This window comes from Alosa pseudoharengus, unplaced genomic scaffold (genome assembly GCF_046254945.1).
Source record: "Alosa pseudoharengus isolate Yale_2024_CS ecotype anadromous, Long Island Sound unplaced genomic scaffold, YU_APseudo_1.1 YU_APseudo_1.1_scf_4, whole genome shotgun sequence".
Classification (NCBI taxonomy): domain Eukaryota; kingdom Metazoa; phylum Chordata; class Actinopteri; order Clupeiformes; family Clupeidae; genus Alosa; species Alosa pseudoharengus.
The window spans coordinates 23,166,634-23,227,581 of NW_027468774.1; the positions used below are offsets into that span (position 1 = coordinate 23,166,634).

Below are 60,948 nucleotides of genomic sequence, written 5' to 3' on the forward strand. Positions count from 1 at the left end.
CATAGAACTTGTTGGAGATGATCTTCAGACCGAGCCGCACAAACGATACTTGTCAGATTTTTTAATTTAATTTTTGTTTGCCCGTGACAGCCAATCAAATATGGCGATGAAGCCACCAAACAGGAAGTGGGCTAACATCTCGGCTATGCTTTAATGTATGAAGTCCAAACTTGGTACAGGGACTTGGTATCTGATTGTGAGGACGCACTAAGAAATTGGCATCATGTGGCCTCTATAGGGGGCGCTGTAATACAGGAAGTGAGCTTGTATCTCAGCAACGCTTTGGTGTACAAAGTCCAAACTTGGTACAGGGACATATTAGCTGATTGTGAGGACATGAAGGAAAGTGTTTTCATTTGGCCTCTAGGGGTGCTGTAATAATGAAAGTGAGCTCACATCTCAGCAACACTTTGGTGTATGAAGTCCAAACTTGGTAGAGGGACATGGTAGCTGATTGTGAGACCGCACAAAGACATTGGTGTAATTTGGCCTCTTGCTGTAAGTGCTTGCTCATGCCGTGGCAACGCCATTTCTGCTATAGCGCTCTGCTAGGCCCCCGCATTGCTGCTTGCAGCTATATTTATTATTATTATTACACTTCTGCCATTGGAGTCTATGGCAGCCCATAGAACGCCTGGCTAAAAAGTTCAGATTTTTTGCCAGAAAGTTTCGGGACACTCCACTGACCAGTAACGCTAATTTACAGATCTCTAAACCCAGCCATCTAGCGCCACCAACAGGTCAAAGTTTGGCCGAAAGTTGAAAAGCTGGGTTGAAAGGTATTCACAAGTCATTATTATTATGAAATTTAGCGCCCTGATTCAGGACCGTCCCTTGATCACTCTCACCAATTTACAGCACTCTATGCCGAACACTCTAGCGCCACCAATAGGTCGAATCTGGACTCACATTTACGCATGTAACAATTGAACGGTGTGTTCGATTTTCACAAATTAAGCACCGTTGGAATCCCTGGACTGACTTGAGTTGATTGACCCCTATTACGTCACTTTCGGCCATACTGGACCTCCGCCATATTGGATTTAGTCCAAACTCTACGAAAAGTTTCAGCGTTCACAAATTTCCTCCGATTTTCACGAAACTTGTTAGAGATGATCTTCTGCCCGGGCCGCACAAACGATACTTGTCAGATTTTTCAATTTCATTTTTATTTGCCCGTGACAGCCAATCAAATATTGTGACGAAGCCGCCAAACAGGAAGTGGACAAACGTCTAGGTGACGCTTTGAGTTAATATAACAAAACTCGAGACCATTAGTCAGGACACTGTCCCAATCACTCACACCAATTTTTGTGCATATACATTGAACACACTAGCGCCACCACCAGTTCAATGCTGGACATGCGTTCATGCGCGTGATCCTTGACTCTTTTGTCTGATTTTCACAATTGAGGTAGTGTCTGAATCCTTGGACCATACAGAGTTCATCGACCCTTAACCTATCACTTTCCGCCAAATTGGACCTCCGCCATATTGGATTTAGTCCAAACTCTACGAAAAGTTTCAGCGGTTACAAGTTTCATCCGATTTTCATAGAACTTGTTGGAGATGATCTTCAGACCGAGCCGCACAAACGATACTTGTCAGATTTTTTAATTTCATTTTTGTTTGCCCGTGACAGCCAATCAAATATGGCGATGAAGCCACCAAACAGGAAGTGGGCTAACATCTCGGCTATGCTTTAATGTATGAAGTCCAAACTTGGTACAGGGACTTTGTATCTGATTGTGAGGACACGGTAAGAAATTCACATCATTTGGCCTCTATAGGGGGCGCTGTAATACAGGAAGTGTATCTCAGCAACAGTTCGGTGTATGAAGTCCAAACTTGGTACAGGGACTTCGTATCTGATCGTGAGGACACAGCAAGAAAATTGGCATCATTTGGCCTCTATAGGGGGCGCTGTATTACAGGAAGTGAGCTCGTATCTCAGCAACACTTCGGTGTATGAAGTCCAAACTTGGTATAGGGACATATTAGCTGATTGTGAGGACATGAAGGAAAGTTGTCTCATTTGGCCTCTAGGGGTGCTGTAATAAAGAAAGTGAGCTCACATCTCAGCAACACTTTGGTGTATGAAGTCCAAACTTGGTAGAGGGACATGGTAGCTGATTGTGAGAACGCACAGACATTGGTGTAATTTGGCCTCTTGCTGTAAGTGCTTGCTCATGCCATGGCAACGCCATTCCTGCTATAGCGCTCTGCTAGGCCCCCGCATTGCTGCTTGCAGCTATATTTGGGGGCCAAGCAGCGAAGCTGCGAAGGCACCCATTGAGTTACTAGCTTTTCCTATTATTATTATTACACATCTGCCATTGGAGTCTATGGCAGCCCATAGAACGCCTGGCTAAAAAGTGCAGATTTTTTGGCAGAAAGTTTCGGGACACTCCACTGACCATTCACACTCATTTACGGACCTCTAAACCCAGCCATCTAGCGCCACCAACAGGTCAAAATCTGGCCAAAAATTGAACCGCTGGGTCTAAAGTTATGAAATTTGGCACACTGATTCAGCACTGTCCCATGATCACTCTCACCAATTTCCAGAACTCTATGCCCCACACTCTAGCGCCACCAATGGGTCGAACCTGGATTGCATTCACGCATGTGACCATTGAACGGTGCGTCCGATTTTCACATATCAGGCATCGTTGGAATCCATGGACTGACCTAAGTTCAATGACCCCTATTACGTCACTTTCTGCCATATTGGACCTCCGCCATATTGGATTTAGTCCAAACTCTACGAAAAGTTTCAGCGGTTACAAATTTCATCCGATTTTCACAGAACTTGGCGGAGATGATCTTCTGCCCGAGCCGCAAAAACGATACTTGTCAGATTTTTCAATTTCATTTTTGTTTGCCTGTAACAGCCAATCAAATATGGTGATGAAGCCGCCAAACAGGAAGTGGACTAACATCTCCGTGACGCTTTGAGTTAACATAACAAAACTCGATACCATTAGTCAGGACACTGTCCCAATCACTCACAGCAATTTTTATGCATATACATTGAACACTCTAGCGCCACCACCAGTTCAATGCTGGACATGCGTTCATGCGCGTGATCCTTGACTCTTTTGTCTGATTTTCACAATTGAGGTAGCGTCTTAATCCTTGGAACATCCCAAGTTCATCGACCCCTATCCCGTCACTTTCCGCCATATTGGACCTCCGCCATGTTGGATTTAGTCCAAACTCTACGAAAAGTTTCAGCGGTTACAAATTTCTTCCGATTTTCTCAGAACTTGGCGGAGATGATCTTCAGACCGAGCCGCACAAACGATACTTGTCAGATTTTTTAATTTTAAGTTTATTTGCCCGTGACAGCAAATCACACATGGCGACGATGCCGCCTAACAGGAAGTGGGCTAACATCTCGGCTACGCTTTAATGTATGAAGTCCAAACTTGGTACAGGGACTTGGTATCTGATTGTGAGGACGCACTAGGAAATTGGCATCATTTGGCCTCTATAGGGGGCGCTGCAATACAGGAAGTGAGCTTGTATCTCAGCAATGCTTTGATGTACGAAGTCCAAACTTGGTATAGAGACTTGGTACCTGATTGTGGGGATGCACTAGGAAATTGGCGTCATTTGGCCTCTACAGGGGGCGCTGCAATACAGGAAGTGAGCTTGTATCTCAGCAACGCTTTGATGTATGAAGTCCAAACTTGGTACAGGGACTTGGTATCTGATTGTGAGGACACAGTAGGAAATTGGCATCATTTGGCCTCTATAGGGGGCGCTGTAATACAGGAAGTGGGCTCATATCTCAGCAACGCTTCGTTGTATGAAGTCCAAACTTGATACATGGACATATTAGCTGATTGTGAGGATATGCAAGGAAAGTGGTCTCATTTGGCCTCTAGGGGTGTTGCAATAAAGAAAGTGAGCTCACATCTCAGCAACACTTTGGTGTATGAAGTCCAAACTTGGTAGACGGATATGGGAGCTGATTGTAAGAACGCACAAGGACATTGGTGTAATTTGGCCTCTAGTTGTGCTTTAACAAAGTAAATTAGCTTATTTCTCAGCCGTTCTTTATCCAATTGCCATCAAACTTGCTGTGAGTGCTTGCTCATCCCATGGCAACGCCATTCCTGCTATAGCGCACTGCTTGGCCCCCGCATTGCTGCTTGCAGCTATATTTGGGGGCCTAGCAGCGAAGCTGCGAAGGCACCCATTGTTTTAGTAGTTTTTCCTATTATTATTATTATTATTATTACACTTCTGCCATTGGAGTCTATGGCAGCCCATAGAACGCCTGGCTAAAAAGTTCAGATTTTTTGCCAGAAAGTTTCGGGACACTCCACTGACCACTAACGCTAATTTACAGATCTCTAAACCCAGCCATCTAGCGCCACCAACAGGTCAAAGTTTGGCCGAAAGTTGAAAAGCTGGGTTGAAAGATATTCACAAGTCATTATTATTATGAAATTTAGCGCCCTGATTCAGGACCGTCCCTTGATCACTCTCACCAATTTACAGCACTCTATGCCGAACACTCTAGCGCCACCAATAGGTCGAATCTGGACTCACATTTACGCATGTAACAATTGAACGGTGTGTTCGATTTTCACAAATTAAGCAACGTTGGAATCCCTGGACTGACTTGAGTTGATTGACCCCTACTACGTCACTTTCGGCCATACTGGACCTCCGCCATATTGGATTTAGTCCAAACTCTACGAAAAGTTTCAGCGGTTACAAATTTCCTTCGATTTTCACGAAACTTGTTGGAGATGATCTTCTGCCCGAGCCGCACAAACGATACTGGTCAGATTTTTCAATTTCATTTTTATTTGCCCGTGACAGCCAATCAAATATTGTGACGAAGCCGCCAAACAGGAAGTGGACAAACATCTAGGTGATGCTTTGAGTTAATATAACTCAACTCGAGACCATTAGTCAGGACACTGTCCCAATCACTCACACCACTTTTCGTGCATATACATTGAACACACTAGCGCCACCACCAGTTCAATGCTGGACATGCGTTCATGCACGTGATCCTTGACTCTTTTGTCTGATTTTCACAATTGAGGTAGTGTCTGAATCCTTGGACCATACAGAGTTCATCAACCCCTAACCTATCACTTTCCGCCATATTGGACCTCCGCCATATTGGATTTAAACCAAACTCTACGAAAAGTTTCAGCGGTTACAAATTTCATCCGATTTTCATAGAACTTGTTGGAGATGATCTTCAGACCGAGCCGCACAAACGATACTTGTCAGATTTTTTAATTTAATTTTTGTTTGCCCGTGACAGCCAATCAAATATGGCGATGAAGCCACCAAACAGGAAGTGGGCTAACATCTCGGCTATGCTTTAATGTATGAAGTCCAAACTTGGTACAGGGACTTGGTATCTGATTGTGAGGACGCACTAAGAAATTGGCATCATGTGGCCTCTATAGGGGGCGCTGTAATACAGGAAGTGAGCTTGTATCTCAGCAACGCTTTGGTGTACAAAGTCCAAACTTGGTACAGGGACATATTAGCTGATTGTGAGGACATGAAGGAAAGTGTTTTCATTTGGCCTCTAGGGGTGCTGTAATAATGAAAGTGAGCTCACATCTCAGCAACACTTTGGTGTATGAAGTCCAAACTTGGTAGAGGGACATGGTAGCTGATTGTGAGACCGCACAAAGACATTGGTGTAATTTGGCCTCTTGCTGTAAGTGCTTGCTCATGCCGTGGCAACGCCATTTCTGCTATAGCGCTCTGCTAGGCCCCCGCATTGCTGCTTGCAGCTATATTTATTATTATTATTACACTTCTGCCATTGGAGTCTATGGCAGCCCATAGAACGCCTGGCTAAAAAGTTCAGATTTTTTGCCAGAAAGTTTCGGGACACTCCACTGACCAGTAACGCTAATTTACAGATCTCTAAACCCAGCCATCTAGCGCCACCAACAGGTCAAAGTTTGGCCGAAAGTTGAAAAGCTGGGTTGAAAGGTATTCACAAGTCATTATTATTATGAAATTTAGCGCCCTGATTCAGGACCGTCCCTTGATCACTCTCACCAATTTACAGCACTCTATGCCGAACACTCTAGCGCCACCAATAGGTCGAATCTGGACTCACATTTACGCATGTAACAATTGAACGGTGTGTTCGATTTTCACAAATTAAGCACCGTTGGAATCCCTGGACTGACTTGAGTTGATTGACCCCTATTACGTCACTTTCGGCCATACTGGACCTCCGCCATATTGGATTTAGTCCAAACTCTACGAAAAGTTTCAGCGTTCACAAATTTCCTCCGATTTTCACGAAACTTGTTAGAGATGATCTTCTGCCCGGGCCGCACAAACGATACTTGTCAGATTTTTCAATTTCATTTTTATTTGCCCGTGACAGCCAATCAAATATTGTGACGAAGCCGCCAAACAGGAAGTGGACAAACGTCTAGGTGACGCTTTGAGTTAATATAACAAAACTCGAGACCATTAGTCAGGACACTGTCCCAATCACTCACACCAATTTTTGTGCATATACATTGAACACACTAGCGCCACCACCAGTTCAATGCTGGACATGCGTTCATGCGCGTGATCCTTGACTCTTTTGTCTGATTTTCACAATTGAGGTAGTGTCTGAATCCTTGGACCATACAGAGTTCATCGACCCTTAACCTATCACTTTCCGCCAAATTGGACCTCCGCCATATTGGATTTAGTCCAAACTCTACGAAAAGTTTCAGCGGTTACAAGTTTCATCCGATTTTCATAGAACTTGTTGGAGATGATCGATCTTCAGACCGAGCCGCACAAACGATACTTGTCAGATTTTTTAATTTCATTTTTGTTTGCCCGTGACAGCCAATCAAATATGGCGATGAAGCCACCAAACAGGAAGTGGGCTAACATCTCGGCTATGCTTTAATGTATGAAGTCCAAACTTGGTACAGGGACTTGGTATCTGATTGTGAGGACGCACTAAGAAATTGGCATCATGTGGCCTCTATAGGGGGCGCTGTAATACAGGAAGTGAGCTTGTATCTCAGCAACGCTTTGGTGTACAAAGTCCAAACTTGGTACAGGGACATATTAGCTGATTGTGAGGACATGAAGGAAAGTGTTTTCATTTGGCCTCTAGGGGTGCTGTAATAATGAAAGTGAGCTCACATCTCAGCAACACTTTGGTGTATGAAGTCCAAACTTGGTAGAGGGACATGGTAGCTGATTGTGAGACCGCACAAAGACATTGGTGTAATTTGGCCTCTTGCTGTAAGTGCTTGCTCATGCCGTGGCAACGCCATTTCTGCTATAGCGCTCTGCTAGGCCCCCGCATTGCTGCTTGCAGCTATATTTGGGGGCCAAGCAGCGAAGCTGCGAAGGCACCCATTGTGTTTCTATGATTTCTTATTATTATTTAACATCTTTCTTCCCGAATGGGAGTCTATGGCAGCCCATAGAACCGTCTGGTAAAAAGTTGTGAAATTTGGCACACCGATTGGGGACAGTCCCATGTTTAAGTTCACCAAGTTTCATGTCAGCAGCTTGAGCACTCTAGCGCCACCAACAGGCCAAAGTTAGACATGCGTTCACGCACGTAACTTTTGACCCGTATGCCCGATTGTCAAAAATGAGGTATCGTTGGAATCCTTGGACCAAGCCGAGTTCAACGCACCCTATGACGTCATTTTCCGCCATGATGGATTTTCCGCCATATTGGATTTTAGTGAAAGTGAAACTAATCTTTCACAGGTCACAAATTTTGTCCGATCGTCACCAAACTAGACACACATGATCTTCAGGCCATGCCGCATTAACGCATTGCTTTTTGTCTTCGGAACTAAAACCGTTCGCGCGTACCAGCCAATCAAAATTTGCGGCAAAGCCGCCAAACAGGAAGTGAGCTCATATCTCAGCAACCCATAAATCTATCATAACCAAACTTAGTACATGGACTCAGTACCCAATTAGGGGGACGCTCAAGAAATCTGGTGACCTTTGACCTCTAGGGGGCGCTGTAATTAAGAAACATGCCTTTTGGCCTGTAGCTGCTGTTGTGTTTGGAATTAAAATGTACTAGTGGTGTCTGGTAATACTGTTGGAGGTCCTTAGGCCGACCCAAGCCAACTTGTGATGTCATCGTAATTGATTCGGCCGCCATATTGGATTTAATCAAAAACACGTACAAGTTTTCGCAGGTCACAAATTTCAGCGGATCCTCACCAAAATTGGCAGAGACTATCTTCAGACCATGCCCTATCAGTGTATTGCTTTCTGGAACAATTGACAGAAGCATTCGCCCGTAACAGCCAATCAAAATTGGTGGCGAAGCCGCCAAACAGGAAGTGAGGTCATATCTCAGCAACCCTGCCATGTATCATAACCAAACTTACTACATAGATTCATGACCCCATTAGGAGGACGCACAAAACATTTGGTGACCTTTGACCTGTAGGCAGTTCTGCAATTAGCAATATTGTATTTTGATCTGTAGTTGCTTGTGTTTTAGCAATCTTTTATTTTTTGATGTGAAACTGATGACAACATGTTCCATCCAGTTAATTCTAATGCGTGCGTGCAACGGCGGGGCGGGACGTGGTGGGGGGGGGATAGGAGTGATTAGGTGGGGGGGCTGGCTGGCGGAGGCGTCAGCGGCAATACTCAGCCCTGTTTCAGCCCAGAAAGAATATGTTTTGATGTGAAAGTTGTTGAAAGTGTTGATCGCGGGTGTCTGCTGAGTTCTATCTTGTCGCCGTAGCTACTCCGGCCTATTCTGCTTGGCCCCCTCATTGCTGCTTGCAGCTATATTTATTATTGGGGGCCAAGCAGCGAAGCTGCGAAGGCACCCATTGTGTTTCTATTTGTTCTTATTATTGGGGGCCTAGCAGCGAAGCTGCGAAGGCACCCATTGTTTTAGTAGTTTTTCCTATTATTATTATTATTATTATTATTATTACACTTCTGCCATTGGAGTCTATGGCAGCCCATAGAACGCCTGGCTAAAAAGTGCAGATTTTTTGGCAGAAAGTTTCGGGACACTCCACTGACCACTCACACTCATTTACGGACCTCTAAACCCAGCCGTCTAGCGCCACCAACAGGTCAAAGTTTGGCTGAAAGTTGAAAAGCTGGGTTGAAAGGTATTTGCAAGTCATTATTATTATGAAATTTAGCGCCCTGATTCAGGACCGTCCCATGATCACTCTCACGAATTTACAAAGCTCTATGCCGAACACTCTAGCGCCACCAATAGGTCGAATCTGGACTCACATTTACGCATGTAACAATTGAACGGTGTGTTCGATTTTCACAAATTAAGCACCGTTGGAATCCCTGGACTGACTTGAGTTGATTGACCCCTATTACATCACTTTTGGCCATACTGGACCTCCGCCATATTGGATTTAGTCCAAACTCTACGAAAAGTTTCAGCGGTTACAAATTTCCTCAGATTTTCACGAAACTTGTTGGAGATGATCTTCTGCCCGAGCCGCACAAACGATACTGGTCAGATTTTTCAATTTCATTTTTGTTTGCCCGTGACAGCCAATCAAATATGGTGACGAGGACGCCAAACAGGAAGTGGACAAACATCTAGGTGACGCTTTGAGATAACATAACAAAACTCAAGACCATTAGTCAGGACACTGTCCCAATCACTCACACCAAATTTCATGCATATACATTGAACACACTAGCGCCACCACCAGTTTAATGCTGCACATGCGTTTATGCGCGTGATCCTTGACTCTTTTGTCTGATTTTCACAATTGAGGTAGCGTCTGAATCCTTGGACCATCCCGAGTTCATCGACTCCTATCCCGTCACTTTCTGCCATATTGGACCATCGCCATATTGGAATTGGTCTAAACTCTACGAAAAGTTTCAGCGGTCACAAATTTCATTTGATTTTCACAGAACTTGGCAGAGATGATCTTCAGACCGAGCCGCACAAACGATACTTGTCAGATTTTTCAGATTCCACTTTATTGGCCTATGGCAGCCAATCAAATATGGCCATGAATCCGCAAAACAGGAAGTGGGCTAACATCTCGGAGACGCTTTAATGTATGAAGTCCAAACTGGGTACAGGGACTTTGTATCTGATTGTGAGGACACAGCAGGAAATTGGCATCATTTGGCCTCTATAGGGGGTGCTGTAATACAGGAAGTGAGCTTGTATCTCAGCAACGCTTTGGTGTACAAACTCCAAACTTAGTATAAGGACCTGTTACCTGATTATGATGATGCACTAGGAAATTGGAATCATTTGGCCTCTACAGGGGGCGCTGTAATACAGGAAGTGAGCTCGTATCTCAGCAACACTTTGGTGTATGAAGTCCAAACTTGGTAGAGGGACATGGTAGCTGATTGTGAGACCGCACAAAGACATTGGTGTAATTTGGCCTCTTGCTCTAAGAGCTTGCTCATGCCGTGGCAACGCCATTTCTGCTATAGCGCTCTGCTAGGCCCCCGCATTGCTGCTTGCAGCTATATTTATTATTATTATTATTATTATTATTATTATTCCGCCATTGAAGTCAATGGCAGCCCATAGAACCGTCTGGTGAAAAGTTGTGAAATTTGGCACACTGATTAGGGACAGTCCCATGGTTAATGTCACCAAGTTTCATGATGGCACCTCAAGCACTCTAGCGCCACCAACAGGCCAAAGTTGGACATGCGTTCACGCACGTAACTTTTGACCCGTATGGCCGATTGTCAAAAATGAGGTATCATTGGAATCCTTGGACCAATCCGAGTTAAACGCACAGTATGAAGTCATTTTCCGCCATGATGGATTTTCCGCCATATTGGATTTCATCAAAAACACTAAAAAGTCCTCTCAGGTCACATATTTTGTCCGATTGACACCAAACTTCACAGATATCATTTACAGACCATGCCTCATTAATGCATTGCTTTTTGTCTCCGGAACTAAAACCGTTCGCGCGTAACAGCCAATCGAAATTTGTGGCGAAGCCGCCACACAGGAAGTGAGCTCATATCTCAGCAACCCATTGATCTATCATAACCAAACTAAGTACATGGACTCAGGACCCAATCAGGGGGACGCTCAAGAAATCTGGTGACCTTTGACCTCTAGGGGGCGCTGTAATTAAGAAACATACCTTTTGGCCTGTAGCTGCAGTTGTGCTTAGAATTAAAATGCACTAGTGGTGTCTGGTAATACTGTTGGAGGTCCTTAGGCCGACCCAACCCAACTTGTGATGTCATCGTAATTGATTCGGCCGCCATATTGGATTTAATCAAAAACACGTACAAGCTTTCGCAGGTCACAAATTTCAGCGGATCCTCAACAAAATTGGCAGAGACCATCTTCAGACCATGCCTTATCAGTGCATTGCTTTCTGGAGCAATTGACAGAAGCATTCGGCTGTAACAGCCAATCGAAATTTGCGGCGAAGCCGCCAAACAGGAAGTGAGCTCATATCTCAGCAACCCTTGCATGTATCAAAGCCAAACTAGGTGCATGGACTCAGGACCCAATCAGGGGGACACTCAATAAATCTGGTGACCTTTGACCTCTAGGGGGCGCTGTAATTAAAAAAACATGCCTTTTGGCCTGTAGCTGCTGTTGTATTTGGAATTAAAATGTACTAGTGGTGTCTGGTAATACTGTTGGAGGTCCTTATGCCGACCCAGGCCAACTTGTGATGTCATCGTAATTGATTCGGCCGCCATGTTAGACTTAATCAAAAACATCAAAAAGTTTTCACAGGTCGCAAATTTCATATGATTTTCACCAACATTGGCACAGACCATCTTCAGATCATAACCTATCAATATGTTGCTCTCTGGAACAATTGACAAAAGCATTCGCCCCTACCAGCCAATCGACATTGGTGGCGAAGCCGCCAAACAGGAAGTGAGCTCATATCTCAGCAACCCTATAATGTATCATAACCAAACTTACTACATATATTCATGACCCCATTAGGAGGACGCTCAAAAAATGTGGTGACATTTGACCTGTAGGGGGTGCTGCAATTAGCAATATTGCATTTTGATGTGTAGTTGTTGATGTGTTTTATCAATCTTTTATTTTTTGATGTGAAACTGATGACAACATGTTCCATCCAGTTAATTCTAATGCGTGCGTGCAGGGGCAGGGCAGGGCAGGACGGGGTGGGACGGGCTGGGGTGATTAGGTGGGGGGGGCTGGCTGGTGGAGGCGGTGGCAATACTCAGCCCTGTTTCAGCCCTGTTCATCCCGGGTGTCTGCTGGGTGTCTGCTGAGTTCTATCTTGTCACCGTGGCTACTCCGGCCTATTCTGCTTGGCCCCCTCATTGCTGCTTGCAGCTATATTTATTATTATTATTATTCCGCCATTGAAGTCAATGGCAGCCCATAGAACCGTCTGGTGAAAAGTTGTGAAATTTGGCACACTGATTAGGGACAGTCCCATGATTAATGTCACCAAGTTTCATGATGGCACCTAGAGCACTCTAGCGCCACCAACAGGCCAAAGTTGGACGTGCGTTCACGCACGTAACTTTTGACCCGTATTGCCGATTGTCAAAAATGAGGTATCGTTGGAATCCTTGGACCAAGCCGAGTTCAACGCACCCTATGACGTCAATTTCCGCCATGATGGATTTTCCGCCATATTGGATTTCATCAAAAACACTAAAAAGTCCTCTCAGGTCACATATTTTGTCCGATCGACACCAAACTTCACAGATATCATTTACAGATCATGCCTCATTAATGCATTGCTTTTTGTCTTAGGAACTAAAACCGTTCGCGCGTAACAGCCAATCGAAGTTTGCGGCGAAGCCGCCAAACAGGAAGTGAGCTCATATCTCAGCAACCCATTCACCTATCATAACCAAACTTAGTACATGGACTCAGGACCCAATCAGGGGGACGCTCAAGAAATCTGGTGACCTTTGACCTCTAGGGGGCGCTGTAATTAAGAAACATGCCTTTTGGCCTGTAGCTGCAGTTGTGCTTAGAATTAAAACGCACTAGTGGTGTCTAGTAATACTGTTGGAGGTCCTTAGGCCGACCGATGTCGACTTGTGATGTCATCGTAATTGATTCGGCCGCCATATTGGATTTAATCAAGAACACGTACAAGTTTTCGCAGGTCACAAATTTCAGCGGATCCTCACCAAAATTGGCAGAGACCATCTTCAGACCATGCCTTATCAGTGCATTGCTTTTTGGAACAATTGACAGTAGCATGCGGCTGTAACAGCCAATCGAAACTTGCGGCGAAGCCGCCAAACAGGAAGTGAGCTTATATCTCAGCAACCCTTGCATGTATCAAAGCCAAACTTGGTGCATGGACTCAGGACCCAATCAGGGGGACGCTCAAGGAATCTGGTGACCTTTGACCTCTAGGGGGCGCTATAATTAAGAAACATGCCTTTTGGCCTGTAGCTGCTGTTGTCCTTAGAATTAAAATGCACTGGTGGTTTCAGGTAATACTGTTGGAGGTCCTTAGGCTGACCCAGCACAACTTGTGATGTCATCGTAATTGATTCGGCCGTCATGTTGGATTTAATCAAAAACATCAAAAAGTTTTCGCGGGTCGCAAATTTCTTCTGATCTTCACCAAAATTGGCACAGACCATTTTTAAACCATAACCTATCAATATATTGCTCTCTGGAACAATTGACAAAAGCATTCGCCCGTAACAGCCAATCGAAATTGGTGGCGAAGCCGCCAAACAGGAAGTGAGCTCATATCTCAGCAACCCTGCCATGTATTATAACCAAACTTACTACATATATTCATGACCCCATTAGGAGGACGCTCAAAACATTTGGTGACCTTTGACCTGTAGGGGGTGCTGCAATTAGCAATATTGCATTTTGATGTGTAGTTGCTGATTTGTTATATCAATCTTTTATTTTTTGATGTGAAACTGATGACAACATGTTCCATCCAGTTAATTCTAATGCGTGCGTGCAAGGGCAGGGCAGGGCAGGACGGGGTGGGACGGGCTGGGGTGATTAGGTGGGGGGGGGGCTTGCTGGCGGAGGCGGTGGCAATACTCAGCCCTGTTGATCCCGGGTGTTTGCTGAGTTCTATCTTGTCACCGTGGCTACTCCGGCCTATACTGCTTGGCCCCCTCATTGCTGCTTGCAGCTATATTTATAATTGAAGTTGAAGTACAGAAGTACTTGCTTTTAAGAATATTGAAGTATTCAAAAATCAAAAGTACAACTATTTTTTCCTTTTTAATGTAATAAAAAAGGAAAAAATAAATAGAATGACACTTTTCGCCCTCAAAAGCAGTTTTAAGTCAAGCTAAATGTAAGGCTAAATTTTGGTGCCCCGACGACACTTGGTGCCCTATGCACAGTGCATGATGCGCGTGGTGGTAGCGGCGGCACTGGTAGAGGGAGTTTAATACAGCTGTCATTTCCCAGAGCACCACCTAGTGGTGGTTTAATGCAACTGTTCAGGATTAGGCTACTACACTACCCACAAGTCTCAGGAGCAAAACAGGAAGTTTCTCCAACGAACCTCAAGCGTTCAAAATCTTAGACTATTTCTGTCCTGCTTTTTGTGTGAGGATATTTCAGGAATTGTGCAATATGTTGTAATTGTATAATGTGTCCTATATATCTTTAGTACCTAGCTGTACAACGTTTTTGCAAATGGTCAGACGTAGGTTTAGCCGTCTAGTCACTCTAATGAAATGCACTGCTGCTAACGTTAACATAGATAGTGCCATACGTTAACTTAGTCTACTTCTTCTGCATGAAACTTCAACGTTATAATTAGCTTTCATTCATGCCCAGTATTGTATGTTACGAGATCAGAAGACTGTGAGGGTACTAGTTACGAGGACACTAATGCTTGTATTTGTCTTTTATTGTAACAAGTCGGCAGGCAATCATGGGTAATGAGATTGCTCCTCGCTACGGTTACCATTGGTGACGCCGACGCTGTGAAGAGATTTACCTCACTCCATTGACCTGTTATTTGGTTATTTGTTAAAAGTTAGGGAACCATGGTGAGTATGACAACCTTGACACAGTGATGCATGCATATTGCAAAGGTAATTATAGTTTATGTTATTAGGTAACGTTATATTGCTAGATAATTAAACCGCTATTAGAGTTAGAGTCGTAGCTAGGTATGCAAGTTCCTCCTCAGTCAACATCAGTACATGTTTTCTGCTCTTCTACCACAGACGACAAAACAGAAGAAGGCTTTACAAAGTAGGTCCATACATTCTGTGTAGTGCAATCGACACACGTCTTTCAAATTGTGAAATACATTTACAACAACTTTCTTTATCGTTATTATAGGCTCAATTGATGATGTACTTGGAGGTCTTTTGGACGATGATGGTATGTGTACAATCTGCAGGTTTAGAGCTGTGGTAGTCGATATGCAAAATACAGTGCAATATTGCTAATTCTATTGGTCTTTCAAGCAGTTAGTAATGCATCCCAGACATGAAGTTTCTCAAAAGTCTTACATTTCAAATTTGGTCTCACACAGATTTCCCAGCAAAGACACAAACACCTTCCCGTGAGCGCACAAGGGCCAAAGGTGTACTTCCATCACGCAGTGGGAAAAAGTAAGGATCAACCACGTGGACAAGCTTTGAAATGCTGACTTTCACTCTTTTCATGTTTTTGTCACCTGATGTGATTTCCAGGTCTGTGTTGGATGATGACGAATTCTTCAGTAAACTGGCAGAGGAAGCAGTGAAAGAAGATGACGTGGGTTGATTTGACTTAAACTAAGCACATACTCCTGAGCTTGGAGGCATGATGATTCTGTTTCATTTTGAGTTTTTTTTTTCCAGCTGTCTGACGTGTCTGAGGCCGATCCTCAAGCTCTTCTGGAGAGCATGAAGGTAAAAACCTACAGGTTTATATGGAATGGTCAAAGGTATTTGTGACTCTCTTTAAGTCCAGTGGAAGATTGTAAGTCGGGATACATTCTGCTTCTTTGAAGTTGGCTAACTCCAAGTGGTATCAAACTCTATGTTGGAGACTTCATCTGTTCAATGCATTTAGCTGAGAGTCAACAAACATATGATGATGTTGTATAATCTCTGTGTGGGATACTCTCTGTACTCTGTACTTTGATGGTGGACTAAATTTGGTGGTCAACTTCAAATTACCAGGACATTGATGACATGGATGCTGATCTGTTTGGCTCAAAGAAGAAGCCAAGCTCTGCCCCGGCACAGACAAAAAGCTACACCTCAGCAGGTTCTAAGCCAGAGCCCTCAAAACCTGGAGACAAACTGAGGGCCAGTGACACAGGTGTGTGAGGTCACGTAGATGTAACATCATAAGATACTGATGAATGCTCCTCACCTGTGTGTTGTATCTACTGTATTGCTTGAATATGGGGGAAATGTGGGGGAAACTTAAGCTGACCATAGTGTTTGTACTCAGACGTGCCTGCCCGTGAGGAGAGGAAGCCCAGGTCAGCACCCGCATCAACAGCACAGAGTTACAAGAAATTCAGCTTCCTAGGTACATCTATAGTGGTCTTTTCTCATTGTTTTGTTAAAGGAATGTTCTGGAGCAAAAACAACCTAGGGTCTATTTTCAGAAGCTAACAGGTTCAAAATGTTGTTTGAGAGCATAATTATGGTAATTGGTGGGGTTTTACAGTGAAAGCGAACCGGACATAAACACACGTCAAAAACAAACTATTTTACACCACTGACAATGTTCAAAATAGAATGACACTTCTGTGGTAGTGTGGTGAGGTTGTTACATTGTAAGTGTTTCGAACAGTTATAAAAATGTTATTTAATGAAGGATGTGATTTTAGCCTACCTTTGCTAACTTCCTGTCGCGACCACCTTGAAGGAAGACTTAAGAGTAGCCGACTCTCCTCTCGCATTCATTGACTGTTTTGTACTGCATTCGTTAATCAACTTGTTAAGCGTTCCTTCAAGGTGGTATAAAATAGTTCAGTTTTGACGTGTGTTTATGCCCGGTTCACTTTCACTGTAAGACAATTTGGTGTTAATGCAAACAACTGTCTTGCTTAAAACTCGACCAACTAACGTAATTATGATCTCAAACAACATTTTGAACTGTTAGCTTCTGAATAGACCCTAAGTTGTTTTTGCTCGGGAACACTGCTTTAAAGTCTTTGAGCAGTTGGATTCTTACTCATTTACTAGTACTTTATAACATTACTGTACAAACAATATGTTTATGTGAACATTTCATGTGAGCACAATATTACATTGACATGGAGAACAACTGTTCGGTTTCATATACATGTTTGATTTCTTTCACTTAGTAAAATTAGAAGGGTAGTAGTACTACTTGTCCCCTATATGGTTATGGAGTACTCACTGTATTCCTCTTCCCTCCATTATTGCTTCATTGTCTAAGATGATGATGATGGTGGTGATGGTGGAGATGATGTTCCACCTGGACCACCTGATGGTGAAAAAGGTATCCATAGAATAGAATACCTTAATGCCTTATTCAGGTTCACCTTGTGGAGATATAAAGACCTAACTGATTTACCTAACCTTAGCAAAAAGTGAATCTGAATATTGAGGGATTACCTTAAAATGCCCTTGGTTGAGATTATGGAATAAAGTGTGTTTGATGCTTTTAAATATTTCACATTTCCCCTTCCTGAAAAAGCAGGCAGGTGAAATGCATTGTTCGCTCTTAACAATAGAACAATCAATAAATGATTCCAGTGTGCGGTGGCTATTTTGACTTTTTGGATTTCACATTTTCCCTTTACCTTGAGTGGCAGTACATTCAGATTGTGAAGGAGCTGCACATTGTTTGTCCATTATGTGATTTGCCCTTGCTGTTTTCTGATTCAGACTTTGATGATCCCCTGGATGACCTACTGGATGATTTGGATCCCCCAAAGGCACAGAAAAGAAGCTCACTGTCCGAGAAAACGTCAGGGATAAAAAGTGACAGTCCCGCTGCATCCCCTCTTGTCAGTCAGAAAAAGACAGAGAAAGGTAAGTTCAGTCCGATGTCACTGTTGTCATTCTGTCATTTCATTTATTCTATTTATGTTTCATTCATTGTGTGAATGTAATCCCTTTTTTCTGTCTGAGAAGCATCGACAGCCCTGGCTCCAAAGACAAAGAAACGGGACGAGCTGACATTTGATGATGAGGAGGATGACCTCATCGATGCGCTAGGATTTGGAGAAATGTCTACATCAAAGAACAAGACAGCCGCACTGGCTCCAAAGAAAGAGAGGTACCGTTGTCAATGCTCAAAGCAAAACTTATCACATCAAAAAACAGGCTTGTTTTTTGAGGAAGAGTGCAAGTATATATACTGTATATGTTTGGATATTCATTTATTTGGATTTTCATTTATTGAGTCAAATAGTGTCTAGTACACTGAAACCCCCTCTTGTACTGAACAGTGAGCCCCCCCAAAGACCACGCACCAGGCTGGATGAGATCTTGAGCCGAGGGACATCCCCACACCTGCTGGAGCGCCCCCCAACAGGGGAGAAGAAAGAACAAAAACAGCAGCCACAACAGCAAAAGAACCCCAGTGCCAAAGGTATGTTGTTCCCCTCACTAGTATACCCAGCTGAGTAGATGATATCTTCTAGGAAAATTGAACCAGACTGTTTCCTTCCCAAAGATGCTCTAGTTGGAGAGGAGGACTTAACGTTTGGCTCCTACCAGCCCACACTGGCCGGAACCCCAGAAGGACGACAGTCCCGCAGGCAGTCAGTCAGGTGGGAGTTAGTCCAACAAGTTCAGTCAAACTACCCAAGGGCTGTCCACTTTAGTATCAAACTATTTATAGTTGTGTTCAATCTACCAGATTCTCCACAGAAGATATCAGCTCACACTCACCTGAGCGCAAATCAAAGCCCAGCACCCCTGCCACACCCACCTCCTCACGAGCCAGCAGGCCTACAGCTGATTGGCTGGGACTCAAACAGGATGATGTTGATGTAGAGGTCGAGCAGACGAAGAAAACAGCAGGGGACGCTGTGGCATCAGACGCCTCTAAAGTTCCTCCCTCCCCATCGTCAAGGCCTGGTTGTGAGATTGCCACGTCTTCGCCCAAAATCACCAGATCCAGACAGGACACTACCAAGGGACTCAGAGAGGTGGGGGAGCAGGAGACGGAGAAAGAGCAGGAGGACGATTGGTTGACCGGAGCTCTGAGTCGGAAGAAGACCAAGGAGGGGGAGAAGGTGGCTGCTCATCAGGATGCTCTCGGCTTGGGAGAGGAAGTGGATCTGGACTCCTTTCTTAGGTGAGAATGACATGGGAACTTGCTTTGGAAACTTTTTCAGCACATTGTTCAGTCCAGTTCAGCCAACCTCTGTAGAATACAATTGTGTACTTGTCAGTGTCAAATTTCTACATCTGACGTATAACACATCATTACTGCAACTATGTAGCCTAGAAATCTAGACGCGCCCCTAGCGGTCGCAAATTACATTTGCTGCCAGGGCTAGTCTAGCAACTCTCCGTTGGCTTGTGAGCTCCAGAAATCGAAACTTAATCAGGCCAATGAAATCGTGTATAGAGTCGTTAGGTGGGCTTAACATAATGATTGATGGCAGAGTTGCAACGGTTTGGCTTGAATTCCCTGCTACTTGAAAACAAATAAGATGGATGTTGCTGCTGGCGAACAGTATGACACGAGTTAAGCTTTTATTAAGTAGGCAAACGTTTGAACTAGCCAAGTAGCTCCGCTGGTGGGAAACGCATGGGACTCATAGCGCTGCCGCTGTCCTATTGCGTGCAGAGGGAATTTGAAAGACAACTGATTATCCCGCCCCTCGGACTGAGCACTGCGAACGGTGAGTGCCCAGACCCTACATTTTAATGTGGGTCTGGCTCGTCAGGCTAGCAACTATGAGGATAACCTTCATGGTCATATGAGGATGGCATACTTACAAAACCCTTCTCCAGGGTGTTATAAGTTGTAATTTGTCTATTGTTTACACAGTAAAGGCCAACCTACTCCAACATCCCGAAGGAAACAAGAAGACACACTTGAGCTAAACAAAGATGCAGGGTGAGGGCACTGGACTTCATTTCTGATTGTGGTATTTAGTCGTCACACTGTTGTCTGTCTGGAGATGTTCCCTTGGATTTGGACTGCAACGTTAAGGATTGTTGATTATGTTAAAGATGATTGGATTAGCTTGTAGCTTTTGTTATGTACCTTTGAGCTAGTGAACTTTAAAGTAGATGTGTGAACCATGACTTACAAGATGTATTTACAGTCTCATGAATGTCACGTCAGATAAGTACATGTCTGTCTCCACTCTCAGAAGTGGCTCTTCAGCTGCACAGAGGCCAGTAAGTCCCACTCCATCCCTCTCAAAAGCTGGAAGGGGAGACCAACTAAGACCAACCAAAGCCAGTGAAGACCAGCGAGCCACCATAACCAGAGGTACTAGTGGGGCAGTTAAGCACAAAAATGTATCGCTTTGTGATAAAAGCATCCAATTTGTTAGAAAAACTCACAGAGGGGGTTCTGATTTTTAAAAATGGCTGGGAAATATGGGTTTTGTTAGGTGAAAAGGGATTGAAAGCAGAAACTAACTACTAACTAACTAATACAGTTACATATTTTACCGTAGTTACATAATTCTTCACACTCATGAACAAGGCCATTAAATAATAATAATAAAAGTATATATAAAATTTGGCCCCTGTGATACCAAATAGTACCATTATGCAAGGTCATGTAGTGGGATCATAATTTGTATCATAAGAAATAAGCATCGTTCAAGAATTTACATGAAGTGCTAGATTAAGCCTGCACAGTTGTTTGTAGTGCTAGGAGAGGAGGTACTCTCAAAAGAGTTGGGTCTTCAGGAGGTTTTTGAAGACAGAGTACACTTCTGCTCTGGTAGGATTTGGAAGTGCGTTCCACCAACGGGTAACTACAGATGAGAAAAGTTTGGATTGCCATACATTTACGGGTGGCAGAGCCAGGCAGCATTCATTGGAAGAGTGCAGCAGTCTGGAGGTAACATATCCCTGTATAAGAGGCATAACTTTGTGGACATGCATTAGTGATTTAAATTTAATGCGTGCAGCTATAGGTATCTAGTGGAGCTCGATGAGCAGCGGAATAACGTGCCCTTTTGGGTTGATTTAAGACCAGGTGCGCCCCCACATTCTGGATCAACTGGAAGGGGTATCATTTGCAGGCTGGGAAGCCTGGTCGAGTCACGAGATGGGTCACATTTTGACTCAGGTATGGCCTGATTTATCTTATGTTGTAAAGTGCGAAGTGATATTACTGGGCAACCAATGCAACGTGATCATAAAAGGTTAGTTGGCCATCGACCATGACCAACTAAGTTCTCGCTACCTTGGCAAGAGATAAGGAGTCAATTTTGATGTTGATGCCATGGTGTAGTTGGTTTGGCTGTTCAGTTTTTGAGAGGTTTAGCTGAAGGTGATGTGCCTTCATCCGTGAAGATATGTCTGAGAGACATTCAGAGATCTGTGCAGAGACTGAGGGTTCATCGGGTGGGAATGACAGATAGAGCTGTGTGTCATATGCATAGCAGTGATATGAGAAGCTGTGCAAGCAGATAGTCAGACCCAGTGAGGTGGTGTAAATAACAGAGAAGGGGCTCTAGCGCTGAGCCCTGGGGCACCTCTGTGGTGAAGTAGTGAGATGCGGACAGTTGTCCTAGCCAGGACACACATTGAACGAGCGCCCTCTGAGGTAGGATTCACACCAGGAAAGTGCCGAGCCAGTGATGCCCATGTTTGAGAGTATAGAGAGAAGGATGTAGTGGTTATCCGTATTGAAGGCAGCTGATAAGTCAAGCGGGATGAGGACCGAGCTGTCACTTTGGCTTCTTTTAAGGTTTCCGTCACAGACAGCAGAGCTGTTTCAGTTGAATGGCCACTTGATTTGGATCAAGAAGGTTATTCAATGAAAGGAATTCTAAAATTTGTTGGAGACCACCAATATGATAACTTTTTATGATAGCACATGTGTGATAGCTGGTGTGATGGTAAGGCTAATGGATTAAAGTAGGTCGGTTGGTATAGGGTCCAAAGGGGCATGTAGTAGGACGGCTACATGTCAGAAGTCTGGATATCTCACTCAGGAGAGAGAGGAAAAATGAAGAGAATGAAGTGCCATCAACCGGGAAAGGTTGTGGACATGCAGTACCATAGGCGCCAGACTGAGTTTTAATGAACTCAGGGGAGTGGAGGTGGGGAACGTGCATGTCCATACTACACTCCTGTCTTGTACTAAACACATTAGGTATCAGGCATACATTAGTGTAGGACTTTGATGCTACTTAATCTGTTTTTCACTTCTCGCTGGCACCAAATCTTAAGATAGCTCCGCTGACCCTACCAGTCTGCCAGATCCAGCCCCGTATCCCCTGCAGTCCCACCACTCTGCTCAGCCTTTACCCTCCCAGCCATCTAAGGTAGTGCCCGTAGACCAGATCTCCCACCAAAGGCAGCAGAGCAGAGCCTCCATCTTTCCATCCACTACACCAGCAGCAGTGAGGCACCCACCTCCCCAGCTCAGCACCTCTCAGGAACAGACTGGACGGGCCCCCAGTGAACAGGCTCTGCCCCCCAGCTATGCAGCACAGACATGGCAGGCTCCCAGACCATTAGATGCTGTGTTGAACAGCCCCACCTGGTGTAGGTACTCTTGAATTAGAGTTAGTTGGGCCAAGATGTATTGTAAATATGTTGGGCCAAGATGTATTGTAAATCTTTTGGAGATGGTGAACTTTTTTGTTAATTTCTTTTCTGTGTCTGATTATGTCTTTGTGAAGCCTATGCTATAATTTGAATCGAATTGAATTGAATTCAATATGTTTGCAGTACCACAACAGAGGACAGTGGAGAATACAGCTCCAGTTAGCCAACCTCAGGTAAGAAGATGGTTTTGAGATGTGAGCTCATAGTGTGTTTAAATGTGATTGGAAGATTTACCCACCAGTTTTTTATTTTTTTATATTAAGATTACATGTATAAGGGAAACATTGAATTAAGTATCAGTTAAAGAGCTTTTACAGACTAGACTAATTCCGAGAGTAATGTGTAAGTAATGGCTGTTTGACAGTGTTCCTGCATTAAGGAAGAAGGAAGTAAGTTAGACAATAGGGGAGTTCGACTTGCGGCAGATCTGTGCAGATCTGACTTGATGTGATGCATGCTGGGTTGAACACAATGCATACTGGGATGGACGCAATGCATACTGGTTAGAAATTCTGTCTGACTTCTGTCAGCCGGGGAGGGACTTACCACCGTGACACCATGTCACATGGCCTTAAAATATCGCGGGAGTCTTAGCCTGCAGACAGATCTTGCAGTTGCCTTCCACGAGCTGCACGAGCTGAAACACGCCCTCATGACATCAGTTCAAAGACGTGATAGGGCCATTTGGGAGGAATGTCCTCATGACGATTATGACTAGAGGCTCATGCTGCTTCCTTATGTTGGAATATGCGAAAATAAACAGAAATCGAAGGGATACCTTCTTATACGTGATTTCTGCAACAATGGTAGGCTAGCCTACTGAAAACGTTTGGATATTCTGTTATTTTCTGCTGTTGGCTAAATAGATAGACACACATATAGGGGAAACACTTGATATTGAATGTATGTGCTACAATGCAGGCCTGTTAACTGTATGACAACAGTGGTTTATTTAAACTACATCATAAGAATTTATTTCGTCAGTCATCATGCTCATTTTAATGAGTAAGAATGAAAGTTCTGCTGTGTTTATTGCAAACAACATTCCGCGATATCTCCCGCGAGTCACGTCAGGCAGACTGTAGCCTTTCTGTCCGGGATGAGCTGCCCTCTGTTGTAGCTCCTCCCGGCTAGGCTCTGAAGATCACGTTTGCGTAGTAAGCCAGACCAAGTCAGACTCAGCCGAAGTCAAACAAGCCTAATGCTGGTTTCCCAGATTTCTTCTTCCTGTCAGTCCTTATATGTTCCTATGTTTCCTAATCAGGTGTCCTTGTCAGCAGAAAGCCTTCAGCAGCTTTTACTACAACAACAGGTAAATACCATTTTAAAAAGGTGGAAGAACGCATCAGTAGATGTCATGCTTAGTAAATAAAAAATAATGTCACACTTCACACCTCAACATCAACTGCCCTTTTTCGATATGGTGTTTGTGGTGACGTTACCCCTTTTGTCCTGTGTGTTCCTGGGTGCAGCTGGCCAGCGGCTGGGGTCTGCGTGGACCGCTGGAGGTGGGGGTGGGAGCGCTGGAGGTGGGGGTGGGAGCGCTGCACAGGCAGCGCAGGGAGGCCGAGCAGCAGACAGGGGAGCAGCTGGCCACCCTGCAGGCCCGCATCATCCAGCTGGAAGGCCAGGTACCGCACCACACCACAGACACGTTCACACCACCACACCACACACACACCACACACACACCACCACACACACCACCACACACCACCACACACACACTCACACCACCACACAACAGACACACTCACACCACCACACCACAGGCACACTCACACCACAGGCACACTCACACCACACACACACTCACTCACACCACCACACCACACACACACTCACACCATCACACACACACTCACACCACCACAGACACACTCACACCACCACACCACACACACACTCACACTACCACACACACACTCACACCACCACACCACAGACACACACACACACCACCACACACACACTCATACCACCACACCCCAGACACAATCACACCACCACACCCCAGACACAATCACACCACCACACCCCAGACACACTCACACCACCACACCACAGATACACTCACACCACCACAGACACACTCACACCACCACACCACACACACACTCACACCACCACACCACACCACACTCACACCACCACACACACACTCACACCAGCACACACACACACTCACACCACCACACACACACTCACACCACCACACACACACACTCACACCACCACACCACAGACACACTCACACCACAGACACACTCACACCACCACACCACAGACACACTCACATCACCACACACACACACACACTCACACCACCACACACACACACTCACACCACCACACCACATACACACTCACACCACACACACACACTCACACCACACACACACACTCACACCACAGACACACTCACACCACACACACACACTCACACCACACCACACACACACTCACACCACCACACCACAGACACACTCACACCACCACACCACAGACACACTCACACCATTCCCTTATGGTACACTTCAGACAGAGTCTCAGAAAGTATCGGTGTGAATGGAATTATTTTTAAAAACGAAGGCCTCCGAATAGCCTACCCTGCTACATATTTTAGATTTCGCTAGGGGTGTAACGGTTCATGTATTCGTATTGAACTGAAACGGTACGGGCGTCACGGTTCGGTGCATTAATTTACACGGAGAATACACGGTATAAAAATACATAAAACTCGTGTGCGGATTAATTAATGTCATGCGCAATTACTGTTACGTAGCGAGAGTTACGGGAGTTCTTTAGCGACACCTAACGCTAATCTGTAGCCTCGCCTTAGCTCTGAAGCTCTGATTGGCGCCTATGTTTTTTTTTGTCAGGTCGTCGGTCGAGTCCGTCAGTCATTAGCAGCACTAAGGTTAGGCCTACAAGAGTTAGAGGATCCGCTGGTCTCTTTAAGATCGCAAGTTTGAGAACTTCAGTTACAGTAACGTTAGTACAGGCGAAAGAGTGGTGGATAAGATGAAATTGTGTGTCGGCGTTGTTCAGCATTGGGTATGTGAGTGGAAAAAATGCTACACATATTCGAAGCCATCACCCAGATGATGTAGGCTACCAATCACTGCTACGGTGAGTTAACGTCAAAGGGCAAAGTCACGTGACTTCTAGTTGTAGTCTGTTTATGAAATGAAAGGAGCAATTTCGTTTAAAAAAAAAAGGCAAAATAGTGTGATATTTTCACAGTTAGTAGGCTAGATTATTACTTTACACACAATGAAAAATATTGAGGCAAATTGTAGACCCTTCCATATACAACTAAACACAGATGTTGAAGGTCTTGCTTATGTGGATTTTTAAAAATCATTTTCTATGTAATTTGCACTTTCAGAAATAAGAGATGCTGTAGGCCTATTTTCAGTTTTATAGCTGATTGTCTTATTTTGTTTACAAGTTACAGATTGAGTCTGGGCACTTATTGTACTGTTTAGCCTACATCTTACACACTTCAGGCTGTTGCAGATAGCTCAGGGAAGAGACTGTATGACTAGGTGGTACAGCCTGAGACATGTACAAAAAAAAAATGCTTTCTGCATTTTTGTTTTGCTTTTCCCTCCATTGTACCGAACTCGTACCGAACCGTGATGTCCGAACCGAGGTATGAACCGAACCGTGACTTCTGTGTACCGTTACACCCCTAGATTTCGCTGTCGGGTGTTTGACAGTGCAATAAAAAAAACACCAGTAAACATTGTTAAGGCATTTGTGGAGAAGAAAGATGGTTCGGGTGTTCTTCCTACAGCTCACGATAAGCTATTTCGTAGCTCCCATTGTTTAGGTCCATCCAATTGAGTGCAGAGGCATTTCCCCCCCTGTGTCGATGGAAACATGCCCAATAACCACGTGGCAATGGAGCAGTATCAGACTCAAATTCTGACTAGAATTGAGTGTGATTACGTCAGGCTAATGGGTACCAAGGTTTTATTATAGGTACCGTACGTATAAGACTTGAGATAAAAGTGAAGTGAGCAACATATTTGGTATTTCTGCAGTAAGAAATCAGAGGCTTCAGAGTGTGTGTGTGTGTGTTGGTGGGTGTGTGTGTTAATCGGTATTGTGTTGTGTTGGGTGGTGCAGGTGCGAACCCTCCAGCTAGAGCGGGACCAGAACCAGATGCTGCTGGAGAGCATGCAGCTCCGCCACAAACAGGACACAGAGCTGATGGAGAACACACACAGGTAGCACCACACAGCCAGTGCAGCCACTCACAACACCATGCCCACGGACCAGACCTGTGTGTGTGTGTGTTCATGTGTCCAAATGAGTAGTTTTGCTAATTTTTGCTCAGTTTTTGTATCATAAGATTGTATTCTGAGTCTATTTCTCTTTATTATCTGTTCAATTGTGAAGGGGAATAGTTACTTTTCACACAAGATTGTCCTATGAACCTCTGTGTGTGTAACTGTGCAGCTGTTTTACCGTGTTTGTCTTATTTTGTATGATTGTGTGTGTTTGTGTGTGTGTTGACTCCTGGTCTTGGCCCTCCAGGGCTCGCGTGAAGCTGCTGGAGGAGTCTGGGGCTCAGCGGGAGTTGCGAATGCGGCAGGAGAACGAGGACCTGGCGGAGCGGCTGGCCTCGGTCACGCGGCTGGCTGACCAGGAGCGGGTCGAGCTGCAGGCGCAGCACCAGCGCCGCCTGGCCCAGAGCCAGCAGGACCGGGACCGCGAGGTGGAGAGGCTCCGCGACCTGCAGAGGTGGAGAAATTCCCCCTTTCCATTTACCGTTATTTACGACACGGAATGGGCAACACAGGCATGGAATGTAGACATCAGTGTTGCGCGGGTTTGGTCACAAGCGGCCCGCGGTCGCCCGATATTTTAATCAACCCGACCGCAACTCGGACCGCGAATATTAATTAGGACAAAATTATACCCGACCCGCGATCCGACCCGCTTATTTACAAAATGTGTGCTTTTGGTTATAGCCTGCATGCAGTGTGACAGTAGGCCATTTCTGTAAAACAAACTAATTTATTTGCGAAACTTTATGCAGTAGAACTACACGCAGTAGGCATGCAGGACATAATGTTTGCGCAGGAGAGAGAATGAGAATAAGAGCGCAAGCACGCACGCAACCAACAAGGATTATAACACTAGGATAAGATTTGAAGGCCATGGACATACATCTTTCTTTCGAAAACAGAAATGGTGAGGCAAGGTAGGCAAGAGAGATACATTGCTGGTCAAAACGTTAGCGTAAGAACTGGTTTATAATGCTGAATGAAGCACAAAGCTTTACTAAAGCACATCCACTGTTTAAAGTCACAAACACAACGAACTAAGGTAACTTTTATGCATGCGCGAACCTATACATACCGGTAGATATGGCTGTGTAGTCTGTGCCATAACATTTATTCCTGCAGGCTGCCCGTTTTGGCTGTCATACTTTTAAATGGCTTCGCAAGAAGTAGGCCTACATAGACCATAACTTGTACTACTGTCATCTTCTTTAAGAACTTTTCCCAATATTTCCCATAGCCTATATCGCTTTTCCTGAAGGGGTGTCTATTATTTTAACTCGCGTCTTCAGCTTCTTTACTGTTGGCTTTACTGTATTGATGCTTTACTGTATTGATGCTAGCCTTCTCGTGATATTTTAAGTAGGCCTATTTGTAGAAAATATATATTTAATTAATTTTAACTGACCCGCCCACAAATGACCCGAATATCATTAAAATGTTTTGTTTATGACTCATAACCGCGGGTGACCGCTTAATTTCGGGCAGACCGCGCAACACTGGTAGACATGCCACAAATATGTAGTCACCACTAAGTGCCACTGCATAGGCACAACACTGTGTGTTACATTCAGCATAATGCCCCGTTCAAAATGGCTGAAATGGCTCAAACTGAAATGTTACTTGCCTTCCCAGGAAGTCCATTCTGGAGATGAAGAAGGACTATGAGGAGCAGGTCACTCGACTGAAGAGATTGAAGGACGAGGAGATTGATGCAGTAACCAGTGCCACCTCACAAACCAGGTCTTACACTAACTTACTCCAGAGACTTTCTAATGTGGAGACACAGCACTCAAAAAATACTCCATAGAAATGCATGGGGCTAGTTTGTCACGCCAATATGGCCGTTGTCTACACATATCCCACCCCTTCCTCGGCAAAACGTCGACATGTGAATACATTGAGCCAATCATGTGGTGTGATGTGAATACATTGAGCCAATCATATGGTGTGTTGTGAAGACATCGTGCCAATCATGTGTTGTGATCTCGCCGCTGGAGCAAGATTGGTGTCGTGAAGCCTTGCGCACGCACATTTCTGCCGAAATGGATGCCCGACGAGTGCCCAAAAAGCGTTGTCAAATGGCCGCTGAGTGGAGGGACTTGCCTAAAAGGACTTTGCTTACTCACTACCTACCTACCTACCTACCTACCTGCTTAGACTTCTTGCCACTCATAATGATCAGTTGATGGAGTACTGGTATAATCTGGAGTAATCCATAACTCTGTTAGCCTTACAGTTGTGCTGAAGTAATCTGTTCATGTTGACATTGAAGGTAATAACAGATTTAAAGAGCTTAAAGTAAGGCTGATTACAAGGCATAGCAGTTTAGAGCAATAGCAACACAACTACCACCAAACCCAAGGGAACCTGCTGAATGATCTATGGGGGGTTTTTTTAGGTCCTTGACAGTGGTGATTGAACAGATGGAGCAATTTTCACGGCGGTTGGGGGACCTGTCCTCTCGTGTGGAGAGCACCCATGAGCACACGACCCAAGGCCTGGAGCAGGGGGCGAGGCAAAGGGACGAGCAACTCAGAGGTTCCTGTCTCTGTCTATTTTGTAATGATGTATAAATATGATGTTAAATGTAACTTAACCAAACATATATATAGACACTTAGATATTGAGTCTACTTTCAAGCCATGTGTGGATAATGCATTAACATGATTCTACTCTAAACATAAAACATGCTGAGTGAGCCAGTGATATAGGTCACCCCCTGTTCTAGACCTTTCCTGCATTACATTCGTTTCACTACCAGAACCTGAAGGATTGTGTCATGTGTTGTGTTTCCCAGTTATGCAGGACCGTCTGGGCCAGCAGCAGAGGGCCATGGCTGAGGAGAGGGCAAGGCTGCAGGAGGTCATCGCCAAGATGGACACACAGCTGGCCGAGCAGCAGAGGCAGCTGGAGAAGGTCAGACAGGGATGACCTCCCTTTGGCTCGACCCTGGACCCTTCGTCCCACATATTCCGTTGACCATGTGATCGTATTAAAAGTTAGAGTTTAGGCCCCAGCTGTGGCGCAACTGGCTGGGGCACCTGCACCGTACGTCGGCGACCCGGGTTCGATTCCCGCCCCGTGGTCCTTTCCGGATCCCACCCCGACTCTCTCTCCCACTAACTTCCTGTTTTTCTCCACTGTCCTGTCTAATTAAAGGCATAAAAAGCCCCAAAAAATATACTTATAAAAGTTTAGTGAGGATCTACTCACAAGATGGTAACTCGTTCCTGTTGCGTTGGTGTACCTCAGGAGCGCTGGAGAGTCTCTGCAGAACAGGCGAAAGCAGAGTCAGCCCTGCGGGGCCTGGAGGAGGAGCGACGGACCACGAGCCAGCAGATAGGCATAGAGAGAGAGGAGCTGGAGAGAGCCAAGGTTGGTGTGGACGCTTGTGTTTATTTATGACATTTATTGTGAGGAGGATAACCCCTTGAGATGAGACATCTCGTTTACGAGGGGGTCCTCGGGACACAAGACAAAGACAATACAGCACGTGTACATTCACACCCTCTAAAGCTCTCCCTCATCCCACCTCGCCCGCCACAACCACCCCGCCGGGTCCTTAGTGAGAACCAGACCATGTATTAAACATAATACAGTATTAAGAGGCATGACAACATTTAGCCCATGCACATATGTATATACATACCAGTAAATACATATACACACATGATATGGTCCTATATACGCACACTTAAACCCATAGTCACATACTGTATAAACACAAAAACACATGAGTAGAAAAGTAAGGACAAAAAGTATCCCACATGGTAGTATAGAAAACAAAGGACCAGTCACACATGAGAAAAACATTTACAGGAACAGTTTACTTGCAAGTGAGTAAAGAGCGATGTTTTAAAGGAATGCAAAGAAGTGGCAGATCTTAGAGACCCAGGTAGGCAATTCCAGTCTGAAGGGGCTTTAAATTTAAAGGTTCGTCTACCACTCTCTTTGGAGATGTTTGGCACAGTGAAGGAGGGATATTCAGTGTGTCTCAGTCTATAGCTGGGTCTATATGGAATTAAATAATCCTTGAGGTAAGAAGGATAATCAGTGTACACACATTTAAAAATAATCTGAAACCAGTGGTACTGTCTTTTGGCTTTAGGTGATAATAAGTTCAGTGAGTCATACATTACACAGTGATGAGTAGTAAAAGGGCATCTTAGCACAAATCTGCATATATTATTGAACGCAACATTTAATGATTTTTGGTGTGATTCTGATGTGTTTTGGTAGACAACATCCGCATAGTCTAAGATAGGAAATATTAGTTGAGACACAATCCTTAACCTAATCGGTTGAGTAAAACAATTAATGGAGCGATACAAAATTACAGTTGATCTTTTTTACAACAGAATTAATGTGACACCTAAAGGAGAGTTGTGAGTCAAGCCAAAGGCCCAAGTATTTCATTTCATTAACTAGTATCAGTGGAGTATTATCTGAGAATTTGAGTGAAAGAGTGTTATCTTGATTTGATGTAGCTGATCTGGTGGGGAACAGCATACTGTGTGACTTTTTCTTGTTCAGTAAAAGGTGGTTGGATTGAAACCAAAGTTGAATGGCATTAAAGTTTGTGAGAGCCTCAGCTTCTCACACGTGAAGAATTCTGATATATTCTGCTGAGAGTGTGTGAGAGAGAGAGAGAGGGAGTGATACCAAGAGACAGAAAAAGAGACAGCAGAAAAATTCACGATTCACATGCATTGGTAGAAATGGATGGATGGGGTAGAATCCATGCCAGGGTAAAATCGCACATTTTAATTATTTCTCTCTCTCTCTCTCTTCCTTCCTTCCCAGAGCGCACTGCTGGAGGAGCAGCAGCAGGTGATGCAACGTTGCGCTGAGGAGCGCAGGAAGCTGGCCGCCGAGTGGACACAGTTCCACACGCAGGAGAAGCTGCGGCAGGATCGCGTGGAGCGGGAGGCCAGCCGCGTTCTGGAGAGGGACGCCCACCGCGAGGGCTCAATCATCAGCTTTGCGCAGGTACAGGGCTCACAGACCCTCAGACCAGGCCTACACAGAGAACTCCAAGCAGTGTACAGCTGTCAAGTCTACACCATTATCTCTAGTACAGTCTTGGAAATTACATGGTTTAACTGAAAAATGATCCAAAAAGTATCCAAGTTTTGAACTATTTTGATCTGGCAAGAGGCATATCAAAATCATGAATCTGTTTGTGTGTGTGTGTGTTCAGATTAAAACTGAACTGCACTGACTAAGACTATGATTTGTGTGTGTGTGTGTGTGTGTGTGTGTGTGTGTGTGTGTGTGTGTGTGTGTGTGCAGGAGCAGGCTGAGCTGAAGCTGAGGGCCGGGGAGTTGAAGCAGCGGGAGGACACGGTGACCCGGGAGCGAGAGGCCCTGGACCGCCTCAGGGAGGACCTGGATCGGGACAAGGAGAGGCTGAGTGCCACGGCCATCCGACTCAAAACTCGCGCTCAGGAGGTGGAGAGCTTCAGCAAGGTGGGAGCTATGCTTGATCTGAAATGTTGGGTGAAGCAGGGGTACAGTTGTGCAAAATCATGTAATGCTCTTTATAGGATAGATGGTGGCCGATTGAGATGTAGCGCCTGACGCCGACAAACCGGTACTGGCAGGAAAGTTCAGAGCGGCACCAGTCTTTTAACTGGAGTTTAAACAGCAAACCAATATAGTTTTTCCGGAAAAACTATATTGTCAGGACATTAGGAAAATAGGTTATTAGGCTACTGTACCCCGAAATACAAAAATAAACTTCGGAAAGACAAAAGTTTGTTTTCATAGAGAGCCTCAATGACCAAATCTTGGATTTACCTGTTGTCAGTGAAGTTTATTCAGTGCAGCTCTACAAACAGCCTAGGCTATTTTAGCCTAAATAAGCCATGAAATTGACTGAAAACGTTAGCTAGTTTGAATATTTGCACTGAAAGTACTTACGGAATAGTAGACTAGTTTGAGTTAAACTGAGTTAAAACAGCAAGCCTAGCCTAAATATTTTTAGCCACCTAAATTGACCAGTGCTTCGTTTGAGAAGGTGTAGTGGGCAGATGAGATGTAAGAAGACTAATAGGCTACCGGGGGGATTTTGAACTCGCATGTTTCATGCACTTTGTCACAAAAAAGACCTTCCTCAACATCAACATGTTAACCAATACTCCACCTCTCCACTCCAAGGGTAGCCTACTAGGCTACTCTATGGCTGCTCCACGTTACAAGTATGGGCACATCAATCAATACAACCAATAGGCCTACAGCAAAATAACTATAACTAAAGCAAAATAAAATAGCTAGGCTACTGAAAAGTATAATAGTGTCCACTGTTTGGTTTGTTCAGTAAACCTGACAACTTGAAAAGGCTAATTTTAGATTACTTTGGCCAGAGCTTTTTTTCAAAGTCACAAAACGTGGCAAAACACATCCATATAGAAACTATTAGATACTGTTGGAGCATTTTAAATACACATACTGCCATTAAGACATTTGTAATATTATAAATGCATGTATTTGACAGCTAAATGCACTGGGACAAGGTAGCATCCTATCAGGGTTATCACAGTATAGTAGCCTAATGTAGGTAGCATCCTATCAGGGTTATCACAGCAGTAGCCTAATGTAGGAAATGTTTTTTCTCCCCTCGCTGGCCCTTCACGCAGTGTCTTTGCATTTCTCTGTCCGCGGATGAGGTGAAATCAAATTTTGTGACTCGTGTATAATTATCTAAAATAATTGATTCTTCATACATTATGTTTTAGTAGTGGGATACACTGATATTAGGCTGCGAATGGCTGGCGGCTACTGTTCAGAACATCTATAAGGGGGCAGGAGAAATTTAATTTGTGTCATTGCAAAAAATTATAAAATGATGTATGCTTAATGTATGGCAAAACCATCTTGACAGACAGCATTAATATATATTATCCAAATGTTATTCTTGTGTGTTTGCGCAGCTGGCCTCCGAGAAGTTTGAAGAGGGCGAGAGAGCGCTGCAGGAGGCCCGACAGGTGGAGGCGGAGCATCAGACTCGTCTGCGCAGCATCCATGCCCAGATGGAGCGGCTGCGGCAGCAGGAACAACACCTGCACAAGGTGGGCGAGGGGCATTTGCAGCACTGCCTACACCCTCAAGATGTGTGGGTGCACAACAGCACCATAGATCACAGTGGTCTTCAATTACATACAACAGCACAGCTGAAAAATACATTGCTTAAAAAAATCCCTTCAATGCTGCATTAATTCACTGTGTGTTAAATGTAATAGTGAATGCATAACTACATTGGTAATTTATGATGAGCTGGTTGAATTTCTCCCTCTCAGGAGCGAATGAAGGTAACTGAACACAGGAGAGAAGTTGAGAACATGAGACACAGCCTCCCCATACATCTGCCCCCAGCCCCTATTTACACAGGTACATATTTTTCCTCCTACATACAAACTCTTAGATTACTCATTGATGGTTTGTAACATTTAGAATAATTCTTGATTGGCTTTAACTGTACAGATTTTGCACCAGTGGGCAAGAGTCAGCTGATGTCCTCTCTAGCAACTGTCCAAGTCCAGTCTCCTGGAACCAACGCAACATCTCCAGAACTGCTAGCCAAATTGGCGATGCTCAGACACTCCGCAGAAAAGGTATACAGCAACACAAATGTCATCACTAAGTGTAGCATATGGTTCATTTTCTACAATAACAAACAGCTCAATCCAATGCAGTCATTTGAATAGGATCCACAGCTTATCTTATTGTCTATGAAAAATCCATCAGTAAGAATAAGAGCAGATTTATGTACGCCCTTTACATATCGTGACTATTTCTGGAGTACAATATGAAGTTTGACCCATATCAATACAGGAAATCTTAAGAATGAATGTGACCATGATTGGTTTAAGTAAGGAGTCCTGTAAGGCAACTCCCTTCACTTAGCGTTATCAGGCAGAACTGCACTTGCGCAAGGCTGACACCAACCTTGCTCCAGCGGCTAGATCACACCACATGATTGGCGCGATGTACTCACGTCGATGGGTGGGATATGTATAGACAACTGGCAGATTGGCGTTACATTTCTATGGGAGATTCTTTGAGTGCCATGTCATTAGAAAAAAAAATAAAAAAATTCTCTTTACAGGACAGAGACTTCCTCCAAGATGAACAGTTCTTCCTAGCCACACTAAGGACCACACCACACACATCATTCCACACATAACAATTTTGTACATTATGGTTTTTATTTTCCAAGTGCAATAAAATTGAATTTACACGTGCCATGGCTTCATCCGTTTCATTCACCTTTCCAGTAGCTCCTCAAGGGACCAGACTGACCCTTCAGGCCAATGACCTGTAGAAAATATATTTCAAAAAGCTATTACTAATTTGCAGGGGAGGGGATAAATGCTGCACTGCTTAATGATTCATAGTACACAAGCTTCAGGTTACCATTATTCAACACAGTTGTTCAGACAGGGATAACAATGATCATCATAAGCTTGTAATAGCAACGATCAAGACTGGCCCAGTTATGAACAGGTCCTTACATTAGGGTGGTCATCAAGTCAGTCCTGGTCCACTGTTCTGATGCTTCTCCACACATCCACACTTTCCAGTCCGCTTCTTGAGGGTAAACAAGTCCTTTGAGCCAGTGACCTGTAGGATATTCAGAAATGTCCAGTTAACCAATTTGCTAAAACTGCTGCTTTGTTTCACCTCATCTGCACAAGAGCTTCAGGTTACCATTAATCCACACAGTGGTTCAGACAGGGATAACAATAATCATCATGAGAACAGCAATTAATATTCATTCCTTTAAAATCAATAGGTTCTTACCTCAAGATGACCTTCATTCAGATGAGTCCTCACCCATTTCTTTTAGCTGGGGAAAGAAAAAGCTCAACTTAGAATAAAAGGCTACAGGAATTTAACCTCATTTAGTGCCCTAATGTTAAGGCATGTTCTCAGAACCGTTATCCAGCGTCAGTTATCGCATCAGACGGCTTTTCCTATATAACGAATTCATCAGAGAACCCTAAAAACGTGTTGCAACACAGTTGTTCAGATCAGGGTAACAAGATCATAAAACTCATAATAGCAACCATCAAGACACCCTGAACAGGCTCTTACATTAGGGTGGTAATCAAGTTAGTCCTGGTCCACTGTTCTGATGCTTCACACATCCACACTATCCAATCTGCTTCTTGAGGGTAAACAAGTCCTTTGAGCCAGTGACCTGTAGGATATTCAGAAATGTCCAGTTAACCAATTTGCTAAAACTGCTGCTTTGTTTCACCTCATCTGCACAAGAGCTTCAGGTTACCATTAATCCACACAGTGGTTCAGACAGGGATAACAATAATCATCATGAGAACAGCAATTAATATTCATTCCTTTAAAATCAATAGGTTCTTACCTCAAGATGACCTTCATTCAGATGAGTCCTCACCCATTTCTTTTAGCTGGGGAAAGAAATAAGCTCAACTTAGAATAAAAGGCTACAGGAATTTAACCTCATTTAGTGCCCTAATGTTAAGGCATGTTCTCAGAACCGTTATCCAGCGTCAGTTATCGCATCAGACGGCTTTTCCTATATAACGAATTCATCAGAGAACCCTAAAAACGTGTTGCAACACAGTTGTTCAGATCAGGCTAACAAGATCATAAAACTCATAATAGCAACCATCAAGACACCCTGAACAGGCTCTTACATTAGGGTGGTAATCAAGTTAGTCCTGGTCCACTGTTCTGATGCTTCACACATCCACACTTTCCAATCTGCTTCTTGAGGGTAAACAAGTCCTTTGAGCCAGTGATCTGTAGGATATTCAGAAATGTGCATTTAACCAATTTGCTAAAACTGCTGCTTTGTTTCACTCATCTGCACAAGAGCTTCAGGTTACCATTAATCCACACAGTGGTTCAGACAGGGATAACAATAATCATCATGAGACAACACCAATTAACATTCATCCCTTTAAAATCAATAGGTTCTTACCTCAAGATGACCTTCATTCAGATGAGTCCTCACCCATTCCTTTTACCTGGGGAAATAAAAAACCCAACTTAGCATATAGGGCGAAAGGAATTTAACCTTCTAATTTAGTGCCTAATGTTACGGACAGGTTCTCAGAACCGTTATCCATCGTCAGTTATCGCATCAGACGGCTTTTCCTATATAACGAATTCATCAGAGAAACCTATACACATGTATTGAATATTACTCCCAGTTCACGAGAAACGTTTACCCTTTAGCACGTTATGCTGATACCCTGCTCCATTCCCCGCCTCAAAGCTGATCAGGGTCTTGCATTACGGTCTGTGGACCGAATCTTCAGAAGCGCGACATCCATTCGTCGTCTCAAGAAATTAAGTCAGGCGTCAAGTCCCCTGTAATATTAATGCAAAACTCAATGTTACACAAGCACATGTCGACTACGGCTTTTGAGTAAACTGGTAACTTAAATGGTGATCCGTCAAGCACTACCACGTGTTTCATGAAATAAGGCTAGCTAACGTTAGCAATCACGATCAGTTTCATTCAGTGACATTTAAGTCAAAACTAAAAGTGAAGATAACTGAAAGCTGTTTCCATAAGCAAGAAGTACGCACAGAACAACATTTTACATGCATTGGTCATGTAGCTAAGATGGTTGGAAACAATTGGCTAACGTTAGAATGTTACCTAATGTTTGCTATCTGCTAACGTTTAGGGTCGGATCAGTAAAATTGAGACAAAATCATTAATCTGTGCCACAAGTTTTGTAAACTCACATTCAAGGTGGTTCCTGAACACAGATGGTCGACATTTGCAGCCTATGCATAGCAATGATTATATAAAAGGCCCGAATCGCTCAACTTTAAACGCGCACATGCTTCCGCCGCCCAAGCCTGCTAGAGAAGAGAGAATGGTGTAATGTTGCTCACTGGGGTTTATAGTAGGTGGTGACGCAAGATAGTCACGTGATTTATTCTAACCAGTGATATTGTGAGACTAGTGTTCACCCTTCTGCATCAAATTAAATGTAGCCCAGAGCTCTGGTGTAGCCTAATGAATCTGTGAAATGCATAATACATCGGTGAGCATAAGAGTAGGCTGACTTTGTTGCTCCAAGCAGGCTCATTAGTATTAATTTACAACTGAACGAGTTTAGCTTTTAATCTGACCTACTTTCCACGAAACCACATCTATCAGTAGCCTATCGATCAGCGCCAACATGAGCAATAGCAAATCAAACTTTCATCCCTGCAGCTCTGAATATCCCTATGTTTAGGCCTATTAGTAAATGGGTCTAGACAGATCACAGTTTTTTAAATAGGTGGACTAACCATATTGTTTGTATTTTTTTATATTATACTTACATTTTATATTATAGATATATTATAGTCTACTTCATATGTAGGCAAGTCCACATCCCAAAATGTAGCATATTGCACAATAACTTTAGAATGTATATGCACAGGTTAAAAAACAACAGACAGCTGTCACATAATTTCCGTATGCTGTTCCTCCTTTTTGTCACTAGGGAGAGATCTTTCAGCTGGGAGAACAGCTGGGTGAGAGAAAGTCCTGCAGCCGCAGACTGCAGCACCATCCGCGCACCGGTCTGCGCTGCGGAGCGCGGAGCGCTACTCAGGCGGGATGGACAGAGACAAAACCGAACCGGATCCATCCCATCACCGCAACGGGATCGTGGGATTACTCTATGGAGAGTTCACAGACATTCTTAATGGAAAAGTTAGATGTTCTGTTAGTTTGACGGATCATGCCCTCACAGTTCAGAAGATCACTTCGTCACCTGGACAGGGCAAGGTGGTTTTCGACTTGAATGACTGTATCGGTTGTCATGCATTTAAAGGAGAGGACAATGCAGACACCGCGGCTTACTTTTCAGCGTATTTTTATCCGTTTAAGAGAAGATGGTTGAGTTCAGCAATGGCCCGCCAGAGGTTAGAGCAATGCTTTCGTGTTGCGCTCGCTCAGGACCCTAGCGCTAACCTCGAGGAGGCTGAACGGTGGGCTCGAGCTATAAGGGATGCTTCATTTCGTCATTTACCTCGGCGTGATGGTGAGAAAACATGTTCTACTATAGCCTAGTTTTTTTTTTTTTTTTACTAATTTGATTTCCTACTACATATTATCTGAGAGTGAATTTGAGAGAGAATTGAGCAGTTAGATTTGGACATTTACTGTAAACTTGGTAGCATAGACATAGTGGCATTCACAGGCTAGTTTAGGCTATAGGCAACTTCCGTAAGTCCATTAGTTTAAGTTTGGCTGCCATGTGAAAGAATTCGCAAGACTTGGTAGTAGCCTAACAATAAACCTGTCTTACCTGCTCAGAGGTGTAGCCTACACCCCCCAGGCTATGAAGCATGCTTCCTTAAGCTGGGAAATCAATCAAAAGGTTATAAAAGGCTACACAATAATGATTTAATGGCTAGCACCTTTTCATAATTTGCATAGATCTTTGGTGGATTATCTTATCTGGTTTCTGTTGAGGGGGATCAGGGTTTTCATCTAAATCATAGCTACTGGGGGAAATAACATAGTTGAGCCCTAACAAAAGTCACCTAGAATGTAGGTGTAGCATAGCTTAGCCTACTCAAACAGACTCACACTTTCCAGATTGGTACAGTAGTACCTTCAGTCTGAAATCTCTCAGTGACTGCACTGTGCTATTTATGTCATGAACCAGCAGTGATAAATATTTTGGGGGTTTGGCTGGACATCGAGCAGGCTCATAGGCTCAAAAACAGAGCTCCATAGCAGTTGTCATTTACTGAACACTTAAGTCAAATTACTTTTGATTGTCACATCAGCATTTTGTGGATTGTGAATGGTCTCAGGACAGTCCTTATTGCTAAAAAAGCTAAAAAGTGTCCTGAGATCTCTTTTGACAGCCTTGAAACCTTTAAATCTCAAATCTGGGCCCTATAGTCCTAATCCAAACCAAGTCAGATGTGGGATGTAACAGGGTCACCTGGAATGACGTGGCTGGTAGTGAGAGCTGGTGTTGATGGATGGCTGACACTGAGTGATCTGACCCGTCGGAATTCATCAGCTGTGTCCAAGAAGAACTGCTCTGGGCTTTCAGAATGGACAGAGGGAGTTTGTGATTTATCATCCTCACTGGTCAGCCACTCAACCTTGCCTAAGAGGGTCAGAGGAGGCTTAACCACACACATCAATATTCTGGTGATATATGGATTGAAATAGATTAAACCTTAAATCAAGGAAAAGATTTGCTGCAAAATATTGCGTTGTCTATATGAAATATGGAATGTGACCCTGAGATGACATATCAGCACTATCTTTCTCACTGCCTTTTTAAACTTTGAAAATGGCAGTTATTATATGAATATCTCACACGAACTAAGATATTATAGAGCTTTTGATATTCAACATGCCTCACATATGATGCAATAGCATGATTAATTTATAGCATGCACAATCCTGGGGCAGGGAATGATGACACTTAAGAGAAAAACATAGGCTCTGGCCAACTCATTAAAGCATATGGTTCAGTGAAGTAGTGGACACCAATTATTTTCAGACCAGCGGCTTCTACACACTTAAACTTAAGCTCGGTTTTAATTACTGAATTTGCATCCTTCCATGTTCAGGTTTGTGGTCCAGAAGCCTTACCGACCTAGTACGTATCATATACGTCAAGAGTACAGACTTTCAGGACCTGGTTTTAGTTCTTCACTGCTAAAGCCATTACAGTAATACAAGAAGTATTTTAGGTGACTCCATTAAAGTGAGCAGAAATGGGGTTTTGTGAAGCAATTTAAACGCTTCGCAACGGTTGTCTTTTTCATTTTAGATAAGGGCCTATGAAAGGGAACATTTTTTGCGTGTCAGAATCGAACAGAATTAGTTTTCACAGCAAGCCACTCCATGAAGGGAGCCTCCATGAAAGGATGTTTCAATAGATGACTCAGGAGACCTAGGGCTTCAATTGTAGTTTTAATTACATATTATAACACTAAAGATGCTGAGCCTTAAAGTATTAAAGGGCAGTGAAAAGTATTCACTGTAGACTGTTGTTTCGGAAAAGAGTTTAATAGTATAAAGGCTCCTGTACATCATTTCTGTGGATGTATGTTGAACACTTTTCACATTTCTTAAATGAGAATGAACACACGAGAATGACACTATAGGACTGAACTATTTGTGGTCACTAATTTGTTTAAATTAGGTTCTAAATAGTCTAAATCAGTGGTTCTCAAACTGTCTCCAAGATTATTTTTATAAATATATATAGCATTATCACTTCAAATTATATCAAAATATATATAATTCAAAATCCTTAACCATGTGATCCCTGAAGTTAAATTTAAACTATTTTTGTCTACTCATCAGATCAGATTCCAAAAATAATTCTATGGAAATGCATGGATTCCAGTTTCTTCCAGTAGCAGCAACTAGAATCCATGCATTTCCACTGAATTATTTTTGGAATCTGATCCCTTATCATACCTGTTCATTCTTACTCGTCGCTCGACTTATCGTGACTAAATTTAAGATGGCTGCAAACGCTAAACTTCGTGAAGATACTGTCTGTATAAATCGTCTTGTAAGTAAACTACCAGTGCTTTTTCAAAGTTCTCAATGTCTCGTTTTAAATGTCAGGGCCCTCGGAAGTCTACCAATGAAGTGTGGAGATACATTGAGCCTCGTAAATGGTGTGAAATTGTGATTTATTTGCATGGCTAGCCCGATGCCGAAGCACCACCATTGAAAAAGCTGTTGGTAGCATCGGCTAACTAGCGCCAGATTTTGGAGTGCAGGGGACAAGCCGAGATGGGCTATGAGACATATATTCACACTCGGTATCATGTTTCAACACACTTTAGGTCAATATCACACCGGAATTCTCCTTTAAATAAGTTATCATTTCCTTGGATAGGAACGCCACAGATCCCTAAACAGTTATCAGGAAGCAGGAGAAGAGACGGTGCCTAACACCAACTCCACGTACATGCAAAATGTAAAATCTGCATGACCCAAAGCTTGACATAACTACATAACATAACAGCTGTATAAAGTAAATGTACAGTATATGCGTTTTGTGTGTGTGTGTGTGTGTGTGTGTGCATAATCCGCATTAAATAGATGGGAGACAGATGTGGTTAGATGAACAAGATTAAATGAAATAATCATAAATCCTTCCACACATAAAAGAGGATCGTGGGCCATGAAAAGGCTGCAGCAGATCCATCGCTCAGATTCAGCTGTGCGTCATGCTGCCGTGTTGTGCTGATGCTGCAGTATCTCTCTGCAACGAAGACAGGAGCCACAGCGACGTTCTGTACACAGCCCTTGCCCTCTGACCTCAGCTCCATCTCCTTAGGGGCCCCTGCCTTCTCTCCCTCTCTCTGCCCAGGAGTGGAGCAGTCTGATGGGCTGTCAGACCTCAGTGCTCAGGCACGATATAGCGCCTCGGTGGCCTCCACCTCCAACCTCCAGGCTGGGGCTTGTTGGTGGAGATGACAGCTCCGCCTGTGACGCATTGCTCACATGGATGTGAAAGCTACTGGAGGCCAAGGCAGGATGAGAAGCCTGCACGCAGTTTCTGTTCTTGACTCTGGGCGATGTTTGATGTGGTCACACTAGTGAATGCCCTCTTTTCCTGCGTGACTTGTGGCAGGAGTGTATTCAGTCTGTCGGTTGTCTAAAAGTATTTGTGCATTTAGTGGACTTTACTCATCCATTTCTTAAACAACTTGATGATTAGGAATTACTAAAGCAAATTGCATGTATGTATATGTAAATATCTAAAAGAATATGCACAATATGGATTCATTTCAGTGTTCGTATTTGAAATGCATAAACCTCCCGACATATTTATTGTGCCAAATTTCAGATGACTTCTCAGTCTTGGTTTGCTCTGTAAAGAATACTGTAGTTTCCCATGATATCATTCTGGGATGTGCTCATCCATTGCGACCACACCGACTGCCAACTAGCAGACAGCATGGTGGATAATAGTAGAGGGGGGAGCACGTGTAATAGCTGGAGACATAACCCACGGCAGAGTCTCAGTCAATGTGACTCAGAGCATGGGCACCAAACCATGAATTATTGAGTCCAATCCAGAATCTGCTCTGGCTTTGAAATGCAGGTCATCAGTGGCTCACAGTAACAGCTCACTGCTCACAGCGGCATATTAACCGATTACATATGAAAGATTAACTTGACACCAATAGTGTTTCGGATGCTTTTGTGAGTCAGTGAAGGGAGAGAAAGCAATTATTTGGAGCAATTAAGCCCTATTTCCTTTGGCAGCCTGAGGATTGTATGTGATGAAACAAAGGACTGTCAGAGCCCCATGAGCGAACTTGGTACGTGCCTAATGTAAAATTCACATGTGATGTAGTATTCTGTTCCCATGCCAACTGAACAGCTGTGAGGTAAGGAAGTTCAGGCATCCGGAAACTCAAGGCTTCAGAGGACGACAGCGGCAGATATTTCACCTTCTTGGCCTCCTGTGCCTGTTTTACAGTGGTGAATGTCTGGCTCTGATAATGGACTGACTGATCGAAACATCAGTTTTTTAGCAAATTGGTTGCCCTCTGGAGCAAGCAGTGTTGTGCTTTTCTTTGTCTCTTACAGTAAAGTTGCTCTTGCGAAAATAGCTGCACCTGCAGTATGACCTATCAAGGTGTGCAGACTTCTCTCTATCTTCTATGAAACAATGTAACACACATTCACAAGCGTAAAATAATCAATCCTACTATGTTAACTGAAAGCTATCATGGATGAATGAAAGAGATGTAAAGCAACACCGGCTGTTCCCCGGTCAGTAAGAGGAGTCGTTTGTGGAGGATAAATGGGAATATTTGAGGAAGTGAATGCTATGTTGGCAGTCTCGTTTGCAGCAGCTAATGGATGTCAAGTGCTGGGGGCAGTGCAGCGGCATGGAAAGGGCCCTCCCAAGAGCCCAATTAGCCAAACGGGGTCAAGCATCGCTGATCTCACAGCCAGCTCCTATTCACTGCAGTGGCCCTGTCACCATCCGCATTCACACAAGCTTTTAGGGGGCATTTGACAGTGACCTCAAGCTTGCTGAAAGGGGTGGTCAAATGTCAGTGATATATCTCAATCATAACACTTACAAAAACTTTTTTTTTCTTCCGTGGAGAATCTTTCAGTGTCGAAAATTAAAATTTTCTCTCAAAAGTCCCCCCAGCATCTCCCACCTGTCATACCAGAGAGACTGGTTAAGCGGCCGCTTAACAGCTTTTCATAGCTGCCATGGGTTTGCCTGGGGGTTGCAGAGTACAGTCATTCAGCAAAGTCATTCAGCAAATGGAACAGGTTTAACTCCCAGGTCTGACCTACAACTTCCTCAATATGTAATGGGGAACGAGTCAAGCTTGCTCTACACGTCCCGCTCTACCCAGCCTGCATCCTACTGCCTCGCCTCGCCTCCACGCACCTCCGAGCGAGCAGGTGGAGCATGAACGAGAGGATTTCGTAATCTGGCATGAGACCGGGACAAGGCATCTGTCTTTGGTTTGTCTAGCAGCGCCGCTGGCCGTGGTGCTGATGTTTTGTTTGTTTTCGCTCTCATTTAAATGATGTTCCTCGGTGATAACAGTTCTGCATGCAATGAGGGATGATGCTTGGAGACACAAGGACCCAAGGTGTAGCTCAACTGAATGTGTTTTACTGGAATGTTGTTGATATTGTCTATTTCTTTTTTGTCCTTCTTCCTTCATTCTTTCCTTATCTCTGTTGCTCCCTCTCTCATTTCATTCTTGTTCCATTGTGTTTATTTTGGTCTCTGTGTTTTTCCACTCATATCTGTCCCTCTTCTCTCCTTGCCTCCCTCTCTCTCCCTCTCTCTCCCTCTCTCTCCCTCCTCTTCTCTCTCTCCTCTGCCCGTGTCAGGTGCCGTGTACTGTGAGGTGCGTCGCCCTTGCCGGCTCATGCTGCTGCTGAACCCCAACAGTGGACGGGGCCAAGCGATGACCCTCTTCACCACCCACATCCAACGCATGCTCACCGAGGCTGCTGTCCCCCACACACTGGTCATCACCGGTCAGTCCCTGACTCGCTCACTCTGCATCCAAGTGCCCGCAATCCCTGAGGCCCACACCTGATTCCCTGAGGCCCACACCTGCACATCTACATCCACCCCCCTGCTGCAGAACCCTCACATCCACACTCACACCAACCCACACTCACACCTGTGCTTCTGGCTCTTATCACATCCCTCACCCTCACCCATTCAAGACCAGGCTTATAATATCATTCTGCATGTTATAGTCAGAGACTAACTATTATGAGTTCTGTGCTGTAATACTGAATGCTGGTCTGGTACATACTATATATAGTGAGATGTAGAGAGAGGTCCCAGAAACCTTTCTGAATTCACACTCCTAATCTCAGTTAGCACCTAGTTTGACTTATCCAGCCCAGGTCACAAAGTCCACACGCGCACATATTCACACACACACATGCACACACATGCACGCACACACACACACACACACACACACACACACACACACACACACACACACACACACACACACACACACACACACACACACACACATGCACATACACACACACACACACACACACACACACACGCACACACATATACACACTTTTTTGCTCTCACACCCAGCTCTGATTCACTCACACATAGATAGAGAGATAGATACTTTTTTGATCCCCAAGGGGAAATTCAAGTGCACACAAAGTGTCATACAGAACTCAGCAACATCAGAACTCAGCAACTGCACCCCCTCTAGCTGACACTCGCATACCTGCAATCTCACACACCCAAACCACACCCAGCGTTGCCAGTGGATGTGGGTGAAACAGTGTGTGTCAGTGTGACAGTTACAGTCAATGACTGTATTTAGTCATTGGTTAGAGCACACTCCCAGGTAGGGCACTGTAGACTCTGGCCTCACCACTACCACACACCTTCATGCCTCTTGAGCCTGTTGTGTACCCTAGTCATCATTACCACACTCTGGTCTGTAATTCATTACACCAACAGAAGCAGTATGTATTGTGCCTGTTGTCTTTTACAGTATTTACTTGCCAATGCCATTGTGCTGCTGCGTTTACTTTTGAATTGAGGGCCAGTGGCAGTGAATGACCCTGGCGTATTATCACAAACCGGGGCAGGTTAAAGGAGTTGCTGAATCATAATATGAGGTCAATGGGACTGTCAACAACCTGCTACCACCACCAGCCCTGAGTGCCTTTCAAAAATGCTCAAAAATTCATTCAGATCTACTGAACTCTGAGTAACCCTTTGGCTGTACAATTGAGGGCTTGTGGCTGCACTGAAGAAAAGGGGACGGGGGGGGGGGGGGGGGGGGGTGATGCCAGGAAAGCTTTTTGTCTCTAAAAATCAATTGTAATGTACACGTCCTCTCTTCTCAGATCTCTCAGCGCCCTCAAGATGCGCGCCGTGCTGACAGGGTTACTGTAACTGTAGCATCTACTCGGAAAATTACTGGTCCGCTATTAGAGCTTCTGGCATCCTTTTAGTGTTGTTCAATTCTCTGGAAAAAAGAGGGATGCCTGAGAAAGAGAGAGAGAGAGAGGGAGGGCATGTGAGAGAATGTTGCTCTCTGCCCATTTCTGCGATCCTACAGCAGCATGGGATGGTTAGCAGCTGGATGGTAATGAATGAGCACAGTCTAATTACCGATGCGATGCTCTACATGGGCAGCTCTCTCTCACTCTCTCTTCCCCTCTCTCTCTCTCTTTCCCTCTCTTTCCCTCTCTCTCTCTCTCTCTCGTCAGAGATCACCAGGGGAGAGAGAGGAGAGTTAAGGGGAAAGAAGAAAAGCAAAGAAAGTAGCGAATCAATAGAGTGGAGAGAAGAGAATGTGAATAGAGAAGAGAAAGGGAAAAGGGAGCAGGACAGGAGAGGAAGAGAAGGGTGGGGGAATAAGAGGGTTGTGGAGAGAATGAGAGAAAGCAGTGTGAAAAGAAGAAAAGAAGAGAGAAAGTTTGCTGGCTTAATGCAAGTCACGGTGTCATAGGAGCAGAGAGCGGCTGTCGCCGCTCATTTGCTTCTAACACTGCTGGTTTCAGCAGAGTCTCCCTCACAGACACATACTGTTCAGCAGAGCCTCCCTCACAGACACATTCAGCAGAGCCTCCCTCACAGACACATACTGTTCAGCAGAGCCTCCCTCACAGATACATACTGTTCAGCAGAGTCTCCCTCACAGACACATACTGTTCAGCAGAGCCTCCCTCACAGATACATACTGTTCAGCAGAGTCTCCCTCACAGACACATACTGTTCAGCAGAGCCTCCCTCACAGACACATTCAGCAGAGCCTCCCTCACAGACACATACTGTTCAGCAGAGCCTCCCTCACAGACACATTCAGCAGAGCCTCCCTCACAGACACGTATACTGTTCAGCAGAGCCTCCCTCACAGACACATACTGTTGGAGCCAGCATAGTTTGTGTGTGTGTGTGTGTGTGTGTGTGTGTGTGTGTGTGTGTGTGTGTGTGTCTGTGTCAGTGTGTGTGTGAGTAAAATGCATGTGTGTATGGCAGAGTATTTGCAGCACAGCAGCATATGAAAGAGTCTGCACTTGTATGCATTCTCAAGTGGCTGAGATGACAACTCTCACTGTGAAATTATTTACAGCTCTGCATATGATGTGTGTGTGTGTGTGTGTGTGTGTGTGTGTTTGTGTGTGTGTGTTTGTGTGTGTGTGTGTGTGTGTGTGTGTGTGTGTGTGTGTGTGTGTGTGTGTGTCAACATTTGCATTTGGGTGTCACAGGACATGTTTAAGGACCATAAGGATCAGATGACACATACATGATTGTGTGCAGTGTGTGCAGGGGTTTGCACATGAGAATGGCCATTAGACTCACACACGTCATCCCCCCCCCCTCTCTCTCTCTCTCTCTCTCTCTCCCTGTGTGTGTGTGTGTGTGTGTGTGTGTGTGTGTGTGTGTCTGTGTCTGTGTCTGTGTGTGTCTGTTTGTGTGTGTGTCTGTGTTTGAGTGTGTGTGTGTAGTGTGTGTGTGTGTGTCCCTCTGCAGTGATGTTCCCCTGCAGTCCTGTCATGCGCTGTAGCAGGAGATAGAAGAGGCGGCTGCAGCATGCAATGCGCCCGCTCGGGTCGTCTTAGGTCACTCTGCGCCGCTGATAGAGAGAAAATATGAGCCAGCTGCCACCAAGCAGCTTCAGAGCACCACAGAGAGAGAGAGCTGCCCTGCGTCTGCTGCCCAGCCCCGCCCCGCCCCCGTCTCCCAAGGCCTTAGTGGTCAGTCAGTCAGCAGCTATGTAATTTGTCACTCCGCTCAGCTTTGCTAAGTGTTAATAGAATGTTGAGTTTTTTCATTTTCGTCCGTTCACGGTGTTAGGATTAATTTCTTCTAAAGTGTGAGCCGTTGCACTCTTACCATGATGGGTGAGTCAGCAGTATGGGAGACCAGGAGAGGTGAGAAGAAACGGGGAGTTTAGGAGATGACATGCACGAAGAAGTGTAGATGAAATAGAGAGGAAAGAACGGATTGCAGATGTGAGAGGAGAGGAGAGTGGATGGAGAGAACAGGCAGGAGTGAGTGAGAGGAGAAAAGTGGAGGGGAAGGCAGGACGATTGAGTTGAGCTGAGTCGGCAGGACTCTCTTCTCCTCAGTATCTGGGCCTGTCAGTAGCAGCAGCAGCAACAGCAGTAATGCAGAACGGCTATGCTAACTATCTCCCACCTCATACATACCAAACAGCCTGTCCTCACTTAAAACAAAATAAACTCTCACCTTGTGGAGAGAGATGACAGAGGGCACACTGCTCAGACAGGGCTGCCGAAGCTATTTCCTCATGCGTGTCAGAGAGAGCCACACATTTATTCCAGTGTTTGTGAGTAAATATTCATGAAGAGATGTGAGACTCTGGGCTGGGTGGAGGTGGTGGTGGTGGTGGTGATGGTGATGGTGAGTGTTTATTTTAATTGGAGAAACATTCTGGCGACCTACATTGCTGCTGAATTGAAAAAGGAAAAGTAAACAAATGGGCTCTGATAAAGTAGGACTGAGCAGAGGCTTAATTCTAATGTCACAGCCGTATACAGTTTTCACACGCGCTCTTATGTGAGCATAGCATCATTCAGTAGAATGTTGAAGGTGCAGTAGTCCTTGAGAGATTCCTGAACAGTGTATTTCTGTCCATTTCGTCCATTTAAATGGGTTGCGTTTCAATAAGGGACGGTTTCCTCAAAGTGTCGGGATTTATCCGGCCTGACAAGAGCCACGCGAAAACGAGTGACGGATAACAAGCCACCGTTCCAGGGTCTTTATCCCATCAACGGCGCCCGCTGTCCAACGTGCCCAAGGACGGCGGGGGACAAAATTAAATCAGCCGGACTAATTCGATCGCCGCTGCTCTTAGTCAGACTCCCAAATCAGCCCCGGTGGACGCGCTGCGCTAAGCTGCTGGCACCTCACAGCTCTCTGTGGCTCGGCCCTGATAAGAGGAAATCGAATCCCACGTTTGGCACGCTAATCACTCTGATCTCCCCCTCAGGGGGTCCCATGGGGAGGAGGGGAAGGGGTGCTGGGGTCCTTTCCCACCACAGTCTTCTCCATTCATCACACACACACACACACACACACACGCACACACACACACGCACACACGCACACACACGCACACACACACACACACACGCACACACACACACACACGCACACACACGCACACACACACACACACGCACACACACACACACACGCACACACACGCACACACACGCACACACACACACACACGCACACACGCACACACACACACACACACGCACACACACGCACACACGCACACACACGCACACACACACACACACGCACACACGCACACACACACACACACACGCACACACACGCACACACACACACACACGCACACACACACACACACACGCACACACACACACACACCGCCCTTGCCCCTCACCCCACATCACCCCGTAGTCCTTTCATCCACTTTTTGTTTCAGTGCAGTATCTCTGTCCTCCCTTTTTTCATTGTACTTTGTGCTCAATTTCTTACATACTATCTCCCCGTCTCCTCTCTCTCCCCCCCCCCTCTCTCTCTCTCTCTCTCTCTTTCTCTCTCTCTGTTCTTGTTCTCTTTTCTCTGACAGAGCACCAGAACCATGCACGGGAGCTAGTGCGAGAGGCTGATTTGTCTCAGTGGGACGCCTTGGTGATTCTGTCAGGAGATGGGCTGCTTTTTGAGGTGTGTGTGTGTGTGTATGTGTGTGAATTTATGTATGTGTGAGTATGGGAATGTTTCAAAAGAAAAAAGCTTTTTAATGAGATTGTTGTAGGTAGGCAGGATGATGTGAACCTTTGTGTGTGTATGTGTGTGTGTGTGTCTGTATGTGTGTGTGTGTGTGTGTGTGTATGTGTATCTGTGTGTGTATTTGCTTTTGTTTGAATAGATTTGAATAAACTCTCACTGATGTGCCAGTTCATGTGTACTCAACAATCCCTCTGGTCCAAACATTGCAACTTCTCCCCAATCTCCTGGCTGCCCCCCCAGGTGGTGAACGGCCTGATGGAGAGAGAGGACTGGGAGGTGGCCATCCAGACGCCGCTGGGCATCCTACCCGGAGGCTCGGGCAACGCCCTGGCAGCTTCTGTCAACCATTACTCCGGGTGAGGACACTAATATGCCATCTCTATGCATGGAGCGCAACCGGGGCCAAATAAATGTGCTCCCCAGACCAGAGACAGGGTCGTTTGTCAAAAAGACTCGCTGCACTTTCAGCACTTGGCCGAGGCCAGCGGAGTGCTCTGAGGAAGGTGACTTGGCTCTTTGGTGTCCTCAAAGGAGCTCTGAGAGTTTTAATCCATCCTGTATTCTCAGGTCTTTAACTGTGGGCTCCTCCTCATCATGGCACAGTTTGGCAGAACAATAGCCGGTGAGATTAGGTGGAGGGGAGGGTATTATGATTAGAATGACAGCCTGAAAAGAGTTCCGAGGCTGTCTTACAAGACTTTCAGCAGAGCATGCATATTCAAAGTGGTGTTCAAGTGAGCATGAGGCTCATTAATGTGATGTTTCTGCCTTCCACAGTCTGTACAAAGACACTCTATAACACATTTAAATTTAATTTGAATTTCTTGAATTTCCCCTTGGGGATCAATAAAGTATCTATCTATCTATCTATCTATCTATCTATCTATCTAAATTGATGCAAAGTGGGTGTTGTCACAGTCTCTATTCCAGATGTGTATGTGAACAGTTGCTTTCACTATTTCCACCACTTGCAGCCATGTTATATTTGATGACATTCTTTCCAAGTCCCCCTCTTTCCAAACCCACATGCACACACACACCCTTCCATCACCAGCTTCTTTCTCTTTCAGTGATTGATTCATAGTCTGTAGTTCAATGTCTGTGTGCGAAAATCAGTGTCACTCTAGTCTAGAACATTCCAGTGCCCCTCCATCTCCGTTAGTTCATGTTGACCCCTTCCTGTGTTTTCCCTCCTCTCTGTCCTGTGTGTGTGCAGCCTCTGGTCTGATTGACAGCAGAGGGTGCTGAAGTCTATCTTGGTAGCCTCACAGGTTTATTATAACCCATTCTTACTGCAGTTTACAAGGAGTTGTAAAAGTAGGTGATGCAGAGAAGTTGTGTGAGTGTTGTGTGATAGTACATGCAGCACCGTGCATCAGTCATATTATGTTCCGCTATGCGGTAGGCCTACAGTAATCTAGTTGCAATATAGATAGACTACATCAACAGCATACCAGTGTGGCTCCCTCCAGAACCAGAAATTGAGAGGTGTCCTCATCTTGGCCAATTTGTCCTCACCTTTAGACACAACCTGTCCTCCTGCATGGTGTGGTCTAGTTGGTGGTCACCCTATTTCTGATACTTTGTAGTAAACATGTGGCCTCCACTTCCCCTTTTAAACACAAATTATGTCAACTTGTTTTTTCAATGTATTTCTGCGCAAAACCGCTCGCATCAAGCATCCCTTGTATTCTCTAGCTTGGTCGTGGTTGCAGTGCGGTTCAAGCCTGAGAGACCTGAAAGACCTGATGCTTATATTCATTAATATTTATAATAATTATTTAATAATTTAGTGTATAAGAGCCTTTCATTAGGATACCAGATAGGTAGGCCTATTTAAACACAATATCCCACCTTGATCAGAACTTTTCAATGCGCTAAATATTACAAATATAATTTTTACATTGCGTTTGTTAAAAATGAATATCAGATGATTTATCGTTTATCGGTTTTTATCTGAAATATCGAAGTCGGTATTGGCCTTTAAAATCCCATATCGGTCAGGCTCTAGTGTGTATTCATCCTCATCTCTCTCTGTGCCCCACCGTCCCCAGGACCCCGATGCTGTTGGGCGAGGAGTTGCTGGTCAGCTGCGGCTTCCTGCTGTGCAAGGGCCTGCTGTCTCCGCTGGACCTGGTGTCGGTCCACCTGGCTTCGGGCCAGCGCCTCTTCTCCTTCCTGGCGCTGGCCTGGGGCTTTGTGGCCGACGTGGACATTGAGAGCGAGCGCTACCGGCAGGCGGGCGCCCTGCGCTTCCTGCTGGGCACGCTGGTGCGGCTGGCGTCGCTGCGCTCCTACCGCGGCCGCCTGGCCTTCCTGCCCGTCCACCAGGAGCAAGCCGCGGAGCAGGAGGGCAGAGTGGCCAGACTGGTGGCTTCCACGTCCACCATGTCGTCCGATAACGACTCCTCTCCCTCCACCTCTCCGCCCGACTCCCCCAACTCATCCTTCTGCTCGGCCATGTCGTGCGGACCGCTGACGGACTCCTCTCCGCCCTGCAGTGCCCTCTGCCCCGAAAACTCTGTCCACAGCAGCAGCCCATCGCCCAACGACAACAACACTCTCCACAACGCCTCCAACAACGCCATCAAGCTCCTCCAGGCCGGCTCTGACCAGACCACATCCCTAATCAAGGGCCCACCGGACTCTCTCCTGTCCCCTCTGGATGAGCCGGTGCCCGCGGACTGGACGCAAATCCCGGAGACGGGCTTTATTCTGGTGCTGGCCATGTACCAGTCCTACCTGGCCGAGGACCTGCAGGCCGCCCCGGAGGCGCGTACCCAGGACGGCTGCATCCACCTCTACTACGTGCTGGAGGGGGTCTCGCGGGCAGCCCTGCTGCGTCTCTTCCTGGCCATGGAGAAAGGCACGCACATGGCCTGTGAATGCCCCCAGCTGGTGTACCGCCAGGTGCGTGCCCTGAGACTGGAGCCCCTCTCCACCCAGGGGGCGCTCACCGTGGACGGGGAGCAGGTGGAGTGCGGCCCCATCCAGGCGCAGATCCACGGCAGCGTGGCCAGACTTATCTCCAGCTAAGGGGACGCTGAGTGAGTGTGGTTTTGGGATAGATCTCTGTTAGCAGGTAGATTAGGTTCCAGAGCACTTTAGAGCAAAGGCTCAAGTCTTTGTGCCATGTGAATTATAGAAGTGCCAATGTATGTCAGACATTTGTAGTTTTTACAGGAAGAAGGGTGAAAAGAAGTTCCATTCCTGACCTGTTATTTATTTTTCTACTTGGGGCAATGAAATGATAGAACTGGTTTTATGTTATGTTTCAGAAAGTGTCTTCTCTTCTTGTGGAATCACAGTGAAATGATTCTGGTCATGTATATGTGTGTGTGTGTGTGTTTATGTCTGTAAGGTCACAGCATTAGAGTGCTCTCTGGTCTGATTCGAAAAGCGTGTCAAGAGGAGAGCAGGGTGCTTTTTCCCATCCTTGGGGAGCACGCCATGACAACAGGCGTGAGGACCCAACTCCACTCAAGGCGAGCTGAGACCTGTCCTCACGCCTCTGTGACTCCCCCCCCCCCCCCCCCAACCACACACACACACACACACACACACACATACACACTCACTCACACAACCACACACCCTCCAGGGGCATGGTGCTGCTGTGTAGCCTGAGGAAAGAGATGAGATGCAGCCTTCACGACACACACACACACACACACACACACACACACACACACACACACACACACACACACACACACACACACACACACTCTCGGCTTCATTTGCTCTCCTCTGCTGCTTCATTTGCTCCCCTCAGTGCTTCCATTCAGTTGTTGCCCTCCAGAGGCTCAGAGCAGGAGAGGGCCATTCTGCCCAGGCCACAACAGGCACCATGCCAAAACGCTGAAAAAAAGACAAGTGGTCACCAATGCCTTGATGCATGCACATGGGCGGATTATGAATTTTCGGCCCCCGTGCCAAGATGCATTACGGGCCCCCCACTAATTGTCGCATATGTGGGGTTTATTTGTTTGATGTGATTTCCTGTATTCTGGTGCATTTTGGGGATGGCCAATACTTTAATTCAATCAGATTCATAGCCTACATCCTGATTTGTTGATATTGAGGCAATGATTCCATGCAAAGGCTTGGGCCCAAGGGCCCCCTGATCCCTTGGGCCCCTGGGCCTGGGCCCGGTAGGCCCGTGCAGTAATCCATCCCTGTGCATGCAAGATGCTGGCATAAAACACACACACACATACGCCACTGGTCCTGAATCAGATCTGTGACCTAGATTGGGGTTTAGAACAATGAGGCAGAAGATCTGTCATAGGTGGGTTGACAGCTCTGTCGATGAATGCAGTTCATACCTATCTCTGTGTTCCAGAAGCGTAGTATTACACTGGATAAGGGAGGGGGCTAGCAGGCATAGCTCAGCACTGCATTCTGGATTCTGATGGGATGCTGTCTTTCTTTAGCTTTACTTTATGAGTATGAGTATCCTAAGACATCAGACTCCAGGTGTCTCTTTACTGAGCTTCCTCCATGTTTCTCATAATGGGAGAATGAGAAATGAAAGTCATAAACTCATCAAATGAACTCATAGAACTGCACTGAGATCAGTTATCACAAACATTATCTCTATATATATAAAAACTGACCAAATCAAATAGATGACTCATTGTTCTAAGAGGAAAAGTAGAGGTTGGTAAAGAAGCACACTTACTGAAGGACAACGTACTGTACTTCACTGAGCACGGTACTGTACTGATATTAGTCATTAACGAAACCGCCTTATGTTACAGGAATGGCTAATGCATACATGTTTGCTTTCCAGAGAGAGCGTGTAAGCATTTTCTTCCAGTGGCCTATTACTAACATTAGGTCACGCTCCTATGACCACAGAACCAATCAGTGTGGACTGCCGTCCAAGCCCTACGAAAACCATTTCCCCCTCCCTCACGCTGCTATGTGGTCTAAAAATGCTCAATCATAAGATTACGCTTTGCAGTGCCAGTGCGCTGCATCAGAGACATGGAAATTTAATACATGATCAGACTGCATTAGAGTGCTGCTCTGCAGCCATCTGCTATCATCTGACTAGTCTGATGCCAGCTTTCCTCTTCAACTGCCTTGAAAAGCGAAAGGTAGCACACAAGACTGCAATTCACTCAAGCATTTCTCTCCTAGATACCAGGGATGGTGCCAACCCTGAAGAACTAGTGCAATTTAGCCACAGTGAACTCTGCCGTGGCACTGCTCTAGACTGTGATGTCATTTCTGTTATAATCTAATGGGTCAGGTTAAGCCATATGTGCAGGGGCATATGCACATTAGGGAAATAAAGCACAACGTGATGACAAGCTATGCAATCCCAACAGTGCAGTGATTAAATGCCTCTGCCATGAGAGAGCACCACCTTGTGGCTCTATGAATGTTACTCATCTTTTTTTGGTGAAGGGACTTATTCTTATCAAATCTGTCTTTAGTGAAATTGAAGCCACTGTTACACAAATGCCTGTGCTTTTATTGATTTGTGTGTCTATTTTGTTTGTTTTACTTCTTTTTTCTTTTGGAAGAAGTATACAAGATGATCAATTTCTCTTTAGTTTGGTGACTGGCCAGCATTCCTGATTGCAAGTGTAAGGCTTTAGCACTGTTGGCATTGTCACATACTGTACTGTTATGCTGGGTAATCAAGAGATATATTCTATTCTATATTTTTTCATTCATCAATAACATTCTTTTATTTTCAGATTCTGAGATGAAGAAAATAAAGCTAAAATGTAAATTTAAAATCACATTGTCTGGTAGGTTTATGATTTTTTAACAATGTAATTCTGATAGGGGCTGGTTAGCGCTTCGGACTTGTAACCAGAGGGTTGCCGGTTCGAACCCCGACCAGTAGGCACGGCTGAAGTGCCCTTGAGCAAGGCACCTAACCCCTCACTGCTCCCTGAGCGCTGCTGTTGTTGCAGGCAGCTCACTGCGCCGGGATTAGTGTGTGCTTCACTTCACTGTGTGTTCACTGTGTGCTGAGTGTGTTTCACTAATTCACAGATTTGGATAAATGCAGAGACCCAATTTCCTTCATGGGATCAAAAGAGTATATATACTTATACTTATACTGATTTATATGATAAGCATGGACGGATAATGAGCCATTGGGCCCCTGGGCACAGATGCAAAAAGCCCCCCCCAAACAGAAAAAGTTGGAACGTTGTGTAAAATGTGAATAAAAACAGAATGCAATAATCTGCAAATCTCCAGCCAAAACTGTATTGAGACATAATACAGAAAATACCACCGTCTTATCTGGGCCTAAGCTTGTTTAAAATGGACTGAGGTAACATGGAAAAAGGTCCTGTGGTTAGACTAACCAAAATTTGCCATTCTTTTTGGAATTTGTGGACTTATCTGGGCTAGGAGAAAGCCTATCCAAGTATCCAACCTATTCAACTTGTTTTAGTCCACAGTTCAAAACTCAACATCTATGACAGTGTGGAGGAGCATTAGTGCCTACAGTATGGGCATCTTGCACATTTGGCAAGCGCAATCAATTCTGAATGATGTACTGTATACAGGTTTTGAGCAACATATACTGCCATCCAGACAATGCCATTTCCAGGGAAGACATTGAATATTTCAGGAAAACAATGGCAAAATTAATTCTGCACATATTTAAACAGTATTTCTCCATAGATGAAGAGTCCAGGTGTAAAATGGCCTGTCTGCAGTCTAGATTTGTCAAATTAGGTGCATAATGGAATGAAAAACATGACGAAGAATACCCCATACTGTTGAGCAACTGATTTTTTTATTGGGGAGTAATGGGACAGCATTTCTGGTCTCCTCAGTTTCTAAACATTTACAGAATTCTGTTAAATGAAGAGGTGAAGCAGAACAGTATAGTAAACATGCTCCCGTCCCAACTTTTTTTAAACATGTTGCTGGCATCAAATTCAAAATTAATATAACATTCCATTTCCATATGTGTTAACATATGTTTTCAATGTTTGCTAAAAGAAGAATTATGCTATTTATTATTTCTTCTAACTCAATCTCATTGGCCTTGGCTCATTTTCTGTGAAGAACATAAAAATACCTTATTTTCAATAACTGCACATGGTACACCCCCCCTCTGTGTGTGTGTGTCTGTGTCTGTGTGTATGAGTCTCTGTGTGTGTCTGTGCGTATGTGTGTATGTGCGTGTCTGTGTCTGTCTGCGGGAATGTTGTCTTTCTGCATCTGCTATTCCCATACAAAGTTACAAATTGTTACATTTCAAGCACTTTCACCTGTTCTGATTAAGTTAGAAATAAGTACAAATAATGATGAAAAATCTTGTTTATATATTTTTTTACCTTTTTATAATTGAGAAAATCAATTGCCTTGTTTTCTCACAAAAAAACGAAAATGATCATATGATCATAAATGTGATCTCGGGGTAAATGGCAAATATGAACCATAACTGATACCTATACCATTGGTAATTGAGCTAAAGTAAACATCTGTTAAGTATTTTTACATAAATTGTTATAGCTGTATTGATTTAAAAGTCTACTAATGTGGTGGGTCCACCAGACCCGGGAACATTGGCTGAGTAACAAAGATTTGAACACCTTACAAGGGTTAAGTAACTTAGGAAACGGCCCCCAATGCCCTCCACAACAGTGCATTCTTGTGATGTGCTATCATCAACACAACAGGTCCAGGATGGCAGTTTTAAGATGCTGCTGTCAGTGATGTTCTGCTTCCAGGGAGATCGTGGAGTGCATGTGTCGTTGATTTTCCGTTGATTTTCCATTCCAAACAACACTTTCATCTCGTTGTTTATTATTGCCCATGAAAAAGCATGTCTTGTTTTATTATCAACATAGGCTACAATAACATATAGTGGCAAAACATTTTGAATAGTCGCAAAGCGTTTGCATACCCTGGCCCCTATACCCTGAAATAAAACAATTAGCTAAATAAGTTTAAAAGCTCAGCGTTACAGAAAATAAAATCTCTTCACGTGATAATCACATTTGTGTGTGTGAGTGTGTGTGTGTGTGTGTGTGTGAGAGAGAGAGAGAGAGAGAGAGAGAGAGAGAGAGAGAGAGAGAGAGAGAGAGAGATTGCTGTATCATAAACCCCATAGGCCTATTTGGGAAGAGTCAGGTGAACAGTTTTGTTTAGGATTAGTTTTGCTGTAAATGTACCGGTATTTTTAAGAATTGTTGTTTTACAGAGCTCACCATTTTCAACAGAAATGCTCGCTAAAATAAGCAGCAGGATAACCATGTTGAATGAGTCATAGGCTACATTTTAATCTCTTCCTGAGGTGTTAAAACAGGCTTGAAGGTGATCACCAGGGACTCGCAAGGCAGAGGACTACAGAGGATACACGTAGACAGAGGGTCGACAGAGCAGATAAAAAAATGTCTGTAACTACTACACGACCGTTCCTAAGACCCGTAATCGAGTCCCCCGGGCGACACCGTCGGCATACGCTGCCAGCGAGCGAATTTCGGCCGCTCAATCCGCAGGACGCTATCAGTGTTTTTGAGATTGAGAGAGAAGGTAAGAATTCCAACTAATGTTAATTTACTCTTAATCAAATATGAAATACATTGACCGAAACCAGAGCAACAATGTTATTTTTGACTGACTGGATGACGCGACATTTTGGTGCGCATTTCAAATTTGGAGTGGAATTTTCACTGAATCCTGTAGCCAGTAGGCCTACAAATTACTGTTTTTTTTAGAGTGTGTATCTGATTCCTTAAAACCCAGTTCAAATAAAAATGTAACTTTCTTTCAGCATTTATCTCCGTGTCTGGAGACTGTCCGCTCCACCTAGACGAAGTCCGTCACTTTCTAACTCTGTGTCCTGAGCTGTCTCTTGGATGGTTTGAGCAGGGCAGGCTCGTCGCCTTTATCATCGGTTCACTATGGGACGAGGATCGGTTAAACACAGTAGGCCTATGTTGACACAATCTTCTTATATCGCTGTAGGCCTAGCCTATTTATTACGCATAACTACCAAAAGTAGTGATAAAGTAGGCTATCGCATTAACACAATATAGCCTAGTAGCCTATCATTTTATATTAATTTTATAGCCTACATAGGTAGGCTACTATTGTCTTTTTTATATAATTCAACTGTATCTTTTGTCCTTTGACAATAGGACGCACTTACTCTTCACAAGCCACATGGCCACACGGTCCATATTCATGTGTTGGCCGTCCATCGGACCTTCCGCCAGCAGGGGAAAGGGCCTATCCTGATGTGGCGCTACCAGCAGTACTTGCGCTGCCTGCCATATGTGCGACGCGCCGTACTCATGTGTGAAGACTTCCTGGTTCCATTCTACAAGAAGTCTGGCTTCAAAGTGGTAGGACCCTGTGCCATCACTGTCGCACAGCTTACCTTCATAGAAATGCAGTGTGCTATTAGGGGACATGCCTTTGTGCGGCGTAATAGCCAGTTCTAACCTGGGTCCACCGTTGAAGTAGGGGGCTCATGGTAGTACATACTTTTTCTATTCTGTCTACAGTTGAAATGCTTTGCAAAAGCTAACTTATAACTGTTTTGGTTTTGTAAATCAGTGAATATGATACCTGCTGTGTCAGTGCAAGTCAGTGCAATGGTCTTGGAGGAGAGATGAGTCAGTAGGCCTTACTTTTGTCTGTATTTTTGCCATTTTTTAGAGGAAGTGGGTCCTTGTAGAAACACTTACATAAAGATGAACATCACTGTTGGTTTTGCTTGACATTGAATGCTATGATGGACTTACCTGTGCACAACCAGTTCCGTTTCCATGGCAGGTAAGACAACACTAGGCCTATATTTAGCCCACATAGTCAATAGCATTTAATCTGATGTATAGGTGTTTACACCTTCATCAGTTGCATCAGTTGTAGTCTGACTTGGGCTCAACAGAAATTGAGTGTAGGTTTGAGATTACTGTGAGATATTGTCTACTGGTAATAAGACCTCTGCACTCATAGCATTTTTGGAGCATAAAGCCATTACTGACGTCATTCGTCACTGGACTTTAGCAGATCAAGACAAGTTATTTTATCTCTATTAGAGGGGATTAGCTATAGTAAATATCTGGGGATTTACAGGTGGAGCTCTGTGTTGGTCTGCAAGCAGATTCTGTGAACAGGTGTATGCTTCTGTTTATTTATATTTAGAATAAGACTATGGACATTGTATTGGGAGAGTAAATAAGAGGGATTTGTTTTTTCACTACCTCTGTTTAAATGCAGCTTCTGAAATGTTTATATGCCCATCTGAGATGTATCTATCCACGCTTGAAATGTGTACAATATTACTGAAATCAATATTGCTAACCTGTTTACAGTTTTAAAAAAAATGTGTAATGGTATGTGTGTTTGATACACTGATTTCAACTTTTGTAAACTAATTTTGTAGTAATAAATATGCAAAAAAAGTGTGTGTGTCTCTGTTTTTCTTTTGGGGGGGGGGGTCTATTGTAAACATCTCTTAAAGCACTTCTAATGGGGATCAATTTTACCACTAAACATTAATATTGACTGCAGAATCTCCAGCAGTATTTGTAAACACACAACCACATGATCAATTGCTGAGTGAAAGTGGCTTCTGCTTGGCCTTAATCTGGTTGCCGTCATCACAGCCCTGAGAAATCACTCCAGCCAGGAGTTCCCACCTTGTCTCACCTTGCGTCACAGTCAGTCACCTTTTTCAGACCTAATCC

At 44.6% G+C, this 60,948-nt stretch overlaps 3 protein-coding genes, 1 long non-coding RNA gene and 6 other non-coding genes across 10 annotated transcripts; 3 read left to right on the forward strand and 7 right to left on the reverse strand.

Annotated features, from left to right (window-relative positions):
- Window positions 1–14,467: 14,467 nt before the first annotated feature.
- On the forward strand, window positions 14,468–35,222 carry fbf1 (Fas binding factor 1). The gene is made up of 32 exons (XM_076265356.1): window positions 14,468–14,536; window positions 14,855–15,193; window positions 15,284–15,325; window positions 15,480–15,558; window positions 15,640–15,703; window positions 15,790–15,840; window positions 16,114–16,255; window positions 16,391–16,471; window positions 17,351–17,413; window positions 17,803–17,949; window positions 18,052–18,196; window positions 18,369–18,511; window positions 18,596–18,692; window positions 18,782–19,222; window positions 19,925–19,993; window positions 20,253–20,374; window positions 22,297–22,614; window positions 22,801–22,850; window positions 23,942–24,025; window positions 24,186–24,308; window positions 26,815–26,915; window positions 27,226–27,432; window positions 28,611–28,718; window positions 29,377–29,516; window positions 29,776–29,894; window positions 30,231–30,353; window positions 31,782–31,967; window positions 32,271–32,447; window positions 33,911–34,048; window positions 34,277–34,367; window positions 34,461–34,591; window positions 35,086–35,222. Exons 2-32 carry the CDS (start codon window positions 15,142–15,144, stop codon window positions 35,161–35,163), a joined length of 3,912 nt encoding a protein of 1,303 aa, XP_076121471.1. The 5' UTR covers window positions 14,468–14,536; window positions 14,855–15,141; the 3' UTR covers window positions 35,164–35,222.
- Window positions 35,167–37,840, reverse strand: LOC143102019 (uncharacterized). Its single transcript, XR_012982549.1, has 9 exons — window positions 37,719–37,840; window positions 37,193–37,334; window positions 36,943–36,988; window positions 36,656–36,761; window positions 36,361–36,406; window positions 36,075–36,180; window positions 35,781–35,826; window positions 35,492–35,600; window positions 35,167–35,295 (listed from the first exon to the last, which is right to left on the reverse strand). It is a non-coding gene; the product is annotated as an uncharacterized LOC143102019 (long non-coding RNA).
- Window positions 35,378–35,447, reverse strand: LOC143103374 (small nucleolar RNA R38). Its single transcript, XR_012982792.1, has one exon. It is a non-coding gene; the product is annotated as a small nucleolar RNA R38 (small nucleolar RNA).
- LOC143103375 (small nucleolar RNA R38) lies at window positions 35,672–35,741 on the reverse strand. The gene has a single exon (XR_012982793.1). It is a non-coding gene; the product is annotated as a small nucleolar RNA R38 (small nucleolar RNA).
- Window positions 35,907–35,977, reverse strand: LOC143103378 (small nucleolar RNA SNORD49). Its single transcript, XR_012982796.1, has one exon. It is a non-coding gene; the product is annotated as a small nucleolar RNA SNORD49 (small nucleolar RNA).
- On the reverse strand, window positions 36,252–36,321 carry LOC143103376 (small nucleolar RNA R38). The gene has a single exon (XR_012982794.1). It is a non-coding gene; the product is annotated as a small nucleolar RNA R38 (small nucleolar RNA).
- Window positions 36,488–36,558, reverse strand: LOC143103379 (small nucleolar RNA SNORD49). Its single transcript, XR_012982797.1, has one exon. It is a non-coding gene; the product is annotated as a small nucleolar RNA SNORD49 (small nucleolar RNA).
- LOC143103377 (small nucleolar RNA SNORD49) lies at window positions 37,072–37,142 on the reverse strand. The gene has a single exon (XR_012982795.1). It is a non-coding gene; the product is annotated as a small nucleolar RNA SNORD49 (small nucleolar RNA).
- Window positions 37,841–38,506: 666 nt separating the features above from the next.
- On the forward strand, window positions 38,507–55,996 carry LOC143102021 (sphingosine kinase 1-like). The gene is made up of 5 exons (XM_076265359.1): window positions 38,507–39,013; window positions 44,848–44,997; window positions 50,100–50,194; window positions 50,501–50,616; window positions 52,315–55,996. Exons 1-5 carry the CDS (start codon window positions 38,587–38,589, stop codon window positions 53,294–53,296), a joined length of 1,770 nt encoding a protein of 589 aa, XP_076121474.1. The 5' UTR covers window positions 38,507–38,586; the 3' UTR covers window positions 53,297–55,996.
- Window positions 55,997–58,641: 2,645 nt separating this feature from the next.
- On the forward strand, window positions 58,642–59,697 carry LOC143102841 (serotonin N-acetyltransferase-like). Its single transcript, XM_076266655.1, has 3 exons — window positions 58,642–58,783; window positions 59,025–59,179; window positions 59,392–59,697. Exons 1-3 carry the CDS (start codon window positions 58,642–58,644, stop codon window positions 59,695–59,697), a joined length of 603 nt encoding a protein of 200 aa, XP_076122770.1.
- The last annotated feature ends 1,251 nt before the right edge of the window (window positions 59,698–60,948 follow it).

What these genes read in the sequence shown, in the direction of transcription:
- fbf1 (XM_076265356.1), top strand. Translation starts at nt 15,142, where the DNA reads ATGTTTTCTGCTCTTCTACCACAGACGACAAAACAGAAGAAGGCTTTA. An exon ending in TCATCCAGCTGGAAGGCCAG is followed by an intron (nt 24,309 to 26,814) that starts GTACCGCACCAC and finishes TGGGTGGTGCAG; the next exon opens with GTGCGAACCCTCCAGCTAGA. An exon ending in TCAGACACTCCGCAGAAAAG is followed by an intron (nt 34,592 to 35,085) that starts GTATACAGCAAC and finishes TTCTCTTTACAG; the next exon opens with GACAGAGACTTCCTCCAAGA.
- LOC143102021 (XM_076265359.1), top strand. Translation starts at nt 38,587, where the DNA reads ATGGACAGAGACAAAACCGAACCGGATCCATCCCATCACCGCAACGGG. An exon ending in TCATTTACCTCGGCGTGATG is followed by an intron (nt 39,014 to 44,847) that starts GTGAGAAAACAT and finishes TGCCCGTGTCAG; the next exon opens with GTGCCGTGTACTGTGAGGTG. An exon ending in TCTGTCAACCATTACTCCGG is followed by an intron (nt 50,617 to 52,314) that starts GTGAGGACACTA and finishes CACCGTCCCCAG; the next exon opens with GACCCCGATGCTGTTGGGCG.
- LOC143102841 (XM_076266655.1), top strand. Translation starts at nt 58,642, where the DNA reads ATGTCTGTAACTACTACACGACCGTTCCTAAGACCCGTAATCGAGTCC. An exon ending in TTTTGAGATTGAGAGAGAAG is followed by an intron (nt 58,784 to 59,024) that starts GTAAGAATTCCA and finishes ACTTTCTTTCAG; the next exon opens with CATTTATCTCCGTGTCTGGA. An exon ending in ACGAGGATCGGTTAAACACA is followed by an intron (nt 59,180 to 59,391) that starts GTAGGCCTATGT and finishes CTTTGACAATAG; the next exon opens with GACGCACTTACTCTTCACAA.